We start from the raw sequence: 72089 nt of genomic DNA on the forward strand, positions 1-72089 counted from the left end.
TTATGTCTCACAAGAAGGGGCGGGATGTTGGCGGAGCAGGGGGACCAGGAAGAAGTTCAATGACAGAATGAGTGAAGAGAGCAAAGAGGGCATTTGGCAGAAATTGTGATGAAGTGAAGGACGAGTAGGGAAAGTGAGTGAGTGGCAGAAACAAGCCAAAGAAATGTGTGAGCAGTTAGAGAGATAAAGGAGAGAAAAGCTTGATACTTTTAAAAGACAAAAAAATAGTGAGACTCACACACACACATAACCAACCCACCCCCTGGTCTTAAACGCCCTCTTTTTGCCATTACTGGCAACGGCCTTAACAGGGCCCTCTCAGAGAAGAGCCCATGCAGCTGCAAGCTCTAACGTCCTAACACACAAGTACAGGCTTTGGTTGCCTTGGCAATATGCTGCTTTCTTCCAAGCCGTGCCACTCACCGCTGTAATGTTCAATAATGCGAACAAAACCAGAGAAAGGACAAAAACAATGGACCTTAGGCCGTTGCCTTTCTTTGTCCTTCCTTTCCCCAAAAAATGACGCACTCCCCTCCCCACCACGATGACTTCAAACGTCCCGGTTACAAAAACACGGCTGAACGTTCTGTGCATTTGGGATCCACAGACTCAGGGGTACAGAGCGTCCTCGCAGAGGCCAAGGGCTAATCAGACTTTTTTCCTATTATTAGCGACACAGGAGAAAGACCTGGCATGGGCGTGTGACATGTCCCTTGGACCGGTGCACTCTGTGTGGATGTTTCTGGGTAAGCTTGTGTGCGTGTGTGTGTGTGTCCCCTGGATACAAACCCCATCTGTTTGGTAGCTGGACACAGTCTGGGAAAGTGTGTGCAGGCGAAGAATTCACACACAGCACAAAGGTCCAATTATAAGCCCCCACTCAGAGAAGCGAGTGGGGGACGAACGAGGGGATAATAGGGGCTTGTCCATCTCAGGAGGGGGTATGATGGTTTCCTTGCCTCTCACCTCGCAATTCCTCTCCACTCCTTGCTCCACCACAAACAAGTGTCAACAAAGAGTGTGGAGGAAATTCCTGTGGAGAAAAACAGGTCCACTATTTTAGCATTTTGTGCATTAGGTGCTATGAGGTGGCCCTGTGAGTTAAAAAAAAGTATGTAGCAGGTATTCAAAAAGATTAAATCAGAAATCCTATACACACAGCACATTATGCTACCACTTTCATGTTTCATGTTCATCTGCATAATGTGTCGCCTGTCTGACGTGGGTTTAATCTCTGGAGTGTTGGGCTTCTGGCGTCCGTACAGCTTCACCTCCAGTCTGTCTCTACTGTACTAACACTGATTAGATTAGCCTGTACTGGGAGAAAGTGATAGCTAACTACGCTACGATCACCTTTTAAGTCCCAACGATGGCTCGCGGGTGCCAGAGCAACTTTGATTCCTTATCGTCAACTTAAGTAACACACATTTGACAAGCTTCTGTTTGATTTTTTTTTTTTTTTTGGATCAGAATGCAACCGTTTTATCTCAACAAAATGTCGGGCGACTCCCCGCTTTCCTGTGACAGCCACAGTACGGCGGGAGTCATGAGTCTAGACAGTCTTTGATCTTACATGTCTCGCTTGAAGTGGTGGTACGACGCGTAAAGTTCCTTAATGGGCTATCAGTGGAAAACTGTGAGCACGAGTGCAAATTACTGCACTTGTGGTTGGAACAGAGTAAACAGCCAGAGGAACACGACCAAGCTCAGGATTATGAAGGCCAAAATTGTGGATATGTCACAATATCTTAGTTAGAGTTAAAGAATACCTACCGTTTACAGAGAAGGAAGAAATCTTACATTGTTAACAGTTTGTGAAAAGGTATGAAAAAGCTTTTGTGGTGAGCAGGTGGCCTATACTGTCGAAACACCTAATGAACAAACAAAGGATCGGCTAGATCATTTTTAACTGAATAAAAATCCCTTTTAAAGCACTTGTGTGTGTGTTTTGTGTCTCGGGAGGAGCTACGTTTAACATTTCAGTACCGTGCGTGCTGCTCTTAGAAATATGCATTCATGCATCCTAAGTTATGTGGGGCATGGAGTAGCATATGTCAGTGCATGGTGCATGCACGCATATGTAAACGTGGAATTAGCAAATATACAGTACAGTGAATGTGTGCGTGCATGTGCGTGCATGTGCGTTTGTGTGCGTGACACTCAAGGATCAGCAGCTGGTAAACCGCTCTCACACACCAGGTGCAACCTGTAGCTCTAGGCAGTGTCAGCACATAGCGTGGCAATCTGACACTCAAAAGCACAAACACACATAGATACACAAACATTTTCCATGCATATAATATTGTAAGCACACACACACACACACACACACACACACACACACACACATGCTAACATTCTGTTCACGGATGCATGAAAGCAGGTTTAACTATGAACTAAAAAATTCACTGCTTGTGTCACAGTGTTCATTTTGATCTGATAGGCTGAGAGCACGGGGAGAAAGAGAGAGGGAGAGAGATTGTATATGAGTTTTGTGTCATGTCGTCCCTGCAGTGTTCATGACTAATGCGATCGGGACACACAAGTGGTAAAGGGAGGCAATAAAAGGCATTTGGTTGCCATCTGCCTATGTGGCCTCGGTGTCAAAGAGTTGGCTGTCAGGCTCATGCCATAGACACACAACCAGGATAACCATTAGTCCATAAACAGGCGCCCCTTCTATAGACAAATGGTTTGGGATTTCTATGGTCATGTCTCTGGCGGGATAATGGCTGTGAAGCTTTGACATGTGAAATGCAGGCTAAATTTAACCAGAAAAGAACGAAGATCTTTACAGAGAGGGGTTTGTTTATGTGTCGAGGAATAACTGGGCTACTTACAGAGGATCATGTGGGATAATGTGATGCGGTTTTTAGCATGACGACAAGTCATGTGGAGTCTTGTGTTTGAGGTATATTTTTCAGAGCTTTTTTTTTTTTTTACCAACTACTCAGTCGCTAATGCATGTATGAAGTATCCAGTTATTGGTTCAAAAATATTTTCTTTTAGATTAAGTCTCTCTTATCTCTCAGATCTTTTGCAATAGCTAGCTTAAACCATAAATTGCGCTGCTATCCCACGTGGGCCCCACAAGGCGCAGCTTGCAGCCATTCCAGTCATAACTGAAGTCAGCATTTGGATACATTTCACCTTTGATCTGATATTCATGCTGTTTGTTTTGGGAGCTGCGCGCTTTAAACCCTGTACTGTTTACAGGTTTTGGTATAGTGCACTTTTCAGATTTACCAGAAGTGTATTGTGTGTCCTTTACCTCTATTTGACCGTCTATTATTTGCTTCTGGACAAGGCATCGGCTTCTCTCAATTACTGGCTAACAGTAAGCACTTTATTGGAGCTTGATAATCTGCAAAATTAATCTTTTTCTTATGAGGAAAACAGAGTGGGCGATAGGAGAGGCACTGACAGACATGCTGAGGACACTGACACTGCCAGCTCCCACAACCAGCCTTCTCAAAGGCAGACTTCCCAATCGTCTCCGGCTTCACATAAGCCAGTCGTGGGGATTTAGAGGTTATTACTTTGTGTTCCCTTCTTTGTCTGAGGGGTCGTCTTTCCGAGTTGAGTTGAAATCATGGCGGGAGCACAAGAGAAATGCATTGTAACTGTAATGCAGTACTGATGCTAAACACACAATCCTGAATGCTCATCAGTGGCGATGGGTGTAATCTTTGATGACACATACGGGAGTGTTTGTGTGTGTTTGTGCAGGTTTGCCTCAGTATAAAAGGCGAAGGATGAGAGGGAGAATGGTGAAAGAGCTTATGGAGCACTCCCGGTTGTGAGGCCCATAGTGTCTGAGCACCGAAGGTCATGGGTGACACCTGTTTCCCGTCTCATCTCCCAACATCAAGTTGGGACTCTGGGAGTGATGGTGGGGAGTCTCAGCCTCCACCACAGCAAAGCACAAAACCTCCTGTGTTTCTTTCCTGTCTCGTGAAAGAAGAAGAAGTATATTTTAAAAAAGCTAAAGCAGACATTCAATGTGGGAATATTAAATCTGAGGTGAAAGTCAGATGTAAGAAACCAAAAGAAAAAAGGAATCAATCTGCTTTAAAGCCATGTTTGAATGTCAAGCTTTGAAAGCTGTGCACAAACTTGAACCTTTGAGCTAAAGAGTTACGATAAATGGACTGGTTCTGGTTCACTGCAGGTACTTTATACAGCATGTCTCTTTGATGCATTTACACACACGCAAGGACTTCTTTGTATGTTGAACCTAACAGAGTAATAATGCGAAGTCAGTTTTCTGTAACTTTGTGTTGAACCCCGAAGCAACTCGGGGTTCAGTGTGTTGCTCAAGGACACTTTGACACACGGACAGAAGCAGCCAGGGATCAAACCACCAATCTTCTGCTCAGTAGACCTGCTCTACCTCCTGAGCCATAGCCATCCCAGTTACTCCTAAATTATATCATACTTCTAAGACAAGTGTGTTGTACTGAGTAGTAAGCCTATTGTGTTCATGGTTCCACATGCAAATATTACAGAGAGAGTTTGCCCTCTTGTGGAGAAAGACAGCACTTCATTCTGCATCTGATAATATCTGATACCTAACAGAGTAATAATGAAAAGTCAGTTTTCTGTAACTTTATAGTTCACATACAGTGAACAGAGAACACAGTCAAAGAGTTCTATAGATTCATACAGTGCAGATCGAGCCAAAACCCTTTAAACAGGCCTGTGTATGGGAAGAACTTTCAAGTCTCTTCATTTGCCGTCTGTTTCCCAGTTGCAGCTGAAGCATGAAACCGCTCCATGTTTAGGCCCAGTCTGGTCTGAGCACTCAACTGTACAGCTGTATCCTGATCGAGAAGGTTCAAACGCAGCTGGTTCTCCTTCGCTCCACCTCCTCTTCCATCATTTCTCTCCTGTACCCCCGCCTCCTCGCATCCACATAATGCGGGGAGCACTTAGAACTCAGGCTTTCTTGCACTGGGCTGCCCATCTGTCAAACAATGGATTCTGCAGCCAGATGTATGCAGCGCTTGCTGAAAAGAATAGCTGAATTAACGCTTTCATGACTTACAAAACACTGCAGCTTTAAGTATGGTGTGGTGGTTAGCACTGTTGCCTCAAAGCAAGTAGGCCATGGGTTTGATTCCACTGGATGTCTTGGGCCTTTCATTGTGGAGTTGGCATGTTCCCACTGGTCACGCTGGCTTGCTCTTGCAGTCCAAAGACAGTAATGTTAGGTTTATTGCTGTTTCTCCGTTGGTTGATGTGTAAATGTCAGCTTGAATAGTTGTCTGTCTCTCGGTGCTAGCCCTGGGATAGGCTCCAGCCAATCCCAGGACATGGGAATTGGACATGTGGAAATACACTGGAAAAATATCTAATTCTTAGTCCCTGACTGATTGTTTATGGACAGGAAATACTGTTATGTATGGAACTACAATTTGACCTTAAAGTTCTGATGCTGGCCTATAAAGCTCTGAATGGTTTAGGACCAAAATACATCAATGACCTCCTGACCCAGTATGAACCATCCAGATCCCTCAGGTCGTCTGGATCCGGTCTTTTATCAGTTCCCAGAGTCATAACCAGACACGGAGAAGCTGCATTCAGCTTTTATGCTCCTTATATCTGGAACAAACTCCCAGAAAGCCTCAGATCAGCTGAAACACTCAGTTTATCTAAATCCAGGTTGAAGACTCACCTGTTCTCAGCTGCATTTGAATAAAGCACCAAATCCACACTTTAAGCTTAAATTTCAAAACTTACATTTAACTACTGATTTTATCTACTGTTCTGATTTTATCTGTTTTGATTTTATATACTGTTGTTTGTTTGTTTGTTTGTTAATTAGTTAGTTAGTTTATTTGCTTGTTTTATTCAATTTTAAATCATGCTTTTTATTTGTTCTTGTTTCTAATGTCTCTGTAAAGCACTTTGAATCACCTTGTTGTTGAATTGTGCTATACAAATAAACTTGCCTTGCCTTGCCTTGCCTTCTGGTCATAACATCCAGCTTTCTAACAGACAGATGGCATCCATGTGCCAGCTCAGTGTGTTTTCATCTGCGCTCCGATCTGCCCAGGCTGCTCTTAAAAGGGCATTATAGGGACTGAATGTATATCTGATTGTGACCCTTGTCTGCCCTTTGTTTGTGGATGTCAGTAAAAAAGGAACATTTTGGAGGCGATGCTGCACTTTTAACTCATTCTGGGGGACTATATCCTGGAGCGTACTCAGCAAAAGCAAACACTGTTATAAAGATGATAAAATGGAATCACGCGCACACAGTTAATATTTTCAAACCTACAGCAATAATTTTTTTTCTAAACTTGAGGCGGTAATGACTGTAACGACAGTCTCCTCACTTCGCCACTTATTGCATCCAGGTGTTGTCGTGGGAGCACAGGGTAGATAAGAACTGACAGCTGTCTGGGTCTGGTGGAATTATTCAGCCAATCTGGCGACCCCGCCTCCTGGACAGATGGAGAGGTTGGCAAGGTAGTGATCACATTTAGCAACGTCACACATCACTCTGGATTTGTCATCAGCCAAACTAATCCTCATCATTTTATTTCCTCCGCCCGTGCAGGTGGATTGGCAGCATTTCTAGACAATAGGATCCAAGAGAAATGAAGACTTAGACACAGGATTCAACTGAAGGCCATCTGGTTAGTGTAAAGACCAGCAACTGATGCTTTGCACTGCAAAAAAAACTGCTCATAATATAACGTCTTAGGCATTAGAATTAGCTAGTGGTCCAAGTGAGTTTTCTCTCACTTTGATGATCCAAAAACACTGCACAGTAAGTTCTCTGGAAAAGCCTTACCCCGGACTGTTTGGAGGATTACTTCAAAGCAGAAGCGGCACTCACTAAATTTGGCTCATCAGAGGAACTTATCGATTTGGCCACCAAAGGCCTCATTTGTCTCCCACGTGGTGAAGTCTCAAATGACAGAGTGCTTGCATTTTACCCCTTGCGAGTGGCAGCCAACCTTAGACAGAGAGACAGAGGATTAATCAGGCCTTGCTCTCTCTGCCACCACCACTAGCTCGCCCTCGCCTCCCTGGACGCTCCAGCAGAATGGGCATCTGTTGCCAGCACTGGAAATGAGCCTTGAAAGTGTAATTAATGAGTGCAACAGTGAGATAATTATAGAGAACAAAATTATTGATCAGGCCAGCAAACTCCTGAGTCTTAAAAATGTCTGACCTGGAAAGTCTTACCTCATACTGGTGTCAGAAAATATGGTGACTGAGGTAATGTTATACAGTAGATTCTATCTGGTCTTTTTTTTATCCCCCCCTGTTGGATTATTAAAATGTACAAAAATATGTCATTTTGAGAAAATGTCTTGAACTCTGACTGATTTAAGTTCACTAGGGATGGACATCTATCCTAAGCACAATGATTGTTCTTTCATTAAAGGCGGAAGTACCCCTATCACATCAAGAAAAGAGGAAAACCGATGCTGAGCACAGAACAGAAAAAACAGACATGAAAACAGCACGAACAGGAGGAGCTAAATGGAAGGTGGGTTGCAAAGCAGCGTGCACAGGCAGCAGCAGCAATTTAAGCACAGTTTAAGTAGTGTGCCTTATATCAGATTGGACCAATATGTGCTGTTATTTTGGTCAGCTGTTATCAGCTCACATTATGGGCAGGTTTCATCAAAATGCAGTGATTATGGGATAGACAATGAAAAAGACGATGCACTGATCAGGGCTTGCGCCTAAACATAGATTCAACACAAGCAACATTAAACAAGTTACTGTATCATTTTTGAGCATCAGTCTAAGCTGATGTTAATGCTAATGTTAGTTCTTATGGTTCTTAATTTTGCTTTAATGGGGAAAAGCCATTAATCCACCAGGAATAATAATTTAAAGTTAATGAGAGATTATTAAATATTCAAAAAGTAGTATTTTTCTGTATTAACCTGTATTGCGTATGTGAATATTAGTTAGATAGACTTTAGGTAACATTTTCAAGATTTTCATACTTCTTCTATTCACATTGAACCACTGCGCTTATATTTAAGTGATATTTCTTTCTACGTTGTGTAATATAGACTTTCCTCCCTGCTTCATTTAGTGTATATTTCATATAGGTTATCTTTTTTTTATTGCTGCATCTGTTTATTTTGTTCCTTTTCATTTTTGCTGCTGTGATAATGTGAATTTCCCAACTGTGGGACTAATAAAAGCTATATCATCTTACACACTATGTCAGTGTATGTGACGACAAACAGAAAGTCTCCTTCTGTGGAAAAAAATCCACGTTTAATTTCAGTCAAAGCCAAAGTAAAACAGATTTTCTCAAGTCAAGCTTACATATTTAAAAGTAATATAAGCATATCCCTCTGTGTTTTTTTCTGGACAGCGCTTCATTGCAGATGTGCAGGGGTGGAGTAATATGAGGAAAAACCTGTAAGAGAGTAAATCAAACGCATTTTTCAGGATGTTCCCTTAAAAAGTCAAAGTTGATATGAGTAACTGTCATAAATTAACCAAACAAAACACTGTCTTCAGCGTATTATAAAAGTCTTTGGCATGCATCATGACTGCGCTTTAAAGTGAGAGCAAAAATGTAACTGAAATATTGATTACAGGACCGAGAGGAAAGATGATGATATTGCCTGAAATGAGATCAAATGATTGTCTGACATAGTGCAGCAGACCTGTTAAACAGCGTGTGCTGAACAAGGGATGAGGAATGTATGTCAACTTCTCTCTCCTTTCCTTTCCTTTCCTTTCCTTTCCTTTCCTCCTTCAACTGTGCTGTGCAGCTAATGAGGCTGCAAGCCGATGGCCAGATGAAAGATGGAAAGTGGGAGTGACACATTTATTTTTGGTCTTGTGGAATAACAGCGAGCATGAAAAATGACGTGCCAGCTTGAATAATTAAAGAGCTTCAGAGCTCCACTGATCAACCTGTCCACAGATCAATAGACAACATTCAGACGGAGCGTGCCATATGCTCTAAAGTAGCCCGCGCCGCCACACACCTGAGAGAGCACGCCAGTGTTATTTCTGGCGAGGATCTGTGTAGTACGAAATGCTTTAAAGACACACAGGTTATTGCTTTCAACAAGGCGAGAGCGACTGACTTGCAGAGCATAATCTTGTTTGACCAGCTGAGGTTATGAATTTTTTTGATCTAAACACAACATCAAGTATAATAAGAACAATTCTATAATGCCCTGCCTATCCTGTTCACTCAGCGGCTGATACGAAATAACCTCTTAATGTCTTTGCTCTTTTCTCAGGGCTCAATTTTTCATTCTATTTCTGTGCATTGAACATCAAATGCTTTGCAGGGCCCTTGTGTGGGATTAGAGGGCTTGTTCCTTCCTAATAGGCCCTTGACCTTCGCGGCTCCCTGACAGGGCTCTGGCATTACCCCTTTTTGCGGTAACGTCCGCTGCCAGGGCTCCCATGATGCAAATTTTATGTCACAACATCAAACAGCACGCTGATCAAAGGTCAGCCCTCCTTTGTGTAGGTGTTTGATATCAAAATTTCTATTTCATCTCCAGCTGTCAGGGGCTGTTAGAGCTGAAGAGCAAAGGATGGAGGGAGGGGAAAGTAGACCAGAAGGTAGCCAAAGCTGAAAAAAAAGCTCCCCCAAAGAAAACCTGGCAAACTAAGCTTGAAAAATAGGCGACCGAGACCCGCTGGAACTTCTGATTGGTAGATGTGCATTTAGAGACACGCACTTGAACTCCTGCATAGTTTTAACATTTTCAAATTGTTCTCTGCAGATTTTTAAGCACAGGCGGGGTAATCAAATGCTACATCTGATAAAGTCGTATCCTTTTTTTCCCTGGGTAGTTCCACTGCTTTGATTGTGTTTCCATTTCTTCACGCGCTCCTCACAAGCCCTTTAAAATTGTCGAGGAAAGGGAAGAGGGAAGTTGGAATCGATGCATCATTCCGATTAATTAAGGGCACGATTTGCAGAGGCGTCTCAGAAATAAAGCGATCTGAATGTGGAATTAGGATTCACGGGAGAACAGTTGGGCCGCGCGGCATCCAGATCTGTGACATTATGCATGAAATTATGGTTAGGAAAGAAACTATCTCTGCCAGTGGTGACGACGGTGTCTTTGTACATGGATGTGCTTTATACATTTGCATGCTAATAAAAAGAAGGGGAAAAAAGTCGCACATCACGCAATGATGCCACCACTGCAAACACAGCACCAAATAAAAGCACTCTGGCCATCTTCATTTGTGGTCTCTCACACTGGCAGGCCACTAAATAACCCGAACCCTTCAGTGAATTAGTCGGGATAAATGAAATCACATCCACACAAGCCATTGGTGGGACTTTTAGGACAGGACCAATGTGCAGCATCACCTCATCCCATGAAAATAAAACACCTGGAAGTAAATGGAATGAATAAATCTCACACTGAACGTGGAGTATTCTCATCTGAGGCCACCGTAGCAGAACTGCACACAGAGGGATAGGAGTTTGGTGTAGATGAACCCCTTTGTTGTTGTTGTCTGTTCATTATTTTGGCTTATCTAGCTTCCTCGTGCTGTTGTAACAGTGATGTTTAAGGTTTTTGTGCTATAGAATACAGACAGGTAAGATAAAAACAGTGTCGTTTGTGCAGGAGAAATATTAAAAGGTTAGTTGGACGCTTTGAGGTTTTCATAGACATCAGAAAAAACCCAACTTTGAACAGCTTACATGCAACTCTTTTATTTCCTGTGTGTGCTGCATTACTGTTTCTCAGTGATAGATGGCAATGTTGCTCTTCCACAAAAAATAGGCAGCATTTGGACTTTGGATATTATCTTGGAAACGTGTGTACTCAGTAGCTGTTCAATTTAAACCTTCTAAAAAGCATTTTTAGGGGAACAATGTTATACAGACACACAAATTCAGGAGTCACTCGATGTTGTGAAGATAGGAATCGCATGATAGGAGGGGAAAAAAAGAGACGCACCGACATAATAAATGTTTTAATTTTACACTTGAGCAGCGTGTGTGAAGCATTGCATTGTTGTTCACTTCTTTTTGTGCGGATTTACTTTTTTCTGTAAAATTTCAAAAGTTTTCCGACTTAAAAAAGTTTCACCCCTCATTTCTTCCCACGGCTGCTTTTATCTATAATCTGCTTCAATGTTAATTTGTGTTTTATGATTAATATTTATACCTTGTTGCATTAATGCATGAATCTCTGCGCATGGATTATTACCAAGTGGTTGATGTACGGTAAGGATTAAAGCCCGGGCTTCAGCTAAACTCTTAGAGCGGCTGAAATTCATGCTGGAAATCAAAGATTTTGCAATCAGTGATTTAAAAAAACTGAATAAAAAGTGACTTTTGGAAAAAAAAAAGATTAAATATGCGAGACCACCTCAAACAGATTGAGAAGATGCAGAAGATGAATCAGTAGCTGCAGAAATAGATTAGCTGCACGGGGGGTAATTACTCTAACCCTGATACAAATGAAGGAGTGTGTGTGTGTGTGTGTGTGTGTGTGTGTGGGAGGGGGGGGGGGGGGGGTTATCCTCCAATCCATGAATGAATTGGCTTTGTTTTTAATGGAGAGGCTCCTTGTAGCCATGTGCAGGTACATTAATTGCCTGACAAGTCTAACCCTCGCCTTGTTCGAGGAAAGGCACGAGGGGCATAAAAGAAGCATAGCCGCCTTTCTTTCATTTTTTCTTTCAGGTTTTTTTTCTTCCAAGCCTCCCCACCTGCAGAGAGACAAGGCGATAGAGAGAGAAGGAAGAGGGTGGAACAGAATTAAAATGAAACTGGAAAAGTTGGGAGATGATGGGCAGAGCAAATGGGAGAAATGGGCTGCCAGAAACATGGTTAGTTCCAAAATGAAACAAACAAAAACATAACACGAGAAAAAAGGGCAGGTGAACAATGGGATGAAGAAGTAAAAAAAAACAAACAACAACAACCAAAAAACCCAGACACGCTGCTTCCAGAGGCTGTTCAGGTGCTCCTTCTCTGCCAATCCACTAAGCAGAGCTTCATCTGGAGTCCAACACTAACTACAGCATGCCTTTCAGACATGTTTCCAACAGGGGAGAAAGAATGCAAAACATTTTCCCCGTCTGCACTGACTGTCGAGATTCCCCCCGTCATCATCCACCCTTAATCCATACAGCAGGATGAATAGGGAATGAGTGGAGTTCGCTATCAGCCACAACCTGTGGAGTGCAATCCACACCAGAGGTAATAAACTATGACATTTCCAGTCTTATTATGGCTGAGCTTCAGCTCCACCACTCCTTGCTCTGTGCTCTATCTCGGCACCTCAGGTCAGTAACTTTGACTCGCTAACCACTGTCATTAGTATTCTAGAAAGCTCCGTGGCAGACATCCAGTTTCTGTGCAGGGAAAACAAAGGCTGGCGGTGTAGTTGGACTACAGGATCCAGCTTCTTCCAAACTGCTGAAATATGACCATGGCAGGGCTGCATGGAGTTATTGGGATTTTTTTTAGCAAGACAGGAAGTAGTTTGTTGAACAGTACATTGATTATTTTTTTTATACAGTAGCTATATTAGCTCTAAGGTAATGTAAGGTAAAGTTAAGGTAGGTCTACAGTGCAGATGCTAATAAAATAACTTGTGGTATGTCACTAATCACATCTTGCAAGTTGTAATGTGAACATTTAAAATGCCACTTACAAACTGATGTACTGATGACATCAGTCTCGCTCTGTCCCTCCCTGCCCTGCACCCACCTCCTGTTTCTATGCAGTACCACAGTCCCTCTTCTGCCTTCTTATCATATCCTTTTTCTAGAAACATGAAGAAATAGTGAAGCTCTTTCTGACCTTCTCCATCAGCACAAAACAAGTGTGCTCTCTTTTTTTTGCATGATGCCTTAATAATGCTCACTCTTTTACCATATCTGCATGGTGTGGTTCCTCAACTGTTTCCTCTGTAGTTTCTACATGTGAGGAAATAACCCTTGTTATTGAAAGTTTCACTCTTCATCTATCTTTTGTCCATCACTGTTGTCAGCTTTAAGTAGTGCTCTCCACTTGTTAGCTCCTTTTAATCTCTATCCCTAACCTAAACTAACCTCTTTCTTTCTTCATATCCTGATTATTCCACCTCCTCCTTCAAATCAGGTGTCAAAAACACACTTCGAGCCAGCCAGGAGTCGAACCTAGAATCTTCTGATCCGTAGTCAGACGCGTTATCCATTGCGCCACTGGCCCTGTGAATAAACAGGTCATGCATTTAAATCAGAAACAACCTAGATTGAGACTGGTTAAAGCAAGAGTTTGTACAAGAGTTTGCTTTTAGCCTTTGACTGGCTTCTTTTCCTTCCTTAGATAGAGATTGAAATGTTACAGTATCCCTTGCAAAATGCTATCCTTTGACTAAACAACTTCTTTTTTGTATCTGAGGCCTTTATTTGTTTGTGCAAGCATCTTTTCTATGAAGTTAAGCAAAGAATAATCTTATTCTGTAAGTAAAAGGATCTGAATGTGTATTAAGCTCCTGATATGAACATAAAATCAAATTGGTTCAAATAAATTATGTGCGGAGGGAAAAGAAACACAAATGGGTTCGAACTTGGCCAGAGATTTGGAGTTGTTGTACGTTCTCCCATTTGAGTGCAGAACCCCTCTGGGAGCTCTGGTTCCTCCCACCATCAATAACACCGTAGGTTAATAATCCTGTTCCGATCAAGGCACTCACTTATATATAGATTTATATAAACTCACTCTATACATGGAGAGAGTTTCCTTAATGGATCAATAAAGCTTTCATTCTCTTCCTTATTATTTGTACATTTACAGACCCCCAAACATCATGTTCTTATATACAGACATAAGAGTGTGAAGTTTTTTTAATTATCTTTTTATAGCCCCAAATAAAAGAAACTCATCACTGCGAGTTCTATGAGATGACACGAGTTGGTCATTAAAATATTGCCATACGGTTGCTGGTGTTAGCAATAGTTTAATAAAAATAACCACGTGCTGGCAGATATGTGTATTCTTTGGTTTTATGTTGTAGATAAAACACAGAGGGGAAGGGAAATAAATGAGCGCACAGATGGTAAACAAACTGCTACAGGTAATATACAGTGCACGGGCATAACTGTGATTTATTCCAAAGCATAAAAACACGTGTTCTTTTTAAATACTGTACGTCCTAAAAAGAACACTAGCTAACGCCGCCAGACGTATTCATCAAAAAAGAGCTTTTGGAAATAGCTCCTAGTTAAACAACCTTGCCCCTGCAGTTTAAATGGCACTGTTATGCCTTGCCCACTAATTCAGTGACTTGGCCTGCAGTCATGGGATTAAAAGAGATAAGCACTGGTGTGAATATTCCATTGCTTAGAATGGAGGCCTCCCATTTATCACCCAGTGAGACCAGTGAATAATACATGGGCTTGTCCAGCCCGTGCACAGTAAAACAAGGGCACTTGTGGTAAAAAAGTATTGCCCTTGTCTAACCAGTTAGGCCTCCCCGAGGCTCATTCCGACAGGTCTATTTGGAACAGTCTTGTTTGACCTCTCCCTATGTCTTCCCTTGGAGCCATGCGTGTAGCCGATCAATCACTTGATAATACACACACTGCTCTGTTCATTTCTATACATGTACACACATACGCTTTTTTTCCCTTCTTGTCATTGGCCTTCCCAACCAGTGTGACCAGCACATTAAGGCAGTATCGGATCCACTTCCTATCAAATGTGATACGTGCAGCTCTGAAACACCAATGTCTGGTATGCATGCAAGGCAATATCAATAAAGCCCCATATCACTGCTTCAGCATGCATGGTCTTCCTCAGCGGTGTGGCATTGATCACACTAGAATGACTCTGATTGCAGTGCGCTCCTCAGTGAGGAGACGGGAGTCATGAATCCAAATGTTTCAGCAGGTGTCTGCATGTAACATTGGCGCCCAGCTGTGGTGTTTTTCCACATGGTTTGGGCCAACATACGCATAGGTCTGAGTATTCACTGATCTTCAACTATGTGTGTGTGTGTGTGTAGGGGGGGGTGTCAATGGAGAAGCCCCTTAACCATTGGGGACTACGCAACAACACAGCCACCATTAACGATCTGCTTTCATATTGTGTGGAAAACCTTCTCATAGACTGGTGCACCAGGTACTGGTGAGATGATTAAGTGCTAAAGCTGCATTTTCTCCTCTGAGCAGGCAGCCTCGAGGCCAGAGAGGCTGCATGATTGCCTCTGTGTGCTACATTACATTGACATGATGGAGAATACTCTCCTGGGGCCTGAAATAATGTAAAAGGAAAGTGGGAGAGAGGGGGGAAAAAGCCCATCCCAGCCTTTTCTGCCAGGACCTAAGAATTTTCTCCATGCAAGTCGGATTTGCTGATAGATCCACCCATGCCACTGCCTTACTGCTGATGACAGACAGAGTATTCACACATGGGCGCATGGCAGTACACACCAGGGAGCCCCGCCTAATCTGTTACCGCTCATAGACCCTCCTACAGGGTGACTAGAGCCTCCAGGACACTCAGGCTCTGCCTAATTCATAGACCGAGTGCAACCATGCTGTGGATGCACAGTCTGTGAAGATGATCACAGGAGGGCGATTTAGAAGGAGAAAAAAAAAGAGGCTAGTCAAATTGGACGAAATGTGTGGAGTGCGTGTTTTTTCCCTTAACTAATTAGCAGGAGGCTAAAAAAAGCCAAATTTTAAAAAACCAAATCCATCAGCCGGACAAGTGGAACAAATGAGTCGACCTCACAGCGGGAGGCAGCATAGCCTTATTTGTTTGCTTTTCCAACTTGAAGGGCAGACAATGCACGGTCACCCAGGAGCAGCCCATTGAAACCGTCCCCAAAGTTGGAGCAGCGCAAACCTCGGCTGCCTACTAGGCCCCGTGGCTTTTGGCAACTAGATCAGAATGCTTTTGATCCGGCGTTATTAGCTCCGTTACATTTCCGCCGCAGCAGCAACACACGCACACAAAAAAAGACCTATCCTTCTAGGGCTCGTCTCTGCTAAACTGAGGATTTTCTTTCCATCTTATAGCTATGAAAGCATGAATGGTTAATATCACCACAGGATAAGGCTGCCCACTGTGTTTGCAACAGACTGGATAATATTCAGGCAGCTTCCAAAAGACTTTGATATTTGTACAATCTGATCTCTCCTCAAATGAACTCAATTTTGAGGAATTCAGTGTCTATGTTGTTTTGAATTATATAAAATACTTCTCTTGGACCTTTAAACTCTGTGCTGCAAATAAAGTAGACCAAACAATCTTCAGCCAGACAAGAGAAAAGTCTGACATTTTGGGGAATAAGCATATTTGCTTTATTGTTGACAGTTGAAAAAGACTGATACCAGACTGATTTCTGTCTGCAAAACAAGGTATTAGAAGAAAGTACAGAGACTGGGAACAAAATGAAACAAGTTATCTCTCATAGCTATATACCATACAGAAGCTTAAGTGTAAAAAATCTAATAACACTAAGAATAATAACAACAATAATACTTTCTTAGTCCAGGACCAAGTGGAAACACAGCCTCATTCAACTTGAGGATTCACAGATTTTAATGCTTAAGGGAAATACATTGTCTGATGCATAACCTGCTCAAAACTGGTATATGGCGCTTGAGTTGATTTGACCAAGGACTGCATATAGTAAATAGATCCACCAGCCAGTTTAATACATTACTTGTTCAAATGCTCATTAGAATAACTATCTAATCAGGAAATCACATGGTAGAAACTCAGTGCATTTAGGCATGTAGACATGATCTAAATGACCTGCTGAAGTTCAAACTAAAGTGAGTTTAAACATAGCAGTGGTTGATGGTGCCAGATGGGTCTTAGTATTTCATAAAACTGCTGATCTGGTGGGATGTGGGATTCCCCCACACAACCATCTCTGGTGTTTACAGAAAATGTTCCAACAAAGAGAAACGATCCACCGGCAGTTCTCTGGGTGAAAGTGCCTACTTGATGCCAGAGGTCAGAAGAGAATGACCAAAATGACTGCTTTGAGTAAAACAACAATAACTTAAATAACCACTCATTACAACCAACAAACAACATGAAAGCATGGATCCATCCATCAACAGTTCAGGCCAGTGGTGGTGTACATTTTTGGCACATTTTGAGCCCCTTGGTACCATCATTCAAACACCACAGCCTACCCAAGTATTGTTGCTGTCTATCTCCATCACTTTATGATCACAATGTACCCATCTTCTGATGGCTGCTTCCAGCGGGCACCATGCCATCAACCTCAAATCATCTCAAACTAGTTTCTTAAAGATGATAATTAGTTCGTTGCACTCAAATGGCCTCCAGAGTCACAGATCTTAATCCAATAGAAAACCTTTCTGGGAGATTCACAGCATGGATGTGCAGCCAAAAAATCTTCAATAACCGTGTGCCATTATCATTTAACTATGGCCCAAAGTCTCTGAGGATTATTTCCAGCACCTTGTTGAATCCATGCAATGAGGAATTAAGGAAGTTCTGAATGCAAAACTGGGTCCAATCCAGTACTAGCTAAATGTAATTAACAAAGTGGTTGGTGAGTGTAAAGACACAGTGATTGCTCCTAAACCTTGAGCTGAGCATTTTGTATTTTCTAACTGTTATGAAGGCGCTATGGACTTAACTGAACAAACGAGGCTCATGCAACTTCTCAATTGCACGGTAGTCCTACTGCACACCCTGCTGGGCACCAAAATTAAGAAAATGTAGTGAAAAACATTTAAAATTAGCGTCTGATTAGGGCATTAGGAAAATATTTACTGCTGACCATTAAATTGAATGCTGCATTGGCTTCATTTTGTCAGATAAAGAGGCTACGTATATCGTTTATATACAGTCTATGTTTGGGACGCTAAAGTGTTACCAACAGTCATCTTCTACTGCATTACTGTGCTATAATAAAAGGTCTGAAACGAAACCTAGAAAACATCTAAGCTAGAAGTTACACCGCTAAACAACAACCATTAACAAAGATCTCTGTCAGCACTTTGAGTTGCTATAGTGGGATTGTTTGGAAATTAAGGTGCTTTTGGGGAAACTCAGACCATCTGCTCATCAGCTACTCAGGTGGGGATTGCTGAGAAAGAAAGTCTGAGAAAAAGAGGAAGAAAGGGACTTTATAAAGATGGAGACGGACCTCCAACTCTGTATTTACAGCAGCCTCCCATTGTGCTCCTATTTGTCTCCTCCTGAGTGGCGTGGTGGGGGAGCCCATGGCCCTTCACAACATCTGCAGGCATTTTCCACTGCAGGCCTCCAGAGGGATATAATAACCCATTACCTCCATTTCTGACAAAAACACACATTTAAACTGCAATTACACCCCCTGCCTCATCTTCCTCATGCATTCCATCTTGTCTCCTTTTTGTTTGTTCTGCAATTTAATCCTCCCCAAATTGTTGACAAATTCTATAGACACTCGCTAACATGATTAACTGCTGATATAATAAACTCAGATATGTGCATTTACCTCACTTAGAACCAGCAGATAGTTGATAAGCATGAGACAGAAAAAACAGTTGTAACCCTGTGTATTCCCTTGAAACACCTCCTTTACTGTCATTTGCTGGGCATAACCTGTGCCGTGTTGTAAATGCACACTATAATAATATAGTGTGCATTGTTAAGAGTGCTGTTACCAGAAAATGCTGCACAAGATGGGGAGAAAGTCGAAAGAGTAGCGGGTGAACAGTTTCAATGTATCCAAAAAGGACATCTATGGGCGGGCGGTGGAGGTAATCAGAAACGAGAGCTATCATCAAATAACTGCAAACCCAGGAAGCCTTTTTCCTCTGATTCAACAGTAGCCGGGCCCAATTTCACAAGCTGCACTGTGGCTGAATGGAAAGAAATTGGAAAAAAAATGTGAAATCGATTGCTAAGATTGCAGTTGTACTTTTATTTGTCTCCTCTTCTGTCATTTTACAGTGTTACGCAGCATTAGGGTGCATTTCCAGCCTGCACAGCACTGATGACGGCACTGGAACAAAGTCCTACCTACCAATCATAAGCTGTATGAAAAGAATGCTCGGAGGTTAATCCATGCAGGAGTACTGTTAACTAGTGTTTAATAATGTCGGTTTTGACTGTATGGTTTCTGTGTAGAACTATTTTTATCAAAAAAATTATACACATCAAAGGTCTGATATCAAAATCACATCCACAGTGGATGTGAATAATGATTCAGGTCAGCAGTTTTGGTTTGTAATGAAACAACTGTAAGATTCATGTGTTTCCCCTTCTTTTAAATTCCCAGAATATTTGATTTGTACTGCATGGCAAATATAGAGCAATCTTACCTACACGCCACCCATGGAAATTCTCAAAGTTAAGCTAAGAGACGGCAGCTCACCTTCTCATTGCTCAATTTCAGGGATGATCGAAAATGTGTGACTGTACAAACACTCTGCATTGCTTAGAAAATGCTAAACTCTCTGGAAAACAAATTCAGTTTTAATGCTAAACGTTACAACTGAAAGAGAAAGACGCTACACTCAAACTTTACTTGGTACATCTGTTCAACTGCTCTTTAACACAAATGTCTAATAGCAACAGTTCAGTGCATTTAGATATGTAGACAAAATCAAGATGACATGCTGGAATTCAGCCGAGCATCAGAATGGGAAAGAACGGTGATTTAAGTGGCTTTGAACAGGGTTTACAAGAGAAAATATTCAGTGAGCATTGAGCATCCGCTGTCTGTGTGAAACTGCCCTGTTGAGGTCAGAGATCAGAACAACAACCTTAATTCAAATACTTTTTACAACCATGCAATCCAGAATGCACAATAGGCTGAACCTTCAATCAGATCGGCTACAGCAGCAGAAGACCGCACCAGGTGCTGCCCTTGTCAGCTGTGGCTGGAATTTGCATGTGGCCACAAAAACCAGACCATGAAGGAGTGGAGAAACAAGGCCTGGTCTAAGTGTTGTTGCTGACCATATCCATTCCATTATGGCCACAGTGTACAATCTTCTGGTGGCTGCTTCTACCAGGATAACACACCATGTCACAACGGTAAAGTCATCTGAAACTGGTTTCTTCAGCATCGCCATCAGTTCACTGGACTCAAATTCCAATAGAGGATCGATCAATGCGATGTAGTGGAAAAAAAGATTCAAAACATGCGTGTGTGGCAGACTACTCTACTGTAACTGTGTGATGCTATCATGTCATCATGGACTAAAATCTCTGAGAATGTTTAGAGGAACCTAATTGAATGAATGCCATGATGGTTTAAAGCAGTTCTGAAGGCAAAAAGGGATCAAACCCAGTGATGTCATCATTAACGTGTCAAGTCTTCTTCTTCTAAGAGGGCCTTTAGCATCCGTGCCATGTTTTACAGTTAGTTTCCAAAATAATTTCTGTTAGTCAACAACATTAATTATCATTTAATTGCAGGTTAACTGCAGGTTCATAAATTACCAGTTTGTCATTTATTAACAGAATCATGAAAATATGAAAAAAGTTGTAAATAAAATAAAATAAAATAAGTTGGCAAGGCCAACAGTGATAGGAGTACTAACACAGTACTTCCATATAAGCCGACACTTCATATAAGCTGAAGTGTCAGCTTATATGGAAATGCTGAGTGAAGCTATAGTATCACTTAAAGTTGCTTAAATGATAGCAAAACGTTTCGAAGAGAGGTTTTTGGGGTCTTTTTATTCAAAGGTTAAAACCAGAGAATGGAAGGATTTGAAATGTCACTTCCCACAGACTGAAGGTTAATTATTTGCTTTAATTAACTGATACAATTTCTGTTGAACTTTCAGCAATAATCATAAAAGAGAGATTTTCTTATAAATTTACTAGTAAAGGTTACTTTCAACTCCTCCCTTGCCACAACCGGTCGTTCTGATGTTTGATTTGTCAGCATTTTGCACTGGCACAACTCCAAATAGGATTTGTATCTCTGACTGGAATCAAACCAGTGACTGTTCGCTTGTGTTAACCACTACGCTATTGGGGGCGTAAATCCATTCATAAAAGCAGTAGTGATTAAAAGACAGTATGTCAATTATGGGGATTACATGGCAATCACAGTTTTCAGTACAGAGTAATTACTCTATTTCTTTTGAGGTTGCAGGTGCTGTCACATGAATGCCAAATGACCCACTGCAGCAAAGTCCCATCTCAGCTCAGACAGACAGCAAATTATCAACTGCCACGGCCACCCAGGGCTTTGCCTCATTATTGCTGACAGCATGAGAAGAGCATGAAAGATGTAATCAACATAATAATAGAGAGTGCAATGAAATAGTCAAGTTTGACTTTATTTGCAGGAGAAAAATGGTTGTTTCCCCAAGAACATATTTATTTTGGTTTATGTTAACACAGCACCCTTAGCCATAAATCAGTAAGTAATGCCACAGTATCGATCTGAACCCTTTAACACAATGTTGGAATTAAAAGGCTTAAAAATTGGCCAACATTATAAATTAATAGAGACTTAAATCTCAGCGTGAGGCTGAACGTTTGTTTTATTTTCTGCCATCAAGCCTCATTTATCTGATTAAAAAATGAGGTGGAAAGTGGGTGGGGGGTGGTGGTGTGTGTGTGTGTGTGTGTGTGTGTGTGTGTGTGTGTGTGTGTGTGTGTGTGTGTGTGTGTGGGGTGAATACAAACAGAGAAGGATAGGATTGTGGCAACAAATATACCCATCTTTCTCATAGAAAATCACTATTTTAAAGTGATTTAATAATAAAAAACATGCCAATTAGACAACAAAAGTATAGATAAACACATATTAAATAAAATTCAAGTGTAAATATATATATATATATATATATATATATATATATATATATATATATATATATATATATATAAACTTGTTACGGCACGAAGACATTTTTCACCTACTGTCATTGCTAATCAAACCTTCACCTGGTTTTTCAAGGATAAGCGTAAACATGCCAGACTGAATTAAAACTCAATTTACCCCACTTTAAAAACATCAACCACAGTACACATAGTTTGCCAAGCCATTCAAGCAACACAGTCCTGTTGCTCTAACACGTGTGTCCTGCAGAAATGAAGCGCTGCGATAAGGCTCGTTTGATGTGTTAAACTGAGAAATGTGAATTTCAATAAGGAGATATTATTTGGATGAAAGCAGAACAAATGTATTACAGGTATACGAACGAGGAGAACTGAACTATTTTGATAGCGATAGGTGAAGGGCTCCCCTGGAGTCTAGCCACTGATGCTGGTGAAGAAGAGAAAGCAGATGTCTGACGGAGACTGTGATTGTGATCCTCTCTACAACCTGAATGAGGTGGAGATGGGAAGGAGGGGCGAACTGAAAAAAAAGGGACACAGACAGAACAGGCTGATAGACGACTGGACAAGAGTAGTAAGAAAGTGAAAAGGGCCTTCTTTCCCTCAATGTTAAGCTCAATGACCACATCTAAAAGAAGACAATGTACAGAATCTGACAATGACAATGTATTTTTCAATGTGTCAAAGTGCTTGAAATGTATGTCTTGAACTCAAGTGGCATTCAGATGTGAATGTGTACTGCATGCAGACTAGGAAATGGTAAGATAACCTATCCATGAATCTGTATGTAGTTTTCTTCCAGCCTTTCACAGCCTTTCAGCACTCAAAGTTATAGGAGTGAAGATGAGATGGAGAGTGGGAACAAAGTACATGTGACCATGTGTAAGCAGGAAATGTCAAAGGGTAAAAATGGGTCAGCGAGTGGGGGGTGCGATGAGAGCAGGCTGCTGAGGTATGGGTTTGTGTGTCTGGCCTTAGAGCAATGAGAGGTGGACCCACTGAAGGACCTTCTGCTCTCAGAAAGCAAATGAAAAGAAAGTAAAATGAGCAAAGATGTAGCTTTTAGTTAGTGGTTGAGTGTTGGGAGAGTCCTGCCTGCACCTCAGGGTGTAGGGGAGCAGCCTTCATTAGCTGGTTGGATGTCTACAGGGCAGTGGTGGTGTTTTTTGGAGGAGATGAAGCTCATGAACCTCAACCTAACAATTACCTGCTCCCAAGGTGTGATGTAGTAACTGACCGACAGCACAACATTTCCACTGTTTCACATACAGTTAGCTTTCCTGCAAGTTCTTCAGCACCTGGCAACCACGAAGGACATGCTCAAAAAAATAGCTGGAGAACATTTTCAGGACAGATAAAGATCTTGAAGAAGTTCCTAGAGCATCATTTACAAGGTGTTGGGACTCTGCAGTTACTGACTGAGTGCGGTGTATGAGGACAACTGTGGCAATAACCTGAAGCCATTTCATCATCATGCTTTTGTGACATCGTGAGCACCTGTTTCTCTGACCCGGCAGCCATGTTTCTTGGCTATTTAAATACATGAGAAATACTGAGTACTGAGCTCTAAACTGTGCTTAGAACACGTACACACAGTAACAAGAATGGTCGGCATCATTTCACTGAGGCCAAGAGACAGCACATAAGGCAAAGGCAGGTTAACCATAAATAGAAGTCATTATTTTAGAAGGTTTCACACATGGAAGCATATGGCCTTGGCGTGAACCAGGGATTTCACAGAGGATACAATCAGTCTTTGGCTCAATCCAGGCCAGCAGCAGGAGCACCTTCCCAAAATTGGTCAAATAAGATAATTTAACATGAATGTTAACTTACGTACAGAGGTAGCAAAAGTACAAATATTTGTCACTTCAGTAAAGTATAGACACTGAAATGTACTCGAATGTAAAAGTAAAAAGTAGCTCTTTGAGGACGTTTCTACCAGGTGTTTTTCTCTGCAAAGCAGACTAAACCTTGTGTCATATTAATAAAATAATATTAATACATGGGAAGTATTTCAACTAAAATTCTAATTCTAATGAATCAAATCAATGTATGCTGAACATAAGCAGAGAAAAACCAAGAGAATTTTTTAAAAATGCATTGAACAGAAAAATTTGTACAGTCACAGGTTAAAGTGAGTCAGCAGGTTCCTAAGATTGGCATTGTGAGCGCCTGTACAGTTTGTGTACAGGCTGTGACTTGTGATGCTGACTTATGTTGTTGCTGCTCTGAGATTCACTGCTTTTGTCAATTTAACCAGACATAAAAATATGTTATGTTGCCGCAGCTACCAGCAGTATCAAGCTGGTATAATCAGCATCATCGCCTTAAATTTAATTGGATTTCTGCTACTCTTGGATAAGGTACACTTCACTTTGTTTTGCAAGATATTTCACAATATGAAATAGAAATCCAGCAGCACATCAGGTATAGATCCAACATCCAAAAAATGGCACATTACAGAAGCTTTAACCTTCTAGACTATCAAATGTCACTGAGCAGTCTTACCCTTTAATAACAATCTCTTCTTCTTCTCCTGTCGTGTCTTTCTTTCAACCCCATCTCCATCTGTGAGTGAAGTTACAGCAACTATACATTTAGTTAGAAACTGCACAGAAAGACAGTTTGTGTGTGTTTTTTATATTTGTTTACCTGTTTGAAATCTGCATTTGAAATCAATGAAAGATTATTCGTATCACAAAGTAGAATTTGCAATCAATTTTTGACTTTTAAATATCCTTTACGTATCCAGGTAAGAGGAAAAAGAGGGTAGCAGAAATGGCAACAAATATAAGATAAGATAAGATAAGATAAGATAACCTTTATTAGTCCCACACGTGGGAAATTTGTTTAACATCACAGCTCTATAAACATATTTTAAGTGGCCACAAAGGACTGGATTAGATTGATTAAGTATCAAACACAGAGTAGGTGCTATGCTGCAGATCATAAGGGAACTTGCAAAACAGGACATTTCTTTATTTTATAGTTACCATATCACAAATCCTGATAACTGGTGATAGATACACCAGAAATTGTCTTCTGTGTGTTATTGTTCCCTCTGTTCAGATTCAAATCAACTTGAAGGTGTGCAGTGACATGAAATAATAACTGCCCACAAATGTCTTTAACCTACAGTAATAAACAAGTAATGAAAATGTAAGGAGTAGAAAGGAGATATTTGTCTAAAAACGAAGGAAGTAAAAAAGCTGGTCAGAAACAAACCTTATGTTAAGTACAGATACTGCTCTGTACAGTAACAAAGTATTTGTTACTGATAATGTATTTTACATAGGGTTGCATGTGAGGTGCAAGGGATTATCTACTAACAAAGTCGTGTGGCCCCCATCACTGACATGCAATTTAACAGCAGATTTACTATTTATTAAGACAATAAAGGTAATGCAACACTGGATTGTAGGGTGTTTCATTGGTGTTTAGACTTTTCCCCCAAGATATTGAAGTACTAGAAACAGATCATATGTCTAGAATTAGGCATGCAGTCACAATGAATGTTGATTAACCTTCAAAATATACGCTGTCACGCTGATTTGAACATTTGCCTCCTATGGCATATGTTACTACAAGATCTGCATTGGAACATAACATAAATGTGTCCATCCTGCTGGCTAAATGCAAGGATGCCACAATCCACAAAACATCTTGGTTATGGCTCTTAACATGTGTCACCACATGGTTGTCAAGAATGTGGAGTCTTTTGCCTACACTTGTTATAGTAAAATGCATTATTATCTTTGCTATTTAAAAATATATTTTCCAGCAATATTAATCTATGTCGATATAATATAATTGATGCGTACAATATTTTTATATGGCATGCAATGTTTTTTCTTATTATATTACACTGAAAAAATACTCATCTATTTTTTCAGCGTTCATGTTGCACTATTTATATGAAGTCTAAATAGCTTTCATTTCAGCGCTATAAATCAATAACAGCACTCTTCTGCAAACCAAAAAAGCATGTTGTACATTGTAGAATAAGACGCTACTGTAATGTGTTTATCCCCATGTGCAGTTAGCCTTTTGCCTGCAGGTGAACTTATGTCTACCTCCACTGTTCCCACCAATATATGAAAACAACCTCTGCTTTGGATGCACCTGTTTAGATACTGCTGATTTGACTTCTTTTGGTTGGCTCTAACCGAGTGCCCTGTGTGTAATTTATCCATGCAGTATTAACTTTTTCCTATTTCAGAAAAAAGGAAAATGATTGGCTCTGAGATCCGTTCTCCTCTTGCGATTGGCTGTTCCTTGTTTCCGGGGCTCCGCTCTGCACTCATTTGACGTTTCTGTCGGTCTGCTCTGAGACAGACTGGAGAGAATGGCTGCCAGTGGAGGTTAGCAAAATCTTCATTGTTTTGTGTACTTAAATATTGCTTTTTAAAGTTAGAATATGTAAGTTTATGTGTTCACCAGGCGTAGCTTTACAGATTAAACGAAGGGGTCTTGACATGTTGCAGTTTCATTAAATAAGGTCAGGTTCTAAACGACTCCTCAAAACTGTTGGCTGTCGTTAGCCCGGCTATGTAGCTAACGTTAGCTGTGTGGCTAACTTTCGGCCGGTTAGCTCGCTGCCACAGCTGACTGTGTAAACACTTGTTTATGACAAGAGACAAAGGTTAGACAAGTTGTAGTAATGGCTATAGTCATCAAACGAATACACTAGACATTGCGCTACACACTCTTATGCTTCTATAAGATGAAGACGTCAACACTTAAAACACTTCAGATTTTTGTCGCCATTTATATCTCGCAATGTTGTGTCAAAGAAAGCTTTGCTAGCATTAGCTTGGTGTCTAGCTGTCTGCTAAAAGTTAAGCTTGCTCCTCAACTAGCTAAGCCAACCGCGAGCATTACTGTATTTTATGAAACACGAGCATTCAGGCGAAGTTGTGTACAGCGTCGCTCTTCATTAGTGTCTATTCTTCAAGTTTGTTTTCAGTCTTATTAGCTAACCAGACCGTTACTGCAGGCACAGGGCAGCGATGAGAGATGTTAGCAAGCTAGCTACCACCTGGTGTGATAGTAGTTTTCTATTTACCCACCGAGAGTCTTTGTCCTGTCAGCATTGCACAACCCGAGACATTTGTTGTAAGTTTGTATACCGTATAAGTCAAAGTGAAGCTTTACAGCAGTCATAAAGTTGGTGTGCCACTTTTATAACTTGATATAACACATGTGATAAGAAAGACGTTCACTTTGTGTACGCTTATAAGGGCAGCACTGCTGTACTCACGAGTTTCTAGGCTCATGTATTGTCCTGCTGCTTTCATTCAGTATAAGAGAAAGGGAACAATCTCTCGGTACAAGTTTAGAAACAAGCAAATATAGCGCAGGAAATAGTTATATTTATACAGCTGTATCAGTCATTATATCTGGACCTTTAATCCAGGTGGCATACATCCTTAAAATTTGGTCATCAGGTTTTCACACACTCCACACTTTATTTATGTTATTACACTATAAAAAGAATGTGTGGCTCCATAGTATAGTGGTTTAGAGATTTACCTAACAAAAACTATCCCTCAGTTTTGCTGTTTTTTGTATTTTCATTTATGGAACAACTGCAATGTTCAAGCTTTATTCAGTTGACTTTTTTTTTTTAAATAATATGTAATTAATGTTTGTATAAAGATGTATTGGTTCATATTTATGCTAATATGAATGTGGGTCAAGTGTATGCATGTATATGAGGGTACCACAATGATGATCCTGCTAAATTGGCAGTGTTGAACATGGGGTGCGCATAAGCATGTGCATACTTCTTTGTACTCCAGTTTGGGCTTTGATTAATTTTTATTTCATGTAATGCACATTTCTTTGTCATTTGAGTTTATTTCCTTATATATTTGAATGTCTTTAAAATCCAAAATAAAACTGTATATCATATCATGTATATCATAGCACAAGTAAAAGATCCTCAGTTTAATCCCAGAAGGAGGCATAAATCCCCTTGGGGGCCGGAAGGGCATCCAGCTTAGAAACATGTGAAGCTACCCACTTTGGTGGCCCCCTGTGACAAGGGAGCAGCTGGAAATTGCTTTATAATATAAAATAATTAGAAGGTTTTGTATTTCTTTTGAAGATTTTTATGTTAGAAAAGTAACAATATTTACCTACAATGTCTAAAATAATCTCCAAGTAAGTGTTGCTTAAAAGTTTGTGAAACATAGGGATTGAGTAAGATCACAGAAACTCTTGTATTTACACTCTAGTCATCTACACTAAGTAGAGCTGGGCGATATGAGATTTTTTCATATCACGATATGTTTTTTTTTTTCATTTCAGGCGATAATGATATCTATCACGATATAAGCCAAATAACTATATTTGTAAGATTTAAATGTGCCGTTGCTCACAAGTAAAATGTGAAATAATCAGCAGCTTGTTTTTATTTAAATATTTATTTCCCATAATAAGTTCAACAGGGTAGATGTACTTAAGGAACATGAGACTTTTTCAGATAAATAAAGGCAAATATTGCAAACTACACAAAAGGCAGCCGCTAAAGCGTTTAAGTTTCAAAATAGAACAAACAAAAACAGACTAAATTGTCAATTCCACTTAGAAACAAAATATTAATTCTAAAAATAAATCTTAGTTTGTTTTACAGAAGAACAGACAAAACTGACTAACTTTTGTCAATATCAAATAAACTGAGAACTAAAAGGAAATTCTCAATCTCTCCTTGTTGTATAGCTGAGCTTTTCAAACAGTTTTAACAGTTACTTTAGTCTGACAAAAGCCGAATGACGAATTAGCGCTTCCAGTCAGAGACTGAGGCTATGTCCACACGTACACGGGTATTTTTGAAAACGGAGATTTTCCGTTTTCGTTTTAAAAAATAATCCCGTCCACACATAAAGGCAGAAATGAAGGAAAACGCTGCTATGAACATGCCAAAGCAGCAGGTGGCGCTAGATTCCTAACCGTGCAGAAATGTTGGCCAATCAGAAGTCTAGAAGCCTCGGTGGGAAAAAGTAAACAAAGCTGGGGCATAGAAGCAGAACAGAGTCGTATGTGTGGACGGACAGTAACTGTGTGTATATGTAAGCATTTAAACACTGCAGAGAGTAGAATTAACAGTAACAGTATTGTAGAAATTCATTTCACCGAAACAATAACGTGGCGCACAGTGTGACGCATGCACCAGTTTATTGTATTTCCAGACTTGCTTTCGGCACAATTTACAGTGCACGCTACTCTGTTTTTTGTCAGACTTGAAATAGCCGAAATACCTTCACACTACGGAACTTCTTTGGCTCTTCCGTTTGACAATCTCTCCGGCGTTGGAACCATCATCTGTTTTCTCTTCGGTCATGCTCGGTTAATTTTTCTAGTCGGCACACTCATTTCCTCCATTACCCGCTGGCTGCTTCCCAAACAAATACACATGTGGGGCTTGGCACTTGTGCTGTACGTAACAAGTCACGCGACGTGACGCTGCGGCTGTGATTGGTTCGGCTCTGCGCTACTTAATTTGGATTGGCTGACCTTTTTTTTTTTTTTTTTTGAGGACAAGAGCGGCGAGGTCTATCGCGATAGCTTAATTTCTCTATCGAGTAAAAGTTATATCGCGATACATATCGTTATCGTTCTATCGCCCAGCTCTAACACTAAGGAAATTCAGATATTTTGAAATCTCTTAGGCAGTGGGTTAGAGGCTGTGTGCTTTATAGAGTAGTTATGATACTAGAAATTCAAACTCAATAGCACTGTCTAAGAAAATCCCATCTTCAATGCCGGTGGAGAAAGAAAATGAAATGAAAAAACTGACAACAATACAAACTGTAACATCAATGATAACACTGTTTCTATATTATTGAACTTAGTGCAAAAACCCCACAATAAAATATGACAGATATTTTAAGATTGTCTGAAATTGTGCTTTGCTTCTTTTGACTTGGCACTATATTTTTGTTGCTGATCAAGTAGAGTTAGTCTGCTAGGTTCTAACTGCTGCTGTTGCTGTCTAGCTGCAGAAACAGTTCAAACACTTCACACTGCCTATATACACTTTATATAGACACCTTTAACTAACACTGCCTATTATAACATTACACATGAGCAGGACTGATTACATTTGCTGCTTACCTGCTACATTAATGTTATCTTTTTATTATTAGTCATATTGGCTAGCCATTACCTTAATGATAACTTAACGCACAGCTAGTGCCTTTCTTATGTAAATGCTAATAGTTAGTGGTGATGTGTGTGGCTACAAGGTTAATATTCATGATAAATGTTTAATACTTTGATGTTGCTGATGGGAACTTAAATTACCTCTTAACATTTATCTTAAGAGATGTTCAGTGTTGTGAAGATTAAACTACTGTTCATGTTAGGGATGTCCCGATCATGTTTTTTTGCCATAGAGTCAGAGTCCGAGTCATTTGATTTTAAGTGTCTACCTATACCGAGTCCCGATCCGATACTTCTATAATACATAAAAAAAAGAATAAAGAAGAGCGAACAAACAGATCCTGGATGTTCCTCATTTTTTTATTTAATTCACCTTATTTTAACATTTAACAGCTCTGTTAACAAACACAGCACTTTTGTGAGGTAGCTTGAACAATCAAGTAATAAATAAAATAAATTCTTCACTTATGGACTTTAGTGCACAGTAAATATTAAAAAAAAGTCTAATATAAAAACAAATAGCACCTCAACTTAAAATATCCGGCAGGCATGTAAACAAATAAAAAAATAAAAGATCCACAGTGTTTGCAAAGCCAGTAATGTGCTTTTAGGAACTGCACTCCTAACTCTTACTGTCATCACAGTAGTAAGTTTCGCAGAAAATATAGTATGTTTCTCTTAATGAAAACTAATATCTCTACCTTGTCAGGTTTGAGCCTGTTTCTGTTCTCATCAAGGACGTTTGCAACGGCACTAAAAAGGCTCTCACTGTCCACAGAGCTAAAGGGGGCATGAGATACTGGGTTGCAACTGGGTCGATACTGGGAAGCTGATTAGCATGTTCTTTCCAGTACTGAAGTGGGTCGCTTTTCCAAGTTTACATATCTCACAATGGCAATGTTGTTGTCATCAACTTTATAATACCTCCAGACCACAGACATACTCGCGTTTTTCATGTGTTCAGCCGCTAATGAGGGAAGCATGGCTGCTTGTCTGCAGCTGGTTTGTAAAATTGTGTGTCAGCTGGATGGACTGAAGACGGTACTGTTGGTATTGATGCTCTTCCAAATGACTATATAGCAGTTAAGTATTAAAAATGCACATTGTATAAACTGAATAGGCAAATGGTACAGAGCTCTACACTGGCAGCTAAACAAAAACTTCAGAAGAATTGGTAGCTCCAGATCAGAAGCTGTGGCTGCTATTGTCAGGTATGTTAACATCATATTTAAGTCCTTTCTTCTGTAATAATCTATTAATTTTTAATTTAAAAAATGTTTCTACATAAATGAGTGTTTAAACCAGAGCACTGTTGACTATGTACGCTGTATTACTGTTTAAAGAATTTAGTAATTATCATTATTATGTGATTATGTGTGGTTTTGCAACCTGTTTACAACTCTCCTGATCTTGTGTCCCCAGGTAACCTCAGGTACCTGTCATTAGACATCCTCTGGACCTGACCTGACCTATGTCTTATGCTAACTCAGTCAAAGGGATCTGGGTTTTTTTTTCTTTTCTGATTCATTCTCAAAATTGACACTTTGCATTCGTCAAAACAACTAAAGATACTGAGATTAAAGTGCTTTAAATACTCATACCTCGTGCACTGTCTTTATTCTTCTCTTACAGTATATTTTGTTGGCATACTGCATGTGATATTTGTTTGTAGCAAACTAGAGCTTGCATATCTAGAGTGTCTGTGAGGCAGTTTTTTTTTCTGCAGCATTTCCTTAATTTTTGGGGCTCTTTGGTATATACATGAAGCATTTTGTGTTTTCATGTCAGTTATACATGTGTTTAGAGTTGACTGAAAAAATTAAAGTGAGATGATAATAATATTTTTTTCTGTTTCTGCTCTTGTTCAGAGGTAGGGAAGCTGTTACAAGTACAAAATGGGACGCTTCCAATCACCAACTACAATGGGGTAGATGCTGTTCATGCTTGTAACATCCTGCAGCAGCTCAAAGCCTTGTACGATGAAGCACAGCTCACAGACATCGTTGTAGAAGTGGACCATGGCAAGACTTTCTCATGCCACAGAAATGTTCTTGCTGCAATCAGCCCATATTTTAGGTAGGAAATTCAGCACTGCATATGTGCCTATGTCCTTCATTTGTACGTGTTTGTTTACAAATATTTATTAGTTGCTTTCTTTCTTGGTTTCACTGTCATTTTGACTAGAGGTTGTCTAGAAAATACGATTTTCTGATAAACTTTCTCAGTTTTTAAGATGAGAATTTATAATAATCATAAAATAATTTGTGTTTTTTCAAATGTTCCTCTAGGTCCATGTTCACCAGTGGCCTTACAGAGAGCAGTCAGCGTGAGGTTCGAATTGTTGGCGTGGAATCTGAATCCATGCACCTTGTCCTAGATTATGCCTACACATCCAGGGTCTCGCTCTCTGAGTCTAATGTCCAGGCCCTATTCACTGCAGCCAGCATTTTCCAGATTCCTGCCCTGCAGGACCAGTGTGCCCAGTTCATGATCAGCCGACTTGACCCTCAGAACTGTATAGGAGTCTTTATGTTTGCTGATGCATATGGGCACCAGGAACTGAGGGAACGCTCACAGGATTATATCCGCAAGAAGGTCAGTTGAACATAAGCCTAAATTGGTTATTAACCGTTACTTTTGGACTGTGATGTAATGAATGCCTTCAGCTATTTTATACCACAATTTTTAGACATGTTGTGGTATCTACTTTTGTAGTTCTGCTTTCTTTATGACCAGGACATTTGGCTGCCAAAAAACTAAGGATGTACTGAGTGTTAAATTTCTTGGTTGGTACTAATATGTAATGATAATTTGGTAGACGACTGATATAATTTTTTTTATTTCTTTTTTGTGTTTATGGCTTTTTCTACTTTTATGTATTCCTTGTTTAGTGGCCAGGGGAATTGATAAATAATTTAGAGTACTGTTTTATAGTCTTTCAGGTCTTCATCAAGAGCTTAAAGACTTAATGTGACACAGTTCCTGCTTTTGGCAAATGTCTTATTTTTGTTGGAACAGTGGCAGTCAACAACATTGACATCGAACTTTGTAATGTCTGAACTGAAACTCTAAAACTTCTTTTGTTTTAGTTCTTGTGTGTATCACGGGAGCAAGAGTTCCTCCAGATGACCAAGGAGCAGTTGGTCAGCATTTTGAATAATGATGACCTCAATGTGGAAAAGGAAGAGCATGTCTATGAGAGCATTGTCCGCTGGCTAGAGCATGATCTGTCTGGCCGTGAAACTCATCTAGCTGAGGTTTTTTCCCAGTGTATCCGTCTGCCCTTGCTGGATGAGGCCTTTCTCAATCGGATACCTCCCCCCTTTGCTTGCGCCCTCTCCCTTTCAACAGACTCTGCTGAGGCCAAAGCTCGCCTCACTGGCACAAATGGTTGTCCACAGCGCCTGGGTATGACTGCTTCTGAGATGGTCATCTGCTTTGATGCTGCTCATAAACACTCAGGTAAGAAGCAGACGGTGCCTTGTCTGGACACGGCGACAGGAAGGGTGTTCAAACTCTGCAAACCACCTAATGATCTCCGGGAGGTTGGCATCTTGGTGTCCCCAGAAAATGACATCTACATTGCTGGTGGGTACCGTCCGAGTAACAGCGAGGTGTCCATAGACCATCGAGCAGAGAGTGACTTCTGGCAGTACGAGCATGCAGGCAACCGATGGCTTCCACGTGCACCTCTTCTGAGAGCCCGAATTGGATGCAGGCTTGTGCACTGCTGCGGGAAGCTGTATGCACTGGGAGGCCGTGTTTATGAAGGTGATGGGCGAAATGCACTAAAATCAGTAGAGTGCTATGATGCCAGAGACAACTGTTGGACTGCAGTCAGTCCAATGCCAGTGGCCATGGAGTTTCACAGTGCTGTAGAGTACAAAGACCGTATCTACGTCCTCCAAGGTGAGTCTTTCTGTGCTCAGGGGAACTTATGCAATTATGTTTTTTTTTTTTGTTTGTTTTTATCTGTACAAAATATGTAAATAAAGTGATATTAATACAACAGACATACTGCATATGAAAACCATTTAAATGCATCTGATCATAACTCTGTCTCTTTGTTTCGCACAGGTGAATATTTCTTCTGCTATGATCCCCGTAAGGACTATTGGAGTCATCTGGCGCCAATGAGTGTCCCTCGGAGTCAGGGTCTGGCTGCCTTGTATAAAAACTGCATCTACTACATAGCTGGGATCTGCAGAAACCACCAGCGTACTTTTACTGTGGAGGTCTACGACATTGAGAAGAACACATGGAGCCGCAAGAAAGATCTACCCTTTGACCAAGCCACAAGCCCGTATATCAAGGCCATGCTGCTGCAAGGCAAGCTACACCTGTTTGTACGAGCTACACAAGTCATGGTGGAGGAGCATGTGTTTCGCACTAGCAGGAAGAACTCCCTTTACCAGTATGACGATGAGGCAGATGTATGGACCAAAGTCTATGAGACACCCGATCGCCTCTGGGATTTGGGCCGCCATTTTGAATGCGTGGTGGCCAAACTTTATCCACAGTGTCTCCAGAAAGTGCTTTGAGGTATTTGAATTTTGTGGACCCCATCTCTGAGGCAGAGGGGGGATAGTGTGGTCCTGCCTGCCTTGTGCCTGGTGTTACCTTGGGTTTGCACCACATGCACCATTTTTGGTTAAGTCTTAAGTTGTTCAACTTCTGGTTTAAAATGATCAAAATGGGGGTGCTTTTAAAGATTGCAGTATTTTTTTTTTCTTCAAGAAAGCACCAACTACCCACACTGAGGCTTGTTTAACAAAACCGTACAATGACTCATAAGTGCAATTATACTATTTTTTTTTTTTTTGCTTGTTGTCGAGCCATGTTGTTCTATTTTTGTGTTAGGTGCATAAATACACCAGTCAGCCACAACGTTAAAACCCCTGAGTTGCAGGGTGGGGCCTCTGTGGATTGGGTTGTATTAGTGCTATCTGTAAATGGTTTTACTGTTGTGGCTGATTAATGTGTGTATGAATTTTTACAAATGATAAGCATGGAACTGAGGGTGTTGCCTCTGGAGATATGGATGCTATGTGTCAGCATAAAGTGAAACTCTATATAGATATAGAAATATACAAATAGTCATATAAACGATATATTCATACGGGTAAGATGAGTACCTTAGGTCATTAGTAGATTGCTGGCTCTGAGGTTTGTGTGGATTTTTTTCCTGTTCTGCGTTTATGCCTCTCTTCAGTTTATTTCATATGCAAGTTTTAATTTGAAGTGTGCTTGTGATTGACATTAGTGTTTTTAAAGGTTGAAAGTTAAATGGTAACTTTTTATTGCCCACTCTTCCTCCACAGGTGTCAGTGTGTCAAACATACACTATGTGCGGCTTCCAGACTTTTTTTTTTTCCTGCTTTGAGTTGGCATCCATTAAGTGAAATGTTAGAATATTCACTCTCCACATTGGAGAAACAAGGACGGAGTCAAATTTGTTGCAACACTAAGTGGCTCATTCAGACCAACAGGTTTACCTCAGAAACTTCAGATTTTTGATTAGGAGCAAAGGGACATTTCAGGCCGTTGTGTTGATATAAACAAGTGTTTGCTCTGAGTTTGAGCTCTGAGTTTGTTCTTTGACACCGGGTTATTAAACGCTTGAAAAAAAGGGTTCCAATAGCCTTCCTCGTAATGCCAAAAGAGCATTTGAGGTCTTACTATAGTTGTCGTGGAAGTTGGAAACGGATTTTGTGGTAGCAATAAATCTTGGAACTGTGATTAGGCTATATTACATTGTATTACCTTATTAAAAGTGCATTAATTGTTTTGTGTGCTCGTCTCTGCTAGCGAAGATCAGTAGTACCCATAACGATTGTTTGGCTGTTGGCTGAAGTGATGCGGATTTTTCGTGGAGATCTTTTGTGATGCCAATGTGCCTGCAGCTAGAAAAAAAGGGGCATCAGAATCAAAAACTGTTCCTCCTGATGAAGAATATCTGAAAAGTCTTACTCAGCGTTGCACTGAATAACTCGCCACTTCAGCGGTCCTTAACTGCAAACTTTACGAAGCACCCTCGTAAAGCTATGAATCCGTCTTTACACGTCATCACAGAGGATACAAACTTTTGGCGCTGGTGCTTTTTTCTGTTTTTTTTTTTTTTTTGACAATCTTGTACAGAAGAACGCCACCACTGGAGGGCGTTTGCTGTCAAAGTGTGACATTTTTAGTGCCGTCAGTTTCCTCACGCAGGTTCCTGTTTCATCATTGCACTACACATTTCTTGTGTATTTTATCTAAGCAAGGAGTGCCCTCCTATTAAGTGAAAACATTTTAGCAACCATATAGCAATCATCTTAAGAGATTTACATTGGCATTTAATACAGGAAAAGTCGCATTCATTAAGGACTTGAGGATATAATTAACTTCTCCGAGAGAAGATTCACTGTTGACTGACTTTAACCTGATTTCTAGTCAACCCAGCTTGAACAATGTTTCCCACGAAAAAGGGTCAGAGTGGGTCTGGGCTTCACTCGACTGTCCACAGACAGCCATTTGCGAACCAGGAACGGAGAACTCTCAGGATTTCTACTGATACCCAGTACTGTATTTAAGTTGTTTTTGTTATGTGTAATATACTGTACTATAGATTTGCTGTACTTGCACAGTTTTTTAAAGTTATCTTCAGTTTCTTTTATAACTTGAAAAATAGATGTGATTTCTTTTTGTTGTCTCTAGTGGCTGTTTTGTTTTTTCTTTACATAATTATCTGTTTAGTTATAATAGAGTAATCCTGTTCTGTTGAGGGGGAAAAAAAAATTACCCGCACGAGTGATATATTTTGATTTGCCCCCCTCCCCCCTCCATCCCGTAGTACAGTAGTATCTTTGGAACATCTCACTGAAACTAAGCATTACAGTTGAAGTAACTGCATTGTTACAACATATTTCAAACACCAGTCATGTAATACACAAAGCTAAAAAACCTGCTTTCTCCTAAGAGTTGGCTGCCCTGTGCGGCCAAACACGGCTCGTTCTGGTCATCTTCATGCATCACCTATGGGTGCTATTCCATTGTGTCTTTTTAATCCATTTATTTTTCTGTTGGGTTTTTTTTTTGGTTTTTTTGGGTTTCAGGTTATAGTGGTTGTTGAGCTCAACTGTGAAATTCACCTTGCACATAATTTGAAAATAAAACTATTAAAAGTGAAATGTTTTATTTTTATTCTGTTTATTTTTAACTTTCAAGTGACTGAGGCCTTTGGACCTCAATTGTATATTGTTGTGTTCCACTGTGATATTTTTGATCCTAAAAATGTTTCCTACCTTGAACTTCTCTGATACTTATACTGTAGCTGCTGTGTCACAGATAGTGGAAAGCTATGCCAGGTCATTTACATTCACTGGACACTTAGTGAGCAGTTGAACAGATGTAACTTATCTGCTCAGCTAATCACATGGCAGTAGTTTAACACTTTGAGACTTGCAAACATCGTCTAGAAGACCTGGTGGACTCTAAACTGAGCATAAGAATGGGGAAGAAGGGTGGTTTTAATGGCTTAGCGTGTGCAATGGTTGGTGCCAGATAGGTTTGTTTCAGTGTTTCAAACTACTGAAATACTGGGATTTTCCTGCATAACCATCTATAGGGTTTACAGAAAATGGCCTAACAAAGAGAAGGTGTCCACTATTGGATGATGCCTTGATGCCAGAGGTCAGAGGAGAATGCCTAGTGTTCTTTGAGTTGATAGGATTATAAAAAAGTAGCTTAAATGATCAGTTTTTAGACCCAAGGTATGCAGAAGAGCATCTCTGAATGCACAACATGTCAAACCTTGAGGCAGATAGGTTAGAAAAGCAGAAGACCGCTCCTGTCAGCTAAGAACAGGAAGATTATGCTGTGTGCTGTGACACTTGGTAGGGTTAGAGTTTGCTGTCCATGGTCTATGCATGGATCCTTTTTGCCCCATATCAACAGTTCAGGCAGCTGTTTGTAGTGTAATGGTGTCAGGGTTATTTATTTATTTATTTATTTTTGGCACATCCTGAGCCCCTTATTGCAACTGAGCATAATTTAAACACCAACAGCCTCCATGAGTATTATTGCCAACCATATCCATCCCTTTATGGCTATAATGTACCCATCTTCAGATGGCTGCTCCCAGCAGGATAATATGCCACGCCACAAAGTTCAGATCATCTTGAACTGGTTTTTTCTTCACTGTACTCAAATGACCTCCACAGTTAGCAGATCTCAGTTCAGTAAAGCACATTTGAGATCAGAAATATTTCCAGCACCTTGTTGAATCTGTACAATAAAGTTTTAAAGCACTTCTGAAGGCAAGAGTGGGTCCAAACCAGTACTAGAAAGCTATACCTAATAAAGTGTCCAGTCTGTGTGTATTTCACCGGGTAGAAGAGGCGGATCTTGAGTAGTTAGATTATGACCTCAATTTATCAGATCAGATGGGTCAGATTAACTCATTTTGGCTTGGAAAACGCCTGAAAACCATCATTAGGTACATGAAAACATTTTATGTCTGCCAAAGGTAAAGGACACACAGCCGTAACATCTTTCTTCCTGTTGTAATAGCTTAGTAGTTGTAGAATTTAGTTTTTCCTTCGGCTGTCATACTGAATGCCGCCGCAGACAGCAGTGTGGCTGAAAAACGCAGAGGAGACAAAGCTCATGTCCCATTGATTTAGTGAATCGGATCACCTCGGGCCCATGTGTGCGACATGTGACCAGCAGTCAAATAAAGCTGTAGGCTGGTGAAACTTTGGTCAGGAACTTCGTAAAGAGAGGCTGCGCAGACGCTCAGTGAACGGTAAGATGCAGTCAGGCTTTCTGCAGTATATCCACACACGCTGGTTAACCGGTTTCTTTGTCCACGTGGTGGTGAGTAGCATTCCTGCCCCACTCTGCGCGGAACGGTTTAACGAGACGGAGTGATCGGAAAAGTTATCTTGGCTTGTAAAAAACTCTAATGTGGAATTGCAGTGTCAGACCTTTGGGTCTTGCTGTATTTTAATACGTCTAGGGAAGAAATCACACATTTCCCATTATGATGACCACCACCAACAGCAGCAGCAGTATATTACACAAGAGCTTGCTTTGTTGCGTAGTTTTGCGGGTTATTTCCCCCGCTTCTGTTTACAAACATGGCCGGTGTGGTCTAGCATGTCGCAGAATCTGAAAACAGCCCAAACTTTAAGTTCGGTGTGAGTCCATGTCTCAACTACCTGTCAGCAAGTTTAGAATGATGTTGAGACTTTTATTTTGAAATCCGACTCCTCGTTTTTAATTAATATGCGCTTGTGTGTTTTACTTAGATTGTACTGCTTTGTTCATGCATGCAGCGACTGTAACACTGTGTCCCCCTATACTGTACACTCTGAACAGGAACATGCCTCCTGCTCCAGCAGATGTTTTGGGCTCCAAGCCCCTGGATGGCGGTTGGGGCTGGATGGTTGTGATTGGGGCCCATATTTCCATTGGGTTTGCCTACTCCACACCCAAAGCCCTTTCCATTTTCTTTAAAGACATTCAAGAAGACTTGCAGGCTGGCTACAGTGAAATAGCATGGATTTCCTCTATTATGCTAGCTGCCATGTATGCAGGAGGTGAGTTGACTCTGTGTGTGCTTTATTGGTTAAACTGTTTCTAAGCTTTCCTATCCACATAGTTAGCATTACTGTATGCTTTATTTTTGTAGGGACTTTACCTTACAATATAGAGCGCCTTAAGGCAACTGTTGTTGTTATTTGGCGCTGTATAAATAAAACTGAATTGAATTTGAATAGTCTTCTGCAGTCTGTTTTTGTCAGCTGTGATGCTACATCAATAAACCACTTGGTTAGCATAAATATGATAATCTCAAACCCAGAGCTGCTTGGAATGCAGTGTAGTGTGGCCTCATACCTTTAGGCCATCACACCTTTTGTAGTCAGCACCTCTAAATCAGTACTCCTATCACTACTAGAGAACACATTTGTATTGGCTGGTAAATAATAGCCTGCAGGTTAACCAGACTGAGTTTTTTTTTGGTCTCTTGTTCTTTTGTGTTTTATTTAGTTGTCCTAGGGCTCTGACATACCACGTACACCCCATACTAGCACCGATCGTGGTCTGTTGATCAGACTTTCTCTACACCTTCTGTAAGAAGTTGCATCAAGCATTACTAAAGCACAGCTTCAAACCAGCCGACAGCAGACAGATCAGTATTTTGAGAAGTCTGCTCTGTGCATTTGTACTTGGCGATAAGCATCATAAACACAAAAATCCCAGTTTCATGAAGATCGTTTGTGTGGTGTCTGTGTCCGCTGCAAAGGCACGACTGTTGTGTATGGTTGTAATTTAGATTTAGAGAAATACAGTAACGAGTATAACTGGCTTCACATGAGCGACTGCACCCGCTGCCTAATAAAGTGAACGTTGCTTCCATGTAAGTCACCTGACCTAAATATAAGTCTCTTCACTGAGGTCCAAAGGGAATTTATGGAAGTAAGCACCACTGCATGTGACATCTATTGTACATTTGGGTTTGTAGAAGTGAAGTCAGATGTCACAAATCAGACCCTACTTAGATATATTATATACTGTCTTCAAAATACTAACGTTGAGAATAAATAAAGGTAACAAAAACTGTATTCTCTACGATTTTGTGAAGACATAAATATTTTATTCACTGCTGAAAGAAAAAAGTAGAATCTTGAGTTTTTATTTAGTGTGATTTTCTTCTTGTCGTCTTCTTTTTTTTTTTTTTTCTTTTTTTTTTTAACCTGAGTTTGTTAGTATCTGCTTTCAAGGTTGCAGGACAGCACGCTATGTTACTCACCTGCACTCAACTCAGAGCGGCCTAACTAGTGAAATATTCCCCTCCAATGTGGCTCAGGCACAGGACTTTATCATATTGTCCTTGGCAAGGATTCAACAATGTCACCTAGCGGAGGAGAAGGAAAGAGGGGAATATATCAGAGGAAGGTTCAGCACAGTGGGCTCTGACACCAGGCCCCCATGGGAAAGACATGACAGCCTTTTCAGGAAACCTCTGACTCAACGAGTCACAATGATAAACTTATAATGGAAATGGATACGGTGGTAGAACAAGAGATGCCCTATTGTGACACGGCTACAGCGAAAACGATGATCTATCTTTGACCCTGCTCTGAACCTGTGTAACTGTATAAACAGCTGGGTGGATATTTGATTTCCCATACAGTGTTGTGCAGAAGTCTTGAGTCACCCTTCATTCCTTTATATTTTGCTAGAAAAATGGGACACAGGTGCAGCAATTTATTAAAACATGTCAAATCATACATGGAAATAGAGCATATATGGTAAAAAGAATAAATATTGTATCATTCTAACAAGCATGAATGTCAGTATTTTGTATGACCCCCTCTGTTCTTCACACAGCCTGATCTGTCTTAGGCACGCTTTCTTGATTTCTTTAAGTAGTCTTCAGGAATAGTTCTCCAGGCTTCTTGAAGCTGTTGTTTGGATCTTGGCTGCCTTTTGTTGTTTTCTGTCGAGAGTTTGTATTTTTATTTTTTTAAATTCAGGTATGTTTTTACTGCATTGGAGGTGTGTTTTTGGATCATGATCTGAAAAATGAAGTTTTTGCCAATCAGACACTTTCCAGACGGCTTTGTGTGGTGGATCAAAATCTGTTAATGCTTTTCTGCATTTATTATTCCATCAGTTTTGACAAGATGCCCAACACAACTGGCTGATGTACAGCCCCAAACAATAACAGAGCCTCCACTGGTTGTAGACACTCATTGATCTGAACCAAAAGTTTCACATTTGGATGAATCACTCCATAAGACCTGTTGCCACTGATTTTAAGTCCAGTTCTTGTGTAACTGGGAATACCTCAGCCTTTTCTCCCTTCGGCCTCCCTTAAGAATGCTTTTTCCCTATTTCCCAAGGACACAACTTCTACTTGTCCAGTTTTCCTAGATTTCTTTTTGGACAAACTGCACCATGTTGAGATATGCAATGTCTTCAGCTAATGGCTCTTTAAGGATCACATTGCTAGTGCAAAAATGAAAGAAATTGGAACAAAAAGATTTAATCTATCACTGCTACCACCACTGAACTACACAGCTAAAAACAATTAAAGGAACAGCTTTTAATCAGAGTATAGCATCAGTTCAGTTAAACTGCTGGGATATTGATTAGGTAAGTAGCAGAGGGGGCTGTTAATCAGTTTCACCCACTTTGGTGTTAATGAAATTAACAACAGCTGCACTAGAGGGGCAACAATGAGACAACTGCTAAAACAGGATACTGCTAAAACTCAGTGATGCCCGGGTCCAGATCTGGGAGGAGATTATCCGCTGTCTCATTAGGAGCACACCCCAACGTTGTCACACATGCATACAGGGTAATGTGGGGACATACAACTGAGCATCATTGCTGCATTGTTTTTTTCCACTTTGATTTTTGGGGGGCAGGTTGATCACTTTTATTGCCTTCAAATGATGTGTGAACTTTTCATTCCTAACACTGTCCACATCAGAATACGTATCTTTTTTTCCCCATTGAGATCTGATGCGTTTTCAAACCGTTCCTTTAATTATTTTTTTTTCGAGAAGCCTGTGTAGTTTGCAATAAGAATATAGAGGTTTTCATTATTCTGGAGAATGACTTGTGGTTCAATGTCACTCTTTCAGGCAAGGTTATGAATGAAGGAAAGAGTGACAGCATATAAAAGGCTTTTTAATTGCTGATTGATCACTGGGTGTAGTGTTTTACATTATCAGGGGAATGTTTAATGACTTGCCAGGTTGCTTTGCTGTGGAGGTCTTCTGTCACCCTCTGTGATGTCCTTTTGCCCTTGGTTTAGATCAGGGATGCTCAACAGCTAATGTGCAAATAATAATGCTTTTCAGATAAAATGAACAGACATTAAAAAAAACATGAAACTCATCTTTTAAGTTATTTATTTTGTTTAATGAGCTATTCATTACAAAATTGTGTGGCAGAATTTAGCCCTATGATCACATGATGAATTTCACTGGTTTAGACCCATCAGTTTACCTTGAAGTAGTAGGTACCCGGATTACTAAAACTTTGGCGACATTAAGACGTAACATAATACAAGAATGTACTGCTCGTTCTCAGTGCTCATCTGTTTTTGCAGGACCGGTGAGCAGCATGTTGGTCAATCGTTTTGGGAGCCGACCAGTTGTCATCATGGGTGGACTGATGTGTGGAGTGTCTATGGTAACCGCATCTTTTGGGAGCTCCATCGCTTATCTCTACTTCTGCATTGGCGTCATTGGAGGTACAGTACTTTTATTCCTAAGCAGTATGTGTTACTGCTGCTTGAACAGGTTTTACTTTTTGTGGTCTCACTTTGGGAATTCATAATTGATCACAGACTAAAACCAAGATATCATGCCATACTTGTTTACCATTCAGTTTGCATTCCCATCAATCCTGGTCCCAGTGGGATTGGGATGTTGGCAGTCTGCATCTTTTCACATCCCTTTTAGAATCTCTTGGTTCAGATCTGCTCCCCATAACTAGACTGCCATGCCTTTCCTGAAGGCCCTGGGCATCTGCCCCGGCTCCTAGGGTGCAGTTAGAGCACCGAGGGGACCAGGACCAGGACAGTAATTAAGACAGAACTGTCTCTGATCCCAGAGAGCATGATCTTCCATGGCCCTCTGTACTCTTCCGTAAGCTCCAATCAGGTTCGTCACATGGGGGCTCTCTGCCATCCTAAGAGGCTCATTACCCAGCCAAGGGCCCCTGTGAAGGATTAATAGGCACAGCGAGTGGCTGGGCCATGTGTGGTGCCTGGGGCATGTGTGGGCTCTACACTGTTCCCCTGTGCCTAGTGCACTGACACACAGGCATTAGGCAGTTTTGCCTAGAAGTCATGCAGACATATGCTTACACATACACAAACACCTGCACGTTAATAAAAAAGCACCCCACACACAGCGAAATACATCTCAGAATTATTCCTCCTCGTATACTCCTTCATTCACTCTCTCACTGGTGTTTGTGATGCTGAGAAGCTGGTGAGGTATGCTGTCCTTGTCACTGGAATAATGAATGCTTCTGATTGGTTGGAGCACCTGCCTGGCACCGTTCAAGCACAACACAAGATCACATGAACAGTTTCACGGTTTGTCTCTCTGCACACACCTCAGCTTTAACAATCTGTGTTGCTAAGATTGACTGCATTGGTTATACACACAGTGGACTTTTATTAAATACACCAACTCTTTGAATTTTGGGCTGAAGGAAGAACAACACTCGGTGTATAAATGCTCAATCAACAATCTCTTTAATCAATGCAATTCTCTTTATTCCATACAACACTTTGAGCATTACAAATGTGCGGACGGGAGATGTGCACAGGAGGGTGTCCGGCAAATCTCGACGTGTCTGACCGATTCTCACATTCTCAAAGCTTCGGCCCCCCTCCAAACTAAACATTCAGATTCTTTCTTTTTCTCAGTGAGCGTAAGTTATGACCTTGCCTTCCTGTGCAGTATGTTCTGTTCTTTCTAATCAGAAAAATAAGGCCATGATTCTCTGGAAAGAGTATTTCTTATAAATCAGCAGTATAATGCATCACAAAACAGTTTAATATCCCACACCTGTTTTTCTCAGAATAAACAATCAGTTACAATCAAACAATCAATCTGCTGGTCCCTCTCTAGTCTAAACAACAGTGTTTCAGTAACTTTCTACTAGAAGGTGGTCCCCTGTTATCTACTTTCTCCCAGGCAAGCGTGAGCGAGAGTCTACAGCATTCTATCCCCCAAGGACATGTAATCTAATGCCTTTATTTTCAGGGCTGTGTCCACTTAATACTACACTATATATGGCTATATATATGGCATTTTAGTTAATATAAAGCATAGAATTGAGGCACTTCAAATAATTTAATCTCAACACTTTCTAGGACATTTTGATGGTAGTACATATTTATAATTGAACTAAGAGCGTCATTTAAATAGTTTCTATAGTGCTTTTCACACCTAAAATGATGACAAGATATATAGTTTGGATCTTGTCCATTTAGTCCGTATGTAATACAAGAAATTTTAAACAAATTCTAAAGTCAACTGGGAGCCAAATTAAAAATGATAAAGCAGGGTTAATGTGAGCTCATTTACTAGAATGTGTTAGTGTGGTTGCAGCATTTTGCATTGCTTGGAGGCGTTAAAGATGTTTTATCTAAGCCTGTAAATAAGGCAATACAATAATCCAGGTGTGACAGCACAAATGCATGGAAAATTCCTCTGTTACCATTTTTGGTACGTCATGATTTGGGGTTCCGTGATCATTTAAAACACACTGTTATGCATTAAAACGGGTACCAGGAACGTAGAAACTGTTTTGCATGTGGTGGCCACAGACCACAGGTTTGCCATAGCATCTCCAGACTCTTTCAGATCTGTCAGATGAGCTCTCAGCGAACCTGCCAGTTCTGATGTTCTCTGGCGAATGCCATTGGAGCTGCACGGTGCTGGTTATGAACACTTCATGGAATCTGTTTATGACACTTTGGTCAGAAACATGCACATGAGCTGCCAGCTGGAGGTCATTTTGCTGGGTCCTGTTCCTTCCCATACAAAGGAGCCGACACCACTCCTGCTGGGTTGGCACCCCTTTACAGCTCTGTCTCCTTGTGTAATGGCCTCCACACTCTTGAGACTGTGCTGGGAGACACAGCAAACCATTTTGAGAAGGTGATGTGCCATCCTGGAGGAGCTGGATTACAACTAAATGGTGCCATGTGGCTTTTTGGAGGTTGCCTTTCCAATGAAGACAACCTGTTGTCACTTTCACTTGCACCAAAACAAGTCTGGCAACAGCTTTAACATATGTTATTATACTGTGATGATTAAGTGTTCCTCTTAAGTTTTAGGGGACAGTGTCATAATTCGGTGACTTGTAGATGTCACATTTATTGGGATTGCAGTCAGTCTTTTTAATTTAAAGTCAAAATAATGTGAAATTCCTCATTAGAAAAGAAAAAATTGCTAAATTACACTTTTTATGTCCCCCTAAAAGCCTAATATAGTAAATCCCCATTTAAATGCATTAAAAAAACAACCAAACAACAAAAACTTTATGCATCGTAAGAATACCCTGACATTAGAGGGAGAAATTCTAAACACCGTAGCTATCTAACTGTAACTCTTCATCTTCTTCAAAATAAGGTCCAATTAGATTAAAAATTTCTGCATAGAAAGGCAAGTGAGTAAATGTATTACCCAGGCTCTCCAATTTATTTCTACTTGAATGGAGAAATTATTTCTGAAATAATTCCAGAGTCCTGTAATGAGATTTTAGATGGCAAAAGTGAAATGAGATGGAACCTTAATGAGCAGCCGGCAGATTTAGTCTTAATTTAATTAAGTACCCTTTGGAGCTCAGGTTCAGTAGGGTTTTTCTTCCTGAGGGTTTTTGGAATGTGACTGAGATGTTTTCAATCTTTCTACATGCAGGTTGTGGACTCGCCTTTAACCTGAATGCATCTCTCACCATCATCAGTAAATATTTTCTGGCCAGGCGTCCTTTAGCCAATGGACTTGCTATGGCTGGCAGTCCAGTGTTCCTTTGTTTCCTGGCTCCTCTTAACCAATATCTACTGGGCACATATGGCTGGAGAGGAAGCCTCCTTATCCTGGGGGGTCTGATGCTCAACTGTTGTGTTGCTGGAGCCCTCATGCGACCTGTTTGTAAGACACTCGCTTGTGCACCGCAGCAAAACGTGGATCGGCCAAATAAGTGCAAGACTAAGATAAAAGGAAGCTGTATGAAGAACACAAAGAAGTTTGTGGATCTGTCCTTTTTCAGGGACAGGGGCTTTGTCATTTACCTAATAGGAAATGTCATGTTCATCTTTGGAGCGTATGCACCCATTGTGTTCCTGTCTACCTATGCTGTTAGCCAAGGTGTTGAGAAGTACTCTGCGGCCTGGCTGCTCTCCATTATGGGCTTTGTTGACATGTTTGTTCGACCCGGCACCGGCCTGGTAGCCAACAGCAAGTGGATCAGGCCTAGAATTCAGTACTTCTTCAGCTTTGCCATGGTTTTTAATGGAACGTGCCATTTGCTGTGCCCTCTGATGAGGAGCTATACCCTCCTGGTGGTCTACGCAGTATTTTTTGGTGTGGGGTTTGGGATGGTTTTCGCCCTGATATTTGAATGCCTCATGGATCTGATGGGAAATCAGCGCTTCCCCAGCGCCGTTGGACTTGTCACGATCGTGGAGTGCTTCCCCATGCTGCTGGGACCACCTGCTGCAGGTAACACATCCTTCATTCATACATAATCCTTTTTCTGTCTTTCTCTTACACAAGTACACATGTTTACTCTTAGATCACTTAAGATTGCTTTACGCTGCTTCTTTCTACAACTGAGGCAAAGAGCAAGGTAATATATACTTACAAACATGCAGAAACACTTGGGGAAAAGAGAAATTTCCACCATTACAGAGGAAATAACCGCTTTCAAGCGAGAGCAGCCTTGCAAACAATATTTGTTTGTTTATCTCTTTCATTCACAGGCTGTGCATTATGTTGCAGTAAAGCTTGGTAACAGTATCATTCCTGTAAGACAGAGCCGCATTATCACGGAGTATGGATGTTTTGTATTGTATGAGACGCCCACACAAAGATGCAGTTCGTCATGGTGATTTCCTGCTGGAAAGAAGCCATCTATCCTCATGGGCACAGGCTTTCATGACATAATGGAGCATCTGGGGCAAATCCAGGCTTCATTTAAAGATAAGAAAAAAAAAAAGCTGCATTTTATTTACAGTCTGACTTTAACCACAGCTGGAAGAACATTTGCAATAGCAACAGGTTGGGTATAAAAAGCGTATTAGTGAGGCACTCAGAAATACAGATGGGCAGTTTACCAGTAAGAAGCAAACTGTGTCTATATTGTGGAACAATTTCAGATTAATGTTTCTCAACATCAGATTGTGAAGACTTTGAATATCTTATCATTTACAGTACATACTATCATCAACAGATTCAGAGAATCTCTGTGCACATGAGACGAGTGTATGATGCCCATGATGCTCAGGCCGTCAATTAAAAGCGGGCACGATTCTATTGTGACAGCTTTTCACTGCAGTGCCAGAAATATATCTATAAACGCAGCCCACTGTAACATCCACAGATATTTCATTGTTGAGGCTTTACGAGGTAAAGTTAGGGTGGTATTGTTTGTATTGTGGTATTGTTGGTTTTCATTGCAGTTATAAAATCATGTTGCAAAACTGATGGGGAAAAAACAATGCCAAACTTTAAGACTGATTCACTTATGCATGAATCTACATCATAGTGTATAAACGTCACATTAGGAAGCACACAGTAAGGTTGGGTGATTGGACCCACCGCTCTTGTAAAAGCTTTTGTAATAGCGCTGTTTTAGCAGCACCGTATTCCAGCTGCGAACAAACCCCCCCTCCTCAGAGTCACCCAAATGCAGCGATTCATTTACTTAAACTCATAATAGAAAGAAAGAACGGCAGTAGCCTATGTTCAGAAAAAACAAAAACATTTTATTTAAATTAAAAAAAACTAACAAACACAATGGTGGGGAGGGAAACAAAGAGAAACTGGATTCTTTTTTCCACTATAACCGTGTTTACAGGTCGGTCCAGTGTTTGTCTGTCTTACACACTCAACCAAACAACCAATACAAAATTAAACAAAAAGTAAGTTAAAAATCAAAATATCTCTTCAAGCGAACATTAAAAAAACCCCAAACCCTCAGACGTAAAGTCTTTTGTGTGATTCAGTGCATCTCAAATAAATAAATGATTCAATAATCCAAAAAGTAGCTATATTAATACTGAAACAAACAAGAAAAGAAGGTAAAGTATTCCCTCCAAATGAAACTTACAAATAAATTTTAAATGCTTAAATCAGTTGGTGCGTGATTACATTCCCCCGCCCATCAAAAAGTCACCTGCTCGAATATATCGCCCGTCGTCATTTATTGGATTGACGAATGTCGGCTGGATAATTTTTACATATGCCCCAACCTTAGCACACAGTACTACACTGACCACCTGTTCAGCATTTTGGCTCATTGTCCCTGTAAAACAAAAAGAAAAAAGCTACTAACATTACTATGAGATATAATGTAATAGCCATTTTAGCCTAGAGTTGATTTTGCAATATCAGTCAAAGTATTTCCTCCTTTTGTCAAAAAAAAATGATGCTTTTTTAAAATCATTTATTCCACGACTCTTACTGCTTTTCTTAACAAGTCGAGGCAGACCTATTTTGTCCGATAAATTAGTTACCATCTCCTACATGTAACTTTTTTCTTAACTTGTGGCCATCTTTCTTCATGCATGTAAGGATAGACTACAATACTTGTGGGTGTACGCTCCCTAGTGTTTTCAGAAATTTGATTTTGAAAGGTATTTATCATTTTTGGTGATGTCTGTCAATAACACATACTGTATTGCAGTGAGCAAGCCATCCTCTCTGTTGTTGCTCAACTTGTTCACCAGTGTTCATACAGGCCTAATGTCCTACATAAACAAGGTGAGGATGTACAGTAGTTTAGCTGAACATGACTTAATCAGCTGTGAATATCATCCTGCTGACAAACGCGTCCTTTGCCTCCAACCTGACTTTTAATGAGGTGAAAAGTTACAGGCCCCCCAGTTAGTCTAGAGCGACCGTGTTCCGAGGCGCTCATTTAATAGGGTAAATAAGTGCCTCCCTGCACGTCTAACAATCTCCTCCAGAGGGCTCAATCGTTATGTCTCCCCTATTCTGCTTGTTACTGCTCCCCCAAACCTTCGGGTCAATCCAATTAGGAGGAAGTGAGGTAAGCGGGTGTAATTACCCTTTTGCTTTGGGTGTTTAATGACGCTCAGTTCAAACTCTCGTCATTAAAGTCCTGTACCTGGGCCATAATTAAGCTGTGAATACATTAAAAAAGAGGTGACTATGCCAGATGGACTTAATTACTGCTTAGCCAATCAAGGGCTGTCTTAATGAGGGTGATGGTCATTGGAGTACAGGCACCAGATGAGTGCTATCAATCAGATAATACAGCCGGCATTGAGATGGTTGAAATTGATCCAAATGCAAAGTGACCCCCTCCTAGTATAGTACAGTACATTGCATTCAGTCACACAAACATTATTTTAACACAATCTTCCACTGCAAAGATGGCAGGTGGTATAGTTAAGGAGATCTGCTAAGGGAATCAGTTTAATTTCCTTATAGTTTAACATCATCTTTAATTGGTTTCAGAAGGAGACGGTAGCATGTTTGTACTAAATGTGCTTCCTAATATGTTTGACAAACATCAATTTTATAAAACTGGCCTGATGAATAAACACAGTCATCTTTACTAACTAGATGTTTAATAGTGGAAAGAGAAGGGAAGACTCTAGGAGCAAGAGAAAATAAACAGAAACTAATCCTGCTCAAAATACTTCAGCTTCTGAGGCGAGCTGCCAGGATTCCATACGGCTTTAAGGGGGATTGTAATGCAGTGAGGTGGACAGTCCTAGATGCCGACACTGAGAGAGATAGCGACATTCGCCTATCGATCCGTGTCTGGAGGGGAAAACGGGGGTCGGGGCGACTTGTGGACTTAGGGCTCAGAAAAGCCGCAGGCTGAAATCTGATCTAAACCACATTTGTCACTTTTCTGCAGACTTGAGCTGGATATTTATGGTTCTGAGAATATGCCTCTCTTCTGATTCGTTTTGGTAGCAGCCATCCAAATTGCATTTCCGGCAATTCAGGAGAGCCAAGAAGGGTGTAATGGCCCCGTCATTTCCGAGATGGCTCTTCTCAAATTGGCCTATGCTCACTCTCGCTCTCTTGCACGCACTCATAAGCAATATCTGAGTCTGATCTTCCTCTTCACCTTCAAACTTGCCGTCTAGACGCTATACTCTCACTGTGCTGTGTTTTCTTTGATTAATTTTAAATATTCTTTCTGGCCTCCTCCACACAGGGTTACTGGTAGACATCTTTGGCGACTACAAGTACCTTTTCCTCATGTGTGGCTCAGTCATCACGACTGGCGGGCTTTTTCTCTTCGTCATGAACATCTACAACTACCACATGCTGGAGAAAGAAAAGAGAGCTAAAGACCGAGAGCGTAACCAAACTAACATAGAGAACCAGGAGCAGATGAGCATCTCAGCGGCAGAGATGGAGCAGCCTGAAGCTGAGGAGACGGAGATGAGCGCAGCCCAGCAGGACCCAGAGAGCGCCGAAACAAAATGAAATGTGATTGCTTTATTTAGCGTGAATGCAGCGGGGTGATAGTTGTAGCTGTACAGGTTGATCTTAGCACAGATTGCTTTCTGCTTGCTCGCACTCATTTTTAACAGACTGATTTATTCGTTCAGTCAGTCGGCAATTACTTTGACTTTTGATGAACTGTAAAGTCTTTTAACCAGCAGACAACACAGAGACTACAGCCATGCTAACAGGTTGTATAGCAACTTGAGCTAATTGCTAATATCGGCGCGCAAAGCTGCTTAACGTTGTTAACCCTTTAAGACCTACCATAGAACCAAGTTCGCCAGAGCTTATATTATATTTTTACATGCTGTGGAGCCATTTTTGGGAGCATTTCAAGTTGCTATACATCAATACAACCATTATAGCCCAAACTTTAATAATATGTCTGCATTAGGTGCATAGTAATTACATAAATTGCAAAAAAGTGCAATAAACTACAAAAAAATTGAAAATCGTTTTTGTTTTTTTAACATATATTTCTAGTTAGAGAAATTTAAGAGGCTTATCCCTCAAAACTGTAAATACAAAAAAGTTACACAAACTAGTTTCCCACCACAGGAAATTTATTTTGAGTGTCTTCATAGTTTTATTTTTGAAATACACCAATTTTTATATACTGCAGGAAAAACGAAAATAAATATTATAGTGCAAATTTGCAAAATAACAGCATATGCATCAAAATAAACTATTTCCAGCAGTGCAATATGAGTCTTAAGCATCCCAGAAACGACACAGAAAGTCATAAAGTCAAACATAACTTTTTAAAACACATAACAAGTAAAACACAAGCTCATAAGGCCCCGATCGTAAAAAAACTACATTTCCGCAAAATGACATCACTTCCGGTTTCGGGCAGGTCATGCGGTCATGTGATAGTTCGCGCTGATGGACGTAGGAAGTGTTACAAACAGCTGATGGATCGGCGAAGCGTGTTTCTGGAATATTATGTTTTTGTTGCTGCAAGTGATTTTTATGCAGTTTTTGCAAAGCTATATGTGGAAGGAAACTGTGACCTAGGACAAGCTGATGGCATAAGATGTAAGTACAACTCCTCCAGTTTCATATGCAAAAAAAATTATTGCGCTAGCTTACTTGGTTGCAGAGCTACCGGGATTTAAAAATAGTTACGCAAAACAGAGCGTGCCCGCTCCGATCGGCTGTAAAGGGTTAAACGTGGAGATTTCTCACTGGTATAGATTTTTGACTATATTCACCATGTTAGCTTAGTGTGTTTCCTTTTTTTTAATTACTTTTGCTAATTAGCACAAGGTGGAGCTAAAGCTGATGGAAGTTTTGCTGTACAAGCCATACATACATACATACATACATACATACATGAACAACTTTGACCTGATTATGGCTCTTGATGAAGAATTGAAGATGGTTAACCAATTTTTTTTGAAAGTTTAAAAGTTTTTTCCTGTGCATGTGAGTTTGTGCAGCCTGTAAGTAAATATCAGTATTGGGTCAAGTTTTTTTTAAATGAGAAATGCATCTTGTTGGAGTACCTTTTGTGTTACCAAAAACAAAACCCTTTTTGCAATTCATTCTTGATCCTGCCAGTTATTTTGTTCTGAAGGCACAACTCTTATTATACATTAACCTTTTGATTTGTATTGATCTACCTCATTGCAAACCGATATGAGTGCCTTTTACTCTGTAAACAACAAAAAGCTGTTTGTTTTTCCACAGAGTAGGATGGGGAACTAAAACTAGAAGTTATTATTTCTGAGTTGACTCACTGGCACCTCTTTATCAGTGGACCTCGCCAGCAGCTGTGTTGTGAAGCTGTTGTGCTTTTTCACATTTCAAGCAGCGCTGTTTGTAGCTGAGAGACATTGTTTTCTCAGACACAGTCTGTGATTTCTTGTATTGTTGTTCTTTTTTCTGCACAATTGAAAAGTGATGCGAATATTTACTGTAAAAAATGTAAATTCTGGAATTTACAGTTTGTTGATCAGGTCTTGTTGTCAAAATGATATGATGCTACCCTGTGCATCAAGTTTGGTTGAACTCTTGATGGTTCAGGAGGGGTTTGTGGACAGACAGAGATTTCTGTTTTTATAGTAAGTTACAGCAAATCTCATGTTTTTATTACTTTCCTCAGTATGCTTCAAGGTTACATGACACTTTCTAGAAAATGAGTAAATTATCCCACAGCACTAAGGCCACACAGAGGAAGAAAAACTGTGACAGTGATTCTTAAAATGAAATGAAATTGTATTTTCTGTCTTTTTATATAATGCGCTAGTAATGCAGATGTGTCTGGGATTTTCTTTTTTGTTTACTGGGTTAAAAAAAAGTTACATTTGAGTAGTAATGGATGGAAAAGATGCCATGAATTGCAAATGTGGTATGTTACCCGTGACAACAAAGAAATAAAAGAGTACTGTGACAAAGTACAAAGCTAAGACCTTTAGCTATATGTCAAACTTTAGCTGCTCTAAACAGCTAAATATCAGTCATCTCTTTAACATTCATGGGGAAATTATGACCAGCATGTTTTACTAATTTACAGTCATCTGTCCACTCTGTCAGCTCTCTAGAGGTATGACATTTGTACAACTGCACCTGCCTGGACTCTGGAGCAATGTTGAATTGTGTACTTTCCTTTAAACATGTGATGTTTTTCCATCGTTGTTTTCACCGTACTGAAAACACTGATATTTTGTTGTAGTATTGCACATGCAGTGATTACATTTTATAACTTCTACTTTCTTTATGTGAAATACTGTCTGCTGGTCCATATATTTCCATTTTTTTTTGGTTGGTCTTTGTAAAGTCTGTAAAGTTTAAACATACACTAACAAAGCCTGTTGTTGGAGTCTTAAACTGACTTTAATTCTGTAATCAACAGCACATGATGACACCTTTTTAACCGTTTGTCAGTATTTATTAATTTCAAGCTGAAACACAAACTAACGAGTGCCCCAAAATGATGCCATAATTTTGTGTTGACATTTAACAGTCACATTTATTTTATGGAGAAGATGGATTTGTATAAACTGTTAATCGATTTAATGCTATGTATTTGCTTTTCTTATTTGATTTCTTTATCTGAGTAACAATTTTAAGGTTTACTTTTCGAAACTGTTCTGATTCTTTTGAAATTTACACACCACATCTGACATATTTTTAAGATGTGCGAATTGTACCAATAATGGTAGATGACACTATGTGGTTTATCTATGTAGATGATTATTTAGGTCTTCAAATGAGAAGGATGAATAGCCCTGTTTAATTTCCCTCCTCACTTTTTGCACTATCCAGCGTGCTTTTTTTGCATTTCACTTTCATCCGGCGATGCTCAAGAAATGCCATCAAATCAAGATGTAGCGTGCAGCTTTTTCAATGTTGGCGCCTGTGTCCAATTTTTCACGACAATTAGAAAACTGGGGAACAAGTTTGGAAATGTCAGCCGCTTAAGGGTGTGAGCGCCTAATGAACCAAAGCCCGGCTGTTCCAGGCTAGTGCTCCTGTGTGCGGCCTCACACGCATCAGCAAATCAGTGGGCCAATAAATTAGAAATGCACAGGCGAGTACAGATACACACGTGTTTGCTATCTCCTGTCCCTTTGCTGAGTATTATACAAGGTCTTTGGACATGACAAGGTGGAAAGGTACCCGAGAGACGAGGCTGCGGTTGCAGCGGCCAGGAATCCGTTTGTCATTATTATATTCACTCTCACCTCGTGCTCCCCTCTGGCCTCCTGACCCTCCTCTACAGGCTGCCCTTGTCATAATGTTTGTTCCTGTGGAGTTCCATAAATGTTGTCCTCCATGCCCAATGGTAAAAAAAAACACAAGACTTCTGGATCTCCAGAGGGTCTTGGAGGTGGTCCAATGACTAGGCAATGCTGGGTGAAAAGTGCTGTGGAGCAAAAAATAAACAGCCGTGAATAAAATGGCTTGAGGGTAGTTTACACTTCTGCATTGCTGTTTAGTAATTTCACAGTTAATGCAATGTTATGTGATCATGATCTCAATAAACACGGGCTATGTCCTTACTAAAGGGTTCTTTTGGTGTTCTTTCTCCTTGCATCATGGGTTTTAGTGTCTTGCCCAGTAGATCTCTGTCTGCTGAGGTTACAGCAAAATGTAATATAATTGCAAAATAGCTGGAAACACTAAGTAGCATCTGTGGCTGTAAATGTAAACAGGAAGAGTAGTGCTAGTGTTAGAGTGCTTCTTCCTTATCTGTTTATGACGACTACAATTAGAATGCATCTGCTTGTTCTAAGTGTAACTGGCAGCTCTCAGTTACAGTAACTGTCAGTCGGTGTTAAAGAGGTAGCGAGCTCAGGAGTGTGTGAATCTAAGTGGGTATCACTCTTCATAAAGCATCCTACGTACGCCACGAAACGTTCTTAGACTGGCGCGTGGATGCTGACTGTCAGCCGTTCTCTTGACCTTTGGATCTGTGCAAATCAGATCCTAGTTGTTTACAATAGGGGGGGCTGACCTGATGAATCTAGTGGTCTTACACAAGCGAAAAGTTGGAGACGAGCAGGAAAGAAAGAATGTACTCCCGAAGGGCTCAAAGAGCACTGGCATCTATCAACAGAAGAAATTGAATGGGATGTTTCGGAGCAGCAGAGATTAGATAGACCCGGGGTTGTTGAGCAAGCAGAGGCACCCGATGTAATGGTTTCCTGGCTGCAGTGAGATCAAACTTATAGAAGGCAGCGAAGGAGGACAAGTGTGCACACACATAAATACACAGACACACTGCGAAGCCTACAGCGGCCTTTAGGGTTAAAGAAGAGATGTGGCGCATGGTTATTTGCTCAGGGACTGCACTGTATGGGATGAGAGAAGATGACACTGGAGAGGTGCTATTTTCACATTAGCCACATTTTCATTAGCGCATGCAGACGCTAGGTTTCTTGTGATTGATTTCAAAAGTTAATCAAATCAGAGGGCTTATAGATCAAGTTTAATCGAGTACAACTGGAAATACAGTGCTGTGCAAAAGTCTTGAGCCACAGTTGAAAGTTCTCCAGGTCTCTAAAGGTTTTCTTTGGATATTAGCTTCTTTTCCACTTATTTTCAGTCCAGTTCCTGCATCTGACTATTTTTTAGAGTAATGTTTTTTTTAACCACTTTACACTAAATCATTCAAAGATAAAAAAAAAAAAGGCACCTAAGGGTTGAGGCAGTGTTGTGCTGACACATACCAAAGAACACATTTTAAATTGCATCTTTAGGCACTTTGTTACGAGCAGTTTGCAACAAGAGGACATCATCTCTTGAATTAAATCTACAAAAACTGTCAAGGATAACATTCCCAGATTTTCAAAACTAGTATTTTTGCACCAACAATGTGATTCCCAAAGAGCTGTTAGCTGAAACATTATATTGGCATTGTGGACAAACTGAGCATGTGGAGGACAAAAGAAAAAATAGCAGGCCTACAGCAGATGAACAGCATCTGAAAATGATGTCAGCAAGAAATAAATACCAGAAAAAAATACCAGACACAGGAACTGAGAGATGCATCTGATCCTTGTGTTGATCCATCGACTGTCTGCTTAAGCCTCTTTGGAAATGGTTTTATTAGAAGGGGAAACGGGGAAAAAAAGGCTGAGGTATACATCAGAAAATCAGTGGTCTGTTGGAGCGATGAAGCCAAATGTGAAAATTTGGTTCAAATTGCAGGAGGTCATTAGAGGTACAACTGTCAATGTTTTGGTTGTACTTCAGTCAGTGCTGTTGGATACATGAGCAAATATGAACAGAGAAAAGTAGAGTCAGATTTTATTCACGTTTCAACTGGAAAGTGTCTGATTGACAACTTCAGCTGCACAATACTGTATTATAACATACCGACGACAAACCTGGGTTTTCTTTCCTATGGTTCATATTCAGTATAAAAAAAATTAAGCGTACCTATTGGGTCCTGAAAGTACCACAGTTATTCATTAATTCATTCAGCTGATCCAAACAACGGTCTGATGGGGGCAATTTTGCCCTACGGCACATTTTGCTCTCTTCTATGTGACAGAGAACAGACATTCCCATTGTCTAGTTGTCACAAAAAAAATTGGGGGTAAGATGCAAAAGACAAATAGGGAAATGCAAGTCACAGGATAACTGGTGCAAAATAAAGAATGAACACGCCAGAAAAGGGTGAGAGAAGGTAAAAGAAGGGGCGTTTGCTACTTGGGGAAGTAAAGCAAACCCCTTTCCATCCATCATCCCTGTCTCTGTCCCGTCGACTGAGCAGGGGAGGTAATGAAAGTAATTTAATGTGTATCTATAATTAATATGCTCTCTTTGGGCGGTGTGGTTGGGCCGAACGGGTGATAGAGTGTGTTTATTATGCGTGTGAGGGAGCTGGAGTGACGGGGCACTGGGCCACTGACATGGTAATTCACTAGCCATCACTCCTGCAGCGCCGAGGTCAGATCGGTGCAGCTATATGTGGCACCACTGGCTCAAGCGTTCCCATAGGTCCATGTAGAAAGTGGGTTTTTGTTCTTTTCATCTCGTGTCTATTCCGTCTCTCTGAGAGCCTCCTGAAGAAAGGGGAGAAAGAAGGCAAAGCACGTAGCAGCGCCCCGGGCCAGTGTTCTCCCTCTATGTGTCCCTTTTTTCCATCCCTTTCTTACCCTCCATGTATTTCACTCACTTGCCTTCCAGTCCACAACTTCCCTCCTCTCCCTGCTCCCTGCTCGGTTAGTAAACCCCCTGTCTTCACGTCTTCATAGCTCCACCACTACTTCTTTATATCCCCTAAAATTTGCTCCCTTTCTAAGAAGACTCAGTGAATGCACTTCAGGAATTAATTCTTTGCTTGTCTTTTTTTTAAAAGGCAGACTGCTTTGCACAAACACAGTTCAAACTCGGCTGCCCTCAGTGCTGTCTCCTTTTGAAAGTGCCTGCTCTTTGAATACCACCCGTTTGAAGAGAATGCCCTCTGCATTTCTTTTACAGTCACTCAGGCATGCTCTCAGAATCTTTTTATTACACACATTAAACTTTTTGCAACCGCGCCTGCATACATACTCAGATTCGTACACTTATTACACCAAATTAAACACGCGTGCACACCTAGCGCATAGAATTCCATCCATGTAATCTCTACAGACACTCTCTTTACTTTCAACTCCAAGTCCCTCATTTGATTTCTCTGCTTCTCTCTCAGACCGCACTTATATGCATGTCCTTACCTCGGCTACTGGCTATTCTCCAGTAAAGGTCTAATTCAGGTTAAACTGCTTACATGCAGCTTTTAAACCGTACAGCTGATTATTCCTGTTGCAAAGCAGTCATATGGCTGATTCTATTAAAAACAATCACTAAACTTTAGCTAGAACCATATCAAGGCATGCAGATATAATTTGGTTTACTGCTTGAAAACAGTAAGATGAAAGTAAGAAATTTATATCTTCACTAACATTGAATAAACAGTAATTCTCAAGTGCAGTATAACAAAATAGCTATGGATTGAGTGTACTGTGCACAAAGGTTGACTGCAATGAACAGCATCAGGTAAAGGTTTGAGATCTGATCACACAAAATACAAAGCTGTTAGAAATGCATTTTTCATGCTGCTATCACTGCAACCGATAATTTTCAAAGGTAAGTTAAGCTATTCATGTTTGAAATCATTTATAACCACAGTAGAATATGGTTAGAGTCTGCTGTCTAACATTCAAGCTCAGTCAGTAATGAGCAAAAATCCCTGCAGAGCCCACAGGTGGGCACTTCGGCAGTGGAGTGGCTGTAAGAGCAGGGAGTGTTGCAGAGCAGGGCAGCACCTCAAAGGGAGAGGGTGGAAGTTTTTTTGACTTCATTTCAACATTTTTCATTCTTTATGTTGAAAATTAAGGTTAATTACGTATAACTAAGGTTAGGGTTAAATAACATGTCACTATCTGTGATACAGCCTGATCTTTGCTGATGGATTGCAAAGATGGGATAGAACCCTATTTGGATGTCCACTGAACTCACCAAATGTTTTTTTTAACCCAATAAATGGTTAAATAGGCCACCAAAGTCTGAGGGTGTGTTTGGCATCTAATGCGAGGAGACTGAGGCATGTTATGTGCATGTGGAGCAGTGAAAATGGAGTGAAATGCCTTAACTAGCTTGCAGTCTTCAGACTCCAGATCATTCACCTCAGTTATTGGTTTGGTATAACTGTGTGGATATTCTGTACTTTACCTACTGCTATTCTCAGGCATCTGTTTAATATACAGTAGTTTAAGTCAATTCATTTGTATTTGGTGCCAGCTCACAACAACAGTCACCTTAAGGCACTTAGTAAGGTAATATAAAGTGCACACTACAAAGAAACTCACAACCCCTATAAGCAAGCACTTGGCGACTTTGGGAAGGAAAAACTCCCTTTTAAGAGGAAGAAACCTCCAGAAGAACGAGGCTCAGGGAGGGGCGGCCATCTGCCATGACTAGTTGGGGGTGAGAGGAAAGAGGAAAGAGACAGAATAAAAGAAACATTATGGGAGAACCAGGGTTTAATAATTACTATTTATTAAATACAGTAGTCGTGTATAAAAACACAGCTAATAAAGTGATGAGTGAAGAAGAAATGCTCAGTGCATCATGGGAATTACCCCAGCAGCCTGAGTCTATTGCAGTATAACTAAGGGAGGGTTCAGGGTCACCTGTTCCAGCCCTAATTATAAGCTTTATCAAACTGTTTTAGGCCTAATCTTAAAAGTATGTTTGTCTCCCAAATCCAAAGTGAGAGCTGGTTCCACAGGAGAGGGGCCTGAGAGCTGAAGGCTCTGCCTCCCAGTCATACTTTAGGAACTACAAGTAATCCAGCAGTCTGAGAGTGAAGTGCTCTGTTAGGATTATATGGTACTATGAGGTCTTTAATACATGATGGGCGCTGATTAATCAAGATGTGAGGAGAAGGATTATCAATTCAGTTCTGGATTTAGCACAGAGCCAAAGAATAGAAGGTAATGTGGGACAAAAAATGATCTCAGTCAGTACTCTCGCTGCATCAGTTGAAGGCTTGATTGTGCTCCTTTGCTGTGAATGTCCAAAAACAAACCAGATCAGATGTTGTAATAAACAAGAGGCTTTTAGTTTATTCTGTGTTTACGTTACAGGTAAAAACAAAAAGAAAAGAAAAAAAAAGCATGGTGTGGAAATTAGTGGGCCTGAGGCTTCGTGCCACAGGCGATTTAGAAAGCATTGACTCTAAAAAAAACAAAATAACATTTTATCATTTAAGATTTGGATTAAAATTGCCACTAAAAGCAATACAACATGAGGGGTTTTCTGGCTGCTATCATTGCTTTTTGAATAAATTAACTCTTTTCAGTGAGAAACTGTAAATGACTAATTTTAAGGGAAGAGAGGCTCAGCAACACGTCCGCAGACTAATTCCTCTCCGTCCCTCTGGCAACCTCAGGCAAGCAAATCGTGAAACCCTTTAGGGGATTGTGCACATAACTGCATTTGCATCCAGTATCTGCTACTTTTATAGCGCAACCATTTTGCTGTGCCCATTGTTTCCACATGGACACATTTTAACACAGCAACTGCACACTGAAGTTGTATCTTATAACCCTATTCAATGATTAAATGGTTTGGCATCTGTCCCGATTTCTTTAATCAGTTTATGGTTGCATAAAAAGCTTATTATAGATGAATCCTCGTGGCGGTCATGTCTGCATAAACGAATTATGAATGAGTGACTCAAAATATGAGTATTTGCGCTACAGAGATTTGCCACTAACACACACACACACAAAAAAAGTAGTTTCTCTGTTCGGTATAAGTAATGGCCTCAGCCTGGTGAGCCCTCTATAAACAGACATGCTGTCTGACACAAGATGCCGTGAGTGATAAGAGCACATCTGTCACGCAGTTTACTCTGCTGTGCGTTCGGAAAAGTGAACTTTTAGCATGTAAACGTTTCCCTTTGTTCTGCCTCCCCTACCGACTGTCCTTTCCCCCTTCTCCATGCTGCATGTGTTTAAGACTTTGTCAACAGATGTGAGGAGGGTCACTGGGTGTGTGGACTTTGCCAGCCGAGTGCCCGCATGTCTGATTTTAATGGGCAGCATATGGAGGCGGTGAGTGATGAGTGGGACTCGACCGGTGACAGGTGCTGAGTCGTCTGTTGCGCTGACCCTCGCACCACAATGGACCAAATCAGAGGACACCTTCATTCAGCGGGCTTGACCCTAGCAGACACACAAGACGCACACTAGCACACACAGACACACACCTGCGGATCTCTCCAACTATTACATTCATTTGCTGGCTGAATAGCATTAATAAAAGCTTTTGGGGATCCCTCAGTCCTTAGTGCGCATGTGGTATCCTCATGCTTGACTTTCATTGGTTATTACATGGTTCAAAACATTAAACATTCGGCTCCTTGTTTGATTCTGTTAGTTCTCATTTGTTTTGTCTGTCTCCTGTATGAAGCATGACTTGTCTCATTGTTTGTTTCCCTTTTTTGTCTTTGCATCAGGTCTGTGTTCCTGTTTCCATGTTTAGTTACTTCCTGTCTTATTTTGGTAGTCTCTTGTCTTGTCTGTTTTATGTTTAATTTTGCTTCCCCTGCCTCAGTAGTTAGATTCTGTTCAGCTGTGTTTCCCAGGTCTCCTCTTGGTTATTTCAACCCTCAGTTTGCTTGTGTTTTTTTTTTCCTGCCCTCCTTTTTGCTGCGTTCACGGTGTGTTCTGTATGACATTAGCAGTTTCCCAGATAGTAAGCTAGCAATAAAACATATCACTGTAACACAGACAGAGAGGGGCAGGCATGCAGTCAGATTTTGAGATTTGACCAAAACAAAGATGACCAGAGGGGAAAATCAGACAAGTCACAACAAGTTCTTACAGTACATCTAATGACTAAAGATGCAATGTTGTCAGGAATAAGCCTGAATGGCCAAATGAGACTGTGCAAATGAGTCCCTGGTTATCCAATTCAGGTAGACGTTGGTAGTCACATTTCCCCTCGGGCCTTGATGTTTGTGTTTCTATTTTTTTTCCCCATGCATTATAATATGTAGTGTCACCAGCACTAATTCACAAGAGCTCTGCTAAAGCTGCTGCTTTTTAATGTTATCAAAAAGATTTATAAAGTTTATCCTGAATTTTGTCCTCTTTTTTTAATATTTGAGCTGCATTCTTCGAGTCACCGTCTGTGAGATACACATAATCTTGTGTACAGAGTAAGCTGCCTAAGAACATGCGCCGTTAAAAAGCTATTAAATAGCTTCACATTGTGCAAGCTGACAAAAACTGAAACACACCGCTGTTTACACATTATGCAATTTACATGAACAGATCATGGACAAATTGTTCTCAAATTGCCACCTTAAAAGTATTCACAGAGCTGCGGAAGCAAGTCTGCCAATATCTCTGCTCTGTGTAAAGCTTATTTTGTTTAGTAATTGAGGGTTGTTGTTTTTTTTGTTGAGGTAATGACCTTGCAGCTTCCTGCCCTTCCTCTCCTTCCCCCTCTTTCCTGTGATTCAGAGATGGAGGAGATGCAGTTTGACGCAGGGCCCAGAAGATGCAGCTCGATTCTATGGCAACTGGCGCCTGCAATAAGGTCGCATAGGAGGTGTTTAATTAGTGGGCCACAGCCGTCCCCGCGGAGGAGCTTTTTATTTCCTCAATATGTCATAGAGCGCATCAGCTAGCAGCAAAACACACGCGGGTGCACAAGTACATGGAAACACACACACACAAAACATACCAGTGCTGCCCAGTGAGAGGACAGTGGTGCAGAAAAATATTGAATCTTGCGTGATGGAGAAAGCAATTGGAAAAAGAGGACACTGATGCAGAAGAAGCATGGGAAACGATAGAGGAGCTGAGCGAGGGTCAGCAAAATATCAAATAAGCCAGGATCAGCCCCAAAACTGGCAAGAGCAGGAAAAGGACAAACAGAAAGTAGGAGAGCGAGAAAGGCGGTCACTGTGGCGGGGCGCCACGCTGCGTTGTCACACAGCAGAGACTTCATTTCTCTCATTACTAGCTTGCTGAGATTTTTTTTAGGTGCTTAGCCAGCTTATTGCTGGGTCACTTTGGCCAGCAGAAATGAGTGGCATCTGTTCGGTCCACGACTGCGTGTGCGCCCGCTAAGCCAGTTGGACGGATCACTTTACTGGGGTGGCTTGGGGTGCCAGGACCATTAACAGGCGCCAGCCCTGTGAATGGCTATGTGGCTGCGATGCGCATGCCAACACATCATTAGTCGAGGCAGAGGATGACTGTGAGACAGAAACACACACAGATTTTTTTTTTTTTTAATTCAGTGATTTCTGATAACTGTTTGCACAGAAGCTGCCTGCAGTTGAATAAACTCAGTATGCAGATGGTCAAATTGAACTCAGAGTGGGACATGAAAGTGTGTGTCTCCATGCTTGTTTGGATCTTTCATCTTTGCTTATGAGCACATATAAACATCACAGGGGTTCATGGATGAATACCAGGCCACATGCTTTCACATCAGTGTACTTGCCTCCACTTTACGGCTTCTTTTTCCCTTTTTGTTTGTTATCCATGCTCTCCTCCCATATAGACCATCATCTCCACCCTGTCTCCTCTCCAAACATGCTCAAGCTGCTGTGAGTTTCAGGTGGCATCCTCAGTGCCGGTCTGAAAACCCACTGTGGCTCTTACAGAAGAACAGAGACCTGCTCGGGTTTCTCAGAGGCAAAACCTGCATGTTCTTCCTGAATATGGATGAGAGTGAAATGCTGACTGTCATTATAAGTGCTTCATTTTCTTTAACCATCATTTCTATATTTACTAAAAGTGTGGCTGTGTTATAAACTGGAATGCACTGTTACCTCTCACCCCCACTCCCCTGGGTGACCTTTCCCTGTTGCTGTGGCAGGCAGTGTTAAACTTGGGGGGTGGGAGGGTTGCATTGTGTGTGGCCTACACTGGAGCGAGTGATTGATTACATTTTTATAAGAGCAATGTAGAACCCGAGTCAGTAATTGGCCGCGTGCTTTGTGTTTTTCCTCATTATTTCTACTCCTCAGCGTGCTCGATCTCTGTTCCCTCTCACTCACACGCTGGATGATTTAAGAAAGCAATTTTAAAGCCACTGCCGGGGACTTCGAGCGACAAAGTGACACCGACAGGAGAGGTGCGTTAGCCAGGAGAGGTCAGTGTTGCTCCACTGATGGAATTAAGGGCCGGCTTTCTTCCTCTGTCCATCATCTTCTCTCTTCGGTGTCTCATTCAGATTACTCTTTCTCACATCGTCGTCCACTCCCCCCACCATTCATCTTTCTCTCCGGGTCATGCATTAGGAGAAGTGGGAGCATTGCGTGATTATCGCAGTATGGCATACATCTTCTCTCCCTATACTGCCCCCAAATGTGACACATAACCCCACTTTGCCCTCGCTGAACAACTGTGTGCCGTAATTGCATTTGACTCCACTTAATCTAATGTCTTTAGGAACAATGGAACATAAAAGACGTGCTTTAAATGAGGAAATCCAATGAGCATCCTGGGAGAGAAATTAATAGAGTTGTGTGTGTGCATGTGTGAGAGATACTAATGGTATATTGACACACACACACACACACACACACACACATGAAAGGAAAAGAGATTAAAATTCCAGCATCAAAGGATCCCTCCCATCCTATATTGATTAGTGAATGTGTTGTTGTCAACGTTTAGATTTGATTACCGCTGACACGCAGGGCTGAGGGCTGAAACACAAGGCTGGTAATGACCGCCAATGCCTCGTGCATATCAAATATGGCGCGAATCCTACCGGAGTAATTAATATCGCACCGTGGTTATGAATTTCCTGGCATAAACGACCAATCGGATTTGCATGGCTTGCACGGCAGTAATTAAGATGAAGCATCAGGGAAAACCGGTACGCGAATCTTTCGGCTAATTCTCCCCTCTGTGTTCCTTTCCCCTCTCCGAGGACTTCTTTAGTCACAGCTTTCTTAAATATTTGCGGGGAAAACAAGGTGTTGACATTTTGCCTTTTCATTGTCATGCAGCTCAGAGGAGACACGCTGGGATAATTTCACAGCTGTAACACAGACCATGCAGTCATACTTATTCTTCCTTAGGAGAGAAAAAAAGAAAAGCGGGCCTTCGGCTTATCGAAGGCAGGCGCAAAATGGTTTTTCCGCAGGTCTTGATTTTCACATTTTTCTCTTTTAGTTTTGTTTGGATAGCTCCGAGTGTGGCGGTGGGTTGGATTTTCTGTTCTTCTTCTTTTAACCACCTCTGCTCCATTACTGGTTACACTAAATTGTATTTCCCATGTGGGGTTGGCCCCAAACCACTCAAAAGCCCAAAAGCTGTCAGCATGGATTGACATCAGCTGGTTGTCATCAGGTGCGGGCAGATATTGACCTTGTGGTAGATAAGCAACACCACACACTGCTATTTTCAGATGTGGTGGTCATTCGACGATGTTAACAGCGGATTTTGTTGCAGTCACTGTGTAACTGAAAGGAGTTATGAGTGCTTCATTATTAATAGAGAAACTTTAAATACTTAAAATTGTCATTTTATTTTTAAGTTGTGTTTTATTATGTCTGCTTTTAATTAATAAACTCCTAATAAATATATAATTTTTGTTAAATTCACCCTCGAGCCGTGCTAATACAGGAAAAGAAAGCATCATTGTATGCCTGTCATTTGAGTGAACAGGCCGTTTTAATGTTAAATTAAATTAACGTTTTTTTTTCACCCTATTTTAAAATCTGTTTGCGGTATGAGAAAAAAAAATACACTCTTGCGTTGGGCCTCTCTAGAGAGCTCAAGCGCCCCTGATGTCCTGAAACCATAATCGGCCCGCATCATCTCCTGGATAATCCTTCTCTAAAGCCATATTTAAAAATCACACATAAAATATTATATTCCGGTGAGTGTGTCCGTGCATGTGCGAGTGTGTGTGAGAGTGCATGCGTGCCTTTCCCACGAGTGTGCGTACGTGCCTTGCGGTGGGGCGATGCGTCTTTGTCCTTCCTCCTCTCCCCCTGCAGATGAGATGACTGATTCTGGAGTATGGGGGCTCTTCCCTCACTCCATGTCATTTCCAGGCCAGCAGACCCCCGGGGACCCTCTATAACGTTCCCTGCCCAACAGCCCCCAGAGCCCCTCGGGCCTATGACACACATAACACATTGACTCTGTCAGCGCCACAGCTTATTTTAGAGCGGCCTCCTTGGCTGCCAGGAGAACTTTAACTTTATGTAAATCATATTAATAAATTTGCGAGCGTTAGGGGAGGAGGGGTGAAGTTGCTCTGAGGATTTCAGCACATGTGCCAGCACCAGAAGGTGAGCGGGACAGTGACAGTAAGTCAACAGATGAAGGAAGAAGAGGAGGAGGAGAGATGGCATACAGTATGGTCCAGTAAGTACTGAGGTTGTGCTGGAAATAAGGTCAGGATAAAAATTGATTTTGAATAACCTGAAGGTGGGTAACGTTACGGCTGGTAATCCTGTAGGTGAAAAAACAGAAGCCGTTGATGGATAACAGGACAGGAAGAACACAGCTGCAGTAAATAAGGGAAAATATGATGTAAAATCTGCCCAAAATGAAGAGTAGTTATTGTCAATAAATGTAAATGAAAATGGAGCAAACACAATCAAATGTTGAAATGAAAAAGTTTGTATTTTTTACAGGCTTCCACTGAAGTTGCCGGAGTTTTGAAAGTGAAATCTTCCATCCTACCTAAAGAGCTGCTGCGTGGGGAACATTCAGCCAATTTAGATCTAAAGTGGAATATTTTGTATGTGAACGTACATCTCTGTGTGATTCCTGCGAGTTAGCCGGGGTAGTTATTGGATTACATCCAAACCCATATGTATGTGCACGTTTGCACATTCCTGTTTAGCCTCTGATAGGATTGCATTCAGCTGGCTACGGTGAACCCAAGATGACAAAAGTGTTTCTATTTGTTCAATTGAGCCCCCGCTGCTGGCATCTAATGGGTCTTTCCACTGAGCTCATTTCCTCTATTTCATCTAACACCTGCCACCCTGCCAGAGATGGAGAGCGCACGAGAGTCACAGACACCAGCTCTCAGTTAGGGTCGAATTATACCGGTAATTTCTGTTTTCTTTCTACTGGATAATGAACGCGTGATAACGGAACAAAAAGAATTCGTGGAAAGACAAACTGGTGTAAAAAATACATCATTCTGACGTTTAAAGAATGATTTAAAAACATATATATTTCTTTTGATTGAGACAGAACTGCTGTTTTTAAGGACATGTGCCTGTTTTGTCTCCATCAGCTGTGAGACAGCCTGTGAGACACGCAACGGTGTCAGGACGACACGGAGTCATTGATTGTTGCGGAGAAGATATTAGTGCAATCAATGCAACGCGCTGATGAGCACGTTTGCAGGAAGCGAAGCCCATCATCTCACTCTCTCACTTCACCTTTCGTCCATGTCAAGGAGGAAGAGGTGGGAGGGAAAATATGGAGCAAAGCTCCGGGGATAAATAGCTCTCAGCTTTCCTCTCACACACATTTAACCTTTATGTACTCCTGTTAATATACAGTGAACATGCATGGCCAACAAACTGTGGGATCTACGTCTCCTCCTGGGTTTGAAGCAGAGATCTTTTGCCTGTTAAGCCATTGCTAAAACCATCACACTGTGAAGCCAATGATGAGGCACAATATAGAAGCCACTGTATTTGTTTTCATGCAATAAATCCCTTAAAAAACGATGGGCATGACTGTGGGTTAATCTTTCTGTCAGTGTATTGTGACTTTAGACCCTGTTCCCTGCACTTAACCCACAGCCCTGCTTTCCTCATAATATATAAAACCTAAAAACACGTTTTACCACAATAACAGTCTTCCTTGTTCTCTTCAATAAGATTAAACTCACAGCTAATACACATTCCCACTACTGTCTGAAGAAGCATGGAGGCAGGTGACGTGTGTTGATGTTGGGGAAATGTGAAGACCGAACTACTGCAGCACCGAAATACTGCTGAATTCATAGTAAACAGTTTCTGTGCTACTGATCTTGAGTGTGGTTAAGTTAAGCCTACTCAAAGACTTAGTTAACAAAATGATGCGAGTATTAGCCCCCTGACCTGAACGCCTCAGCTTTTCAGTGCACAACTTAAAGAAGACACGACCTACAGTTCAGACTGACATGTTTTAAGCTATCTTACAAATCAAGATTCCCTTTATTTACACGAACTGACTTTTCAGATGATTTTTACAGCATTTTAATCTGTCCCTGTTATCTTCTACAGCATGCTTTATTACCCCTGTTGATAATACTCCCTCCATGTATCGCTCCATAGAAAAATGCACGCACGCGCTCCCCAGCGCGTAGCTCTTAATTACAGGGAGCCTTTGGCGGGACGGGAGTGACGGCAGGCGGCGTAAGGAGGCGCTGGGGCCTGCGTGCGCCCAGAGGGTCACTGTCACACCGCTCTCACAGTTTATCGACGACACTGGACTCTTACCGCAGGGAGAGGGAGAAAATGAAGCCGCCAATAAAATTAATTAGCCACTGTCAGCTTAATAACACTATTTAGGCCAGTGATATTACAATGACTGCTGGGTTTTGCTGTATGTGTCTCTGTGGGCTATAAAAACTGATTGAATATTCCTATCTGTTCACACTCTGTAAATATAATTTTGCTTAGCACTTTCAGTTGAGAGGTTTTTGGTTTTTTTATTGCTTCTTGGCTTCTACATCTGAGCGCACGTTTATTTTGGATTCACTCGTGTTGTGGCGGTTTACCTTATTTCCCTCAAAGCACAGAGGGAAGAAGCGCATTCATTCCTTGGCAGTAGCAAGCATCCTCTCAGCCCATGTGTTGATTAAAAGGCCCGGCACACATACATATGTTCCCTGTCTGTCTGGCTCAAAAAGATGCAGGCTGGTTACATGCTTTACTAATCATTCCAACAGCTCATGCTCTCCAGGGACGCAAGCCAAACTCCGTAATTCAGCACACTCTTGTCGACATAATGGTATCAGCAGCCTTAGAAATATGACATTAAAGGAGAGGAAGAGAAACACTGTCTTGGCATGATTTCCTGCCTCCTCAAAGAAATGGAGAAACTTCAATTAGCCAGTCATCGTAAAACATTACTAACTCATGAAGGGCTGTCACAGTTGCTTTTACTAATCTGGTTATATTTTAACTTGTATTTCTTTTAGGCAAAGCAATTTATAAAAATAATGTAAAATCAAATGTCCAAACCCCACAGACACTCAAGTCAACCAGCAAAGTGGAAATCTGAAGTATACAGTGCTTGACATCTTTGCTGTGAAAATAATGACCGTAATAACCAATCAAATGTTGAACTAGGGGCTCAACTGATTTCCTATCAGTTGATTAAGTTTTTAAGAAGAAACAATCAACACTGTGGGTGAAGATCTTCTCACCTGTAATGTCCTGAAAAACAAAGATGTAACCAAGTTAAGGGTTATTATCGTTCTGCACAGTTATAATGGTGTTTGGCTCTGATATTTCTGTACTCAGAGTTTTCCCTTTGACTTTATTTTTTCTTATATTACGCTAGATCAAATTTCATTTTGGCTTCATTTTTTTCCTTCTGATCTTGATGTTGACCATCTTTCTGGATGAGGAAGTGTGCAATTATTTTCATGACATGTCCTGGAAAAGGGTTCACTACTCATGAATGTCTGAACGAATACAGAGAATATGCATGACCTGAAATCTTTTTAGTTTATGTGGAGAGCAGAAGAGGAAAACATTGTCCATAAAGCCTCAGATATATAAAAAAAAAACAATTAAGTCTTCATGAGTCTAGCCTTATCATTTCAAATGAGCATATCACTACTTCTTTCATTTCTGCCTTCACACACATATCCCCTCGTGGTACTTTTTTCCCCTCTCCATTTTTAAACATTGTACTATTCAGGCTTATCGCAACAAAAAAGGGAGATTACATGTGAAGAATGAACCCTCTTAGACATATGGTTTTCATTTCTGAGAGCTTTATTCAATTTAGATAACTCATAATATTCTGATATTATATAATCCCTCTGGACACACAGTTTAGTTTAATCTCATTTGAGAGAGTCACTTACCCAAATATCAAACATAGCTGACTTTTAGTTGTTAAAAAATCCAATGTTTTGGCACTTTACACCGAAACAAAGCAAAGCTCTAACATATACTGTGAAACGTGTTCACTGCATAAACCTCTCTGTCTCTTTGGCGTGAAACTGGAGGTACAGAGCAGTCGATCATCTTCACCCTGTCAGCACAAAGACAAAGAGCTGCCTCCGAGCGAGCAGAGCTGGTCATAGGTGAATCACACGTACACACACAGATATAGAGATAGCCTCATGTGCTGTGACACACACACACACACAGTCCCATATGCACACTGAGCCGCTAAAGACAGGGGGCTGGCTAGAAGAGTAGCTGGCTGGAGTGCCCTTGGCGTGATCTTCAGGCCACTGTCAGTGGACATAGTGGCTACACACTGCACTCTTTCCACAGACACACACATGCTTTCATCATGCCCCTCTATTCACTAACCTCTGTTGTTCCTTTGACCACCCACCTAGGCGCTCCTGCTGTCCTGTCACACTGCTGTGAGATCAACCCGAGTCTCCTGCTGGGCAGCCGGGAGGTGGTGATTGGAGTGAGGGGCACACTGTGAGTGTGTGTTTAGGTGGAAAAAAAGCGTATGTGGCACACCAGCGTTTGACCGCCAGCTGACGGTTATCAGTTGCTCATTATTTCCACTTCTCCCCCTTTCATTTGTTTATCTGTTCATTTTTTCCAAAGGTTAAACAGAAGCCAGTGGCTTGTTTGTTTTCGTTCGGGGTGCATAATGCACATAGCTGCCAGGGTGAATCATGTGATCACTCGCCACCCATTAGTAGTAGTTTGAATGACAGTGAGGGGAAAAGCTTCTCATCATTCTTCACTTGTGTTTGATCATAAACTGATGGGGGGATATGGTAAGACTGGACTAGAGACCAGTTGGCAACCATCTGGCAACCACTGTAGAATCATTGTAGCGATCACTTTAAAATCTCCTTAGGCTAGATTTCATCTTTGCTTTGTATTGTCAGCTTTGTATTTACACATATTCATACCTAAACACTAAAAGAAAGCCTTTATATCTGTCTTCATTAGATGAGGATTTGTGTTGATGTGGAGAACTGTAGCCTGAGGTTTATAGGGTTGACTGGTGCATAAGGAGAAGCCCTTGATGAGAATAGTCGCCACAGTGAAATCAGATTTGGTTTTTGGATTCATATGAGTAGTGGTATAACATTTTGCTCTCTTATTAGGGCAGATAATAATGTACACACATTAATACCATGTGTACCAATTTTTGAGATGGATAAGAAAACTGTCAGATATTTAGAGCTATAACTTATTTGTTTAAATAAACGAACAATCCAGAGACTATTCACAGAGAAATATTGTGCAAATAGACAAATGCAATATTAAAATGTAATATTAGGATGGTTCTGAAAAAAGTGGTTCCTGTTGTCCCAACTGTGGGACCTGTGATCCAGTCCATAAATGTAAATATGACAAAAACAGAAGCTGGTAACAGTTAGAACGAGTACAGCATGAAGCTAGTTGATGTCACACGTCAGAAGCAAGTATTTTGGTTTGTTTGTATGTTTTCCAGTCCAACCACAAAGCTGCGAAGTGGATTTAGGGGTAGCTGCACGTTTAGAGAGAAAGTTTTTATTGCACAAAGCTTCTAAATCTATAAATGCTTCTTGGCTAACTTTACTAACTCATTAGAAATTATAAGAAGCAAGCCTGTTAATACCAGATTTCCAAAATTCTGCCCTCCTCTGCAGTGATGAACTCCATCAGAGTCTCTGCAGCTGTGGTTCCAAGCCAGGACCACATTGCTGACCAACTGTGTTGCAGAGATATGAGTTGAGGCCGTAGGAAATGTCTCCTGAAGGGGGATATTTTGGGGAAGGGGAAG

The 72089-nt window shown here is 40.9% G+C and overlaps 2 protein-coding genes across 3 annotated transcripts; both read left to right on the plus strand.

The window, feature by feature from the left end:
• Nucleotides 1–25777: 25777 nt before the first annotated feature.
• Nucleotides 25778–35716, plus strand: kbtbd8 (kelch repeat and BTB (POZ) domain containing 8). Its single transcript, XM_082533693.1, has 5 exons — nucleotides 25778–26124; nucleotides 31798–32005; nucleotides 32218–32524; nucleotides 33019–33838; nucleotides 34007–35716. Exons 1-5 carry the CDS (start codon nucleotides 26109–26111, stop codon nucleotides 34468–34470), a joined length of 1815 nt encoding a protein of 604 aa, XP_082389819.1. The 5' UTR covers nucleotides 25778–26108; the 3' UTR covers nucleotides 34471–35716.
• Nucleotides 35717–38548: 2832 nt separating this feature from the next.
• Nucleotides 38549–51388, plus strand: LOC309706817 (monocarboxylate transporter 2-like). Of its 2 annotated transcripts, none has more exons than XM_082533707.1 (5): nucleotides 38549–38714; nucleotides 39290–39510; nucleotides 43038–43181; nucleotides 46372–47175; nucleotides 50873–51388. In XM_082533707.1, exons 2-5 carry the CDS (start codon nucleotides 39294–39296, stop codon nucleotides 51145–51147), a joined length of 1440 nt encoding a protein of 479 aa, XP_082389833.1. In that variant the 5' UTR covers nucleotides 38549–38714; nucleotides 39290–39293; the 3' UTR covers nucleotides 51148–51388. The 2 variants fall into 2 exon arrangements, with proteins under 2 accessions (XP_082389833.1, XP_082389834.1); XM_082533708.1 differs by lacking the exon at nucleotides 38549–38714 and adding an exon at nucleotides 38764–38785.
• Nucleotides 51389–72089: the final 20701 nt, after the last annotated feature.

The sequence above is a fragment of the Aulonocara stuartgranti genome (genome assembly GCF_965226115.1).
Source record: "Aulonocara stuartgranti genome assembly, chromosome: 5".
In the NCBI taxonomy this organism is placed as follows: Eukaryota; Metazoa; Chordata; class Actinopteri; order Cichliformes; family Cichlidae; genus Aulonocara; species Aulonocara stuartgranti.

What these genes read in the sequence shown, in the direction of transcription:
- LOC309706817 (XM_082533707.1), top strand. Translation starts at nt 39,294, where the DNA reads ATGCCTCCTGCTCCAGCAGATGTTTTGGGCTCCAAGCCCCTGGATGGC. An exon ending in AGCTGCCATGTATGCAGGAG is followed by an intron (nt 39,511 to 43,037) that starts GTGAGTTGACTC and finishes CTGTTTTTGCAG; the next exon opens with GACCGGTGAGCAGCATGTTG. An exon ending in GCTGGGACCACCTGCTGCAG is followed by an intron (nt 47,176 to 50,872) that starts GTAACACATCCT and finishes TCCTCCACACAG; the next exon opens with GGTTACTGGTAGACATCTTT.
- kbtbd8 (XM_082533693.1), top strand. An exon ending in AGGATTATATCCGCAAGAAG is followed by an intron (nt 32,525 to 33,018) that starts GTCAGTTGAACA and finishes CTTTTGTTTTAG; the next exon opens with TTCTTGTGTGTATCACGGGA. An exon ending in CCGTATCTACGTCCTCCAAG is followed by an intron (nt 33,839 to 34,006) that starts GTGAGTCTTTCT and finishes TGTTTCGCACAG; the next exon opens with GTGAATATTTCTTCTGCTAT.